At 43.1% G+C, this 72,089-nt stretch overlaps 1 pseudogene; it reads left to right on the forward strand.

The window, feature by feature from the left end:
- The first annotated feature begins 26,550 nt into the window (after positions 1–26,550).
- Positions 26,551–26,668, forward strand: LOC124597682 (annotated as a pseudogene).
- The last annotated feature ends 45,421 nt before the right edge of the window (positions 26,669–72,089 follow it).

The following is a 72,089-nucleotide window of genomic DNA, read 5'->3' on the forward strand; positions in this document are numbered from 1 at the left end:
TGGCTCAATTCCCGATCTGCAGAATGGTTGGGGATAGCAACATATAATTATTATTTGGCTACTTGCGCTAAAGAGTTTATAAACACAGGAGTCCTGGAAAATACTTAATAAATTCTTAATGATTTTCTATGCGCAGTCTATGATGAGAAGAGCATCCAAAAGGCCGTTCAGTGTAGGAGAAACCTTATGAACAATTTCGCCAGTGTTTTATTTTACGCGGAGAGTTTACCAGCTGTGAGATTACACCTGAGCAATCGACATACCCTTGTGGATTTCAGACTGATCTCTGTCGGTTGATTCTATGGATGAACAGATGCCCCCTGCAAGATGACGTAAATTTAATTACAGATATTGTGCAATGGGTAGCTTGATGAAGTTAAATAATTAAACAAGTGTAGTAGTAACACACATGAAATATGGGTGCTATAACTGACAAAGATGGGGTATTCATCAAACTACTGTACAAAGCAATGGTCGCTATACAGTCCTATTCATTACAAGTCTCTCTAGACTTCAAATTAAACATAAAGTGCAAAAATGACAGAGAACTGTTCGTGAAACATTAACACTGTTTATAGTTGCATCAAGCTGTTGCCGAGCGATTCTAGGCGCTTCAGTCCGGAGCCACGCTGCTGCTACGATCGCCGGTTTGAATCCTGCCTCGGGCATGGATGCGTGTGATGTCCTTAGGTTAGTTAGGCTTAAGTAGGTTCTAGGTCCAGGGGACTGATGACCTCAGATGTTAAGTCCCATAGTGCTTAAAGCCATTTGAACCATCAAGCTGTTAGCAAAATGGCAACGGTCGGAGAAAGTACCTGTAATGAACAAGTTACAATCAGCAGGCATTTGGGAAAAAAACGACTAAGTTCACACAAGCCACACATTGTTTCCCAACTGTTAATCAACAAGAAAGGAAAGAAGAACAGCAATAATCATGCATCCATCTACTGTCTTGATGAGCGCGTATTGAGCCTGTGACAGCAGATAAGCGTTCTCGAAGTCCTAACGTTAATCTGAATTCTTTGCATGCCTCCAACAGCTCGGTTTTCGAGCCCTGCTGTTGCTCATCATACTTGGGGTTCCAAGTGGCCATGAACGGATTCATTTATGGCTGCAAAATTCTTAAGTCATATGGCCTGCAACGAAGGCTGCTCTCTCTCAGAGCCTGGAGTCCACGTCTCCCGCTCAGTAGAAGTGTCCCCTGCCAAGTCTCGGATGGAAGCGTGTTCCACAGAGCGCTCCCACCAAGAAGTGAATTTTTACTCTTTCTTTTTGTGGATGAGCCTTGTGCATGATTTTGATTGCCAGTGACAGTGTGTCTGCCAAGTGCCAACCAGTCGTTCTACTTAGCGGGCAGCCTGCCTTCCACACTCAAATTTAATATCATAGGGGCTTTTAATGCTGGGCTCAGAAACAGGTGGCATCTGACGTCCTCTATCTGTCTGTTTTCACGTTCCAGCCACTAAGACCTCCTCTCCCTATGCACAGGCGAGCTCTGTTCTCCAACTTCAGAATCTATTTATGCTAACTGGTGTTAGTTGACCTTACAGTCGCTTAGCAAAAATGAACAACTTCAATTACCTTGGCGACAACCTGACGGCTGCTGGTGTCACATTCCCCAAGAACGAAAGGTGCCAGATGGCCTGTTCTCACCCCACATATTTGATCTTACCTCTAAACTGCCCCTTTCCCGGTCTTTCCCAGAATGTGCGACTCCTGAAGGGCTCAGTTCTTTACAATTGTGCACGCCCCATTGTTGTTAACTTGTGGGGAAGAGTTGCGACACGCCCCTGGAACTAGTGAATACGCACTACGTTACTCTGCAGTGACGCGTCACGCGAATGTTACTTTCGTCCTTGAGTTTTGCACCCCAGTTTATACGTACCGGATGTTCCTCCGAAGAGTCATCAGGCGTATTTTCTCTGATGTTTTAGCAGATATTTCCAGTTTAGCTTTTGCGGTGTGTAACTGGAGTCAGCCAAAATAAATAATGCTCCTCCCGTCTTTCGCTCGACGGGAGCCTTTTGCAATTATAAACGGTGATCGCCAAGGTGATGGAGAGTCGCAGTTCGTGTTCAGTCATAAGGGAATAGGAAAAAGAATTAAAAAATTCAAAATAACTGGAAGCCTACTTGACTTGGGTGATGAGACAAAGGCATTAAAAGCTCTTGCTTATCTTTCAGTTTCTTTAACGAAATTAGCGGACAGTGAAATCACAGCGATAAAGCAGACAGAAGGGCTCAAAGATGACCTACGAATCAAAAGGGTAGGACACTTCAGGTATTTCCGTGAGATCATGGAACCAACAGGGCTAGAAGCAAAAACACAGAGCTCGATTATAGAAATCCAAGACAGCGTCCGGGAGCACGCATAACATCTGCAACAAAATGTACATGTCCACAGATACAAAGGTTAGGCATTACGATACGGTGATTAAACCTGAAGCCCTATAGGCGAGCGGAACTTTTATTTTCAATATAAAAGAAGATTCGAAAAACATTCTGTAGGATGAACGAAGGATTATGAGAAAGATTCTTAGTCCAGAAAAAAACGAGGATGAATACAGACTGTAAAGCTGGAGAGAAATTATCAGACTTGGCACTAAACATAAGAAAACGGAGATAAGAATGAGGGTTACACGCAAGATTGTGATATACATAGGTTCGTTAGTTAATTCCTTGTTCCATTCATCAGGTTCATTATAAACGTTGTGATGTAGAACGTGTCAATGGTACATACAATAAACAATTAAAATAAAATAAACGTAGTATTTATACGGTTATAGTTACATTTACGGTTTGTTAACTACATCACAGTTTTTTCATGACTGCTAGTTTCTGCTTAAGAATTCCTGTGTGGTATAGAGAGAGTTATCAAGGAGAAACATCTTTAATCTACATTTGAAAACACTTGTGTTATTCGTAAGACATTTTATTTCCATAGGTAAATTGTCAAAGAGTTTTATAGCCGCACATTTAACCACTTTCTATGTCACAGATTCATTATAGGATGAAGCAGATGAGTTTCCCTTGTAGTGTAGTACTTGTGAATACCTCTGGCACTCTCAAATTTAGATGGATTGTTCATAACAAATTTTGTAACTGAATAAACGCGCTGTGAGGAATTGGTTGATATTCCCACCTACTTAAAGAGACACTTGCAAGATGTGGGTCTGTGAACCCCACACATAATTCTAATTATTTTCTTTTGTATAATGATTACTTTTTGCGTAAGTGTCGAATTACTCAGCATATTATTCCATAAGACATCAATGAATGAAAATATGCAAAATACGTTAACTTATTGACTTCCATATCCCCCCACCTAAGTTGGCAGTTAATCTTATGGCAAAAGCTGGTGAACCTAATTGATTATAAGATCTATTACAAGGCTTTTCCAGTTTCAGTTTTCATCAGTACGCGCACCTGAGAACTTACAATTTCTACCTTGTTTACTATTTCTTGTTGGTATTCTGGGTTAACAGGAGACGAGATAATTTGGACAGTACAAAAATGAATGAAAAGGCTTTTTTCAAAGTTTAATTTTAGGCCATAAAAATTAAAGAATATACCAGGGATCCAGCCAGATAAAAACATAATAGGTAAAACTCACATAAAAGCAGTGGAAGCAGTAGACAGGAATCTATTCAGTCAGAAGATGAACCGTTGAACAGTGCAGCCAGAAAATGAGGTTCCAAAAAATAAATAAAAAATAAAAAACAGGAACCAGGTAGAGTGAAAAACAGGCGACGGACAGAGAATGACAGTCACGTGGAAGAGCAGGAAAAAGAGTCTAAAAGTGCTGAGTGAGCCAACTTAGTCTACATTAATATGTACCTAAAATGGTGACGAATCAAAATATTCGTGTCAGTCCACAGCATGTCATCCACTGCACCACGTTACTCGCAGCATTAGGCAAAGGTCGAGGCAGCCCAATATGCTATAGGAAAGTAGCGCGATGATTTGTTTCTCTCTTTTTTTTTCTTTTCAGCCTCTGCGAGTGGAGAGAGAAAGAGAAAGAGAGACAGGGAGAGAGATACAACGATAGAGAGAACTTGGTTGAAGTCGTTTGCCGTACCATGATTTTGATTTACGAATGTGGAGTGTGCAAAATATTGACGCCCGTTATATGGACGGTGGGGCGTACCTCGTGTTGAATTATGAGAGGCAGACTACGGTGGAGGCTGGTCGACGCCTAACTGGACAGCTCCGCCCACCTCTGCGGCCGGTCCTGCCGCAACCGCGTCTCGGCCGCCACCCGCGGGCGGCTGGCCGCCCACACGCCTCTGGAACGGTCGCAGCCGGTCTGTGGTGACCTCCCCGAACGCAGTCGGTCCCCAGGCGATCGCCGACATGCACGACGTTCAGAACGGATTACGCAGAGTCTTGCTTAGACCCAAGTCCCGGTCGACTGCGTTCCTCTCACCAGTGGCATACCCATGTTTCAGCTGTGTCCGGCTCCTCCAGACGATGTCCCCATTTGTTCTTCGCCTGTTACGTTATATCTCCTTGTCAGCATAATATAGGACAAGTGGTCTTTATATTTGAAACGCCCCCTTTGAAAAATTAAGAAAGACTGTGCTGGTAAACTACGTTATTTGATTTTCAAACAGCTGAGCAAAACTGAACGTACTCAGACATTTTTCTCATTACTTATTCTGATCACCATGAAACTGACACACAATATTTTTAGCGCAACGCAATCTGTCTTTCAATAATCCCTACAAAAGAATGGCCCTGACTAACAATAACCTATACCTTTCATGAGTCACTTACCTCACAAAAATCTTCGTTACTCGAACTACTGCAATACAGCGAGCGCCAATACTGCCAGCTAAATAAAAGATTCTAACTTCTGAAGGCACTAACTACTGATAGGCATAGTTAGCAAATGAAAGATTTTGATGGAGAACAAACAATGTATTTACCTTAATAGCGTTCAAAAGTTATATTATATATGTATATGATTTTCTGACATCCAATTACACAAATTTCTTTTTTCTGACAGACACTCGTCTAGATCGTCGGCTCAAAACTCTGGCATCTCTCTCCCCACATCCACCACCGCTGGCGGCTCACCTCCAACTGCCCAATGCTACACGTTCTCCACATCGAACTGCCCAACACTACACAATCGAACATTACAACAATGAGTCCAGCCAGCCACAGACTGCACACAGCGCAGTCAGCGATTTTCATACAGAGCGCTACGTGGCATTACCAACATAAAAACCTAAACAGCCTACTTACATATTTAACTTAAATATCTCATCGGATAAGACAGAAGAAAGACGCGACATGAAGGAATTATCCGAATGGATGGAAATAGATATATGTCATGTGCGTCTACAGACAAACAAATGATTACAATTTTAGGGAACTGGGCAGTCAATAATAGATTGGTCCACCTCTAGCCCTTACACAAGCAGTTATTCGGCTTGCTATTGATTGATGCCCTTGAGTTGTTGGATGCCCTCCTGAGGGATAACGTGCCGAATTCTGTTCAATTGGCGCGTTAGATTGTTAAAGTCCCGAGCTGGCTGGAAAGTCCTGCCCATAATGCTCCAAACGTTCTCAATTTGGTAGAGAACCGGCGATCTTGCTGGCCAAGGTAGGGTCTGACAACCACGAACTCAAGTAGTGTGTGGCAGGGCATTGTATTGTTGAAATGTAAGCCCATGATGATGGTATCCCCAGGGAGGGTAACAAAACGGAGCGTAGAATATCGTAGAGGTACTGCCATGCTGTAAGGGTGCCGCGGAAGACAACCAAAGCTCGTCCTCAATGGTCATCGTGGTTCTGTTCAAAGCGGGACTCATCACTAAAGACAGTTTTACTCTAGTCAATGAGTTCTCGGCCGAATGTACGCAACTCCACTGCAAATAGGTTTGTTGATTTGCAGAGGTCAATGGTAGTGAGCGCAAGGGACGCCGTGAGCTTACCTCCTATTTCAGTGAGCCGCCTATTAATGGTCCTTGTGGTTACAGAAGCACCAGTTGCACGTCGGATTGATGATAATGATAAATCGAGGCTCTGAGTGCCCCTCGAAGACTGCTCGGTCCTCACATTCTCTCGTCTATCTAAGACGACCGCTTCCTTCTTGACGCTGTGTTCGGCCATGGTTCGCCCATTCCAGCCAACGTCGTCGAATAGTGGCATCGCTCCTATTAAAATGTCGAGCGATTCATCGACTACTCCAACGAGCTTTTTTGAGCTCAACTTCGGCCCTGTTTACTTGGTAGTTTTGAGTTTTCCGTATATACCTGTATCATTATCAATCTGTGACCAACTGGCATAAATTCTTCGTGTTGTTCTTCTGTATTAGCCACCAACTCAAAAGAATTGATTGGCCGCTTTGGAACGCCGATGACAGTGTGGTACTGGTACCAGCGCGTCATGTTACCTTCCGGCGCTGAACTAATTCATAGCAGTGAAGTAATGTGTGCGCACCAGTCGGTTGTATTGGATCAGAACAATGACGGGGATCGACGTGGAGACGTGACAGAATGGCAGCAAGTAGCTGTCGTGTCTGGAAGAGCAGGGACGAGGGACGAGCGTCACGCCTTTTCAGTGACGTCCGAATAACTGCTGTCAGGGAATGTGAGTCCATATCAGCAGAGCGAAGGCAGCTGCATAAAATGAACATTTGGAGGCGAGTACCTCGCGGAAGGCTATGCCCACAGCGGCACATGAAAATACTGTCAACGAGGTTAAATTTCTTGTCAACGGATTGGTGTCTTTCTCTGCTGCCCATCTGTCATTTCTCCATTAGCCAAGATAAATATTAATATTCTACCTCTCAGGTAATGTTAATTTTGTATTGATCAGGCTGATTTAGATATTCTGTTACCGTTAATCAATTAATGCACCACTAACTAGACAAACTTTTAAAATCTCCACTTAGCTAATTTAGTTATTTTTATGTTTTAATCCAGAATTTATGTTTTTAATCCAATATGTTAATATTTCTGGTTCACTAATATGAAAATCAAAAAGTCAGCCTACGTAATAATTAGCGCTAGTGATTATAATATATTCATAGTTTGTTGAATAATGACTATTTTCTCATTCCTACAGAGGCTTGTATAAGGTTTGAAGTACAGCAGTATTAAATCTATAAATACGGTACAGTTGACTTCACAAGTACTTTCAGAATACACACGAAAAGTGCAGGTTAAAAGTAGATGTATTTTCCGATGTAAACAAGCACAGGAATCGGTCGCATGGCAAATGCTGCTTTGTATAGATACCATTACCAATGAATCCAAAAGTCTATTCGCCATGTAACAGCTTTCAGATCTATTGAAAAAAGAAGGAGTTACAAGATACAGAATGAAGGTGAAAATACGTAAATACACGACTCCGGAAGCGTAATAGCCTATGGAATTGCAAATTTGCATAGGACAACTACAGTGTTCAAAATACAGTTGCCATACACTTAATACAGATGGAGATATAAGTATGTTACACCAGCAAATTTGAAACACACATCGACATAAATAAAGGTACATAACAAGTGATTCGCTGCTGTATTTCATCAAGCCATTTAATCCGCAGTAGCAGAGCCTCATACAACATACAGGGTGTAACGGGTGTAAGTGAAGATATTTTTATACGTGGTACCTTAATGCGTACACACATCGGTATGTTCTACATCTACATCTACATCTACATTTATACTCCGCAAGCCACCCAACGGTGTGTGGCGGAGGGCACTTTACGTGCCACTGTCATTACCTCCCTTTCCTGTTCCAGTCGCGTATGGTTCGCGGGAAGAACGACTGCCTGAAAGCCTCCGTGCGCGCTCGAATCTCTCTAATTTTACATTCGTGATCTCCTCGGGAGGTATAAGTAGGGGGAAGCAATATATTCGATACCTCATCCAGAAACGCACCCTCTCGAAACCTGGCGAGCAAGCTACACCGCGATGCAGAGCGCCTCTCTTGCAGAGTCTGCCACTTGAGTTTATTAAACATCTCCGTAACGCTATCACGGTTACCAAATAACCCCGTGACGAAACGCGCCGCTCTTCTTTGGATCTTCTCTATCTCCTCCGTCAGACCGATCTGGTACGGATCCCACACTGATGAGCAATACTCAAGTATAGGTCGAACGAGTGTTTTGTAAGCCACCTCCTTCGTTGATGGACTACATTTTCTAAGCACTCTCCCAATGAATCTCAACCTGGTACCCGCCTTACCAACAATTAATTTTATATGATCATTCCACTTCAAATCGTTCCGCACGCATACTCCCAGATATTTTACAGAAGTAACTGCTACCAGTGTTTGTTCCGCTATCATATAATCATACAATAAAGGATCCTTCTTTCTATGTATTCGCAATACATTACATTTGTCTATGTTAAGGGTCAGTTGCCACTCCCTGCACCAAGTGCCTATCCGCTGCAGATCTTCCTGCATTTCGCTACAATTTTCTAATGCTGCAACTTCTCTGTATACTACAGCATCATCCGCGAAAAGCCGCATGGAACTTCCGACACTATCTACTAGGTTGGTTGTTTCTTCTCTGCGTCGAACTAACTGATGTCTTCCGCACCGTCGTAAATGCACCACTAGGTAGACTACGCCAGTCAGTGACTAACCGTTTTGAGTCCACGCACACACTGTTCAACACGTGGCTTGCTGACTCGGGGCAAATAAACACTAATGGCTTGCTCCTGCCACATGTACTTAGAGCTACCTACCTAAAAACATACAACTTGTAATAGCTCTAATTATCAGTCTGCAAACGAAGGATAGGATGTGTGACTGCTGTGTACGGACGCAGGAGGAGCTGGCCACGCCGGCCGGTGTGGCCGTGCGGTTCTAAGCGCGTCAGTTTGGAACCGCGTGACCGCTACGGTCGCAGGTTCGAATCCTGCCTCGGGCATGGATATGTGTGATGTCCTTAGGTTAGATTGGTTTAAGTAGTTCTAAGTTCTAGGGAACTGATGACCTCAGTAGTTAAGTCCCATAGTGCTCAGAGCCATTTGAACCATTTTGGAGCTGGCCACTGTTCGCGAGCAGCTGAACGTGTTTATGGCCGCGGTCAGCCGTCTACAGGCTGCTGCCTCGGGGTGTAGCGGCAGTGGGGAGTCTGGTGCGTCGCATGGTACACCCCAGGTGTTAAATGCTTCACCCACTGTCCCTGCTGTCGAGACATCTTCGCGGGTACCGGACGCGGTTGGGCCACCCTCTCCCCAAGGGGAGTGGCGGGTTCAGCGAGCGGCGTTCGCGGCGCACGAGGCGGAGGGTCAATGTGGAAGCTGGCCGTGTGGCATCGCCCGCTCTGCCTGTGAGTGGACATGTGGCTGCTCCTTCAGCAAGGTCCGAGCAAGCACACGGGGGGGGGGGGGGGGGGTTTATTAATTATTGGGAGCTCCAACCTTAGGCGGGTGATGGAGCCCGTTAGGGAAATAGCGGAAAGGTCAAGGAAGAAGGCCAGTGTTCACTCTGTCTGCTTGCCGGGGGGTCTCATCCGAGATGTGGAGGAGGCCCTGCCGGCAGCGATAGAGAGCACTGGGTGCACCCGACTGAAAATTGTTGCTCATGTCGGCACCAATGACTCCAGCCGTCTGGGTTCAGAGGTCATCCTCAGTTCGTACAGGTGGTTGGCGGAGTTGGTGAACGCGGAAAGCCTCGCTCGCGGGGTGGAATCTGACCTAACTATTTGTAGTATCGTTCCCAGAACCGGTCGCGGTCCTCTGGTTTGGAGCCGAATAGAAGACTTAAACCAGAGGCTCAGACAATTCTGCGGAGATCTGGGGTGCAAATTTCTCTACCTCCGCTATCGGGTGGAGAAATGTAGGGTCCCCCTGAATAGGTCAGGCGTGCACTACACGCAGGAAGCAGCTACAAGGGTAGCGGAGTACGTGTGGAGTGCACATGTGGGTTTTTAGGTCAGAGAATTCCTTCCCTAGGCCCGACAAGACGCCTCCTGAGACGCGGCAAGGTAGGAGTAGGCAAAATGCAACGGGGAATAACAATATTAATGTGCTAATAGTAAAGTGCAGGAGCGTCTATAGAAAGGTCCCAGAACTGCTCTCATTAATAAACAGTCACAATGCCCACACAGTACTAGGGACAGAAAGTTGGCTGAAACCAGACGTAAACAATAATGAAATCCTAAACTCAGATTGGAATGTATACCGCATCTCAGGTCATCAGTCCCCTAGACTTAAGGGGACTGATGACCTAAGATGTTAAGTCCCATAGTGCTCAGAGCCATCCCCTAGACTTAGAACTACTTAAACCTAACTAACCTAAGGACATCACACACGTCCATGCCCGAGGCAGGATTCGAACCTGCGACCGTAGCAGACGCATCTGAAATGTAACGTCCACTGTTCAAAGCGCCGTCAGTGCGAACAAGAGGTGACCGAGACGTGTAACCAATGGCACCCCATACCACCACGCCGGCTGATACGCCAGTATGGCGACGACGAATACACGCTTCCAATGAGCGTTCACCGCGATGTCGCCAAACACGTATGTGATCATCATGATGCTGTAAACAGAACCTCGATTCATCCGAAAAAATGACGTTTTGCCATTCGTGCACCCAGGTTCGTCGTTGAGTACACCATCGCAGGAGCTCCTGTCTGTGATGCACCGTCAAGGGTAACCGCAGCCATGGTCTCCGAGCTGATAGTCCATGCTGCTGGAAACGTCGTCGAACTGTTCGTGCAGATGGTTGTTGTCTTGCAAACGACCCCATCTGTTGGCTCAGGGATCGAGACGTGGCTGCACGATCCGTTACAGCCATGCGGATAAGATGCCTGTCATCTCGACTGCTAGTGATACGAGGCCGTTGGGATCCAGCACGGCGTTCCGTATTACCCTCCTGAACCCACTGATTCCATATTCTGCTAACAGTCATTGGATCTCGACCAACGCGAGCAGCAATAACGCGAAACGATAAACCGCAATCGCGATATGCTACAATACGACCTTTATCAAAGTCGGAAACGTGATGGTACGCATTTCTCCTCCTTACACGAGGCATCACAACAACGTTTCACCAGACAACGCCGGTCAACGGCTGTTTGTGCATGAGAAATCGGTTGCAAACTTTCCTTATGTCAGCACGTTGTAGGTGTCGCAACCGGCGCCAATCTTGTGAGAATACTCTGAAAAGCTAATCATTTGCGTATCACAGCATCTTCTTCCTGTCGGTTAAATTTCGCGTCTGTACCACGTCATCAATGTGGTTTAGCAATTTTAATGGACAGTTGTGTACTTACAGATTTCGTGGATGTTGATCTACATATTGTTACTTTGTTACCGCAGTTCTTCTACCGATAATTGACATATGAAATTTCCTTTCATATATATGTAGGGTTTTACGCTCCCCCCCCCCCCCCCCCCCCCTCCCCATGAACCTTGGACCTCGCCGTTGCGTGCCTCAGCAATACAGATGGCCGTACCGTAGGTGCAACCACAACGGAGAGGTATCTGTTGAGAGGCCAGACAAACGTTTGGTTCCTGAAGAGGGGCAGCAGCCTCTTCAGCAGTTTCAGGGGCAACAGTCTGGATGGTTCACTGATCTGCACTTGTAACATCATCCAAAACGGCCTTGCTGTGCTGGTACTGCGAACGGCTGAAAGCAAGGGGAATCTACAGCCGTAATTTTTCCCGAGGACCTACAGCTTTACTGTATGGTTAAATGATGATAGTGTCCTTTTGGGTAAAATATTCCAGAGGTAAAATAGTCCCTCATTCGGATCTCCGGGCTGGGACAACTCAGGAGGACGTTGTTCTACGGATCGAAGAGTGGAATGTCAGATCCCTTAACCGGGTAGGTAAGGTAGAAAATTTAAAGAGGGAAGTGGATAGGTTAAAAACAGATATAGTGCGAATTAGTGAAGTTCGCTGGCAGAAGGAACAAGACTTCTGGCCAGTTCAATACAGGGCTGTAAATACAAAATCAGATAAGGGTAATGCAGGGGTAGGTTTAATAATGAATAAAAAGTAGGAATGCAGACAAACTACTACGAACACCATAGTGAACGCATTATTGTTTCCAAGATAGACACGAAACCCACAGTAGTACAAGTTTATTGCCAACTAGATCCGCAGATGATGAAGATATTGAAGAAATGTATGATGCTACAAAAAAATTATTCAGATGGTTAAGAAAGACGAAAATTTAATAGTCATGAGAGACTGGAATTCGATAGTAGGAAAAGGAAGACAAGGAAAAGTAGTAGGTGAATATGGACTAGGGGTAAGGAATGAAAGAGGAAACAGTCTGTAGAATTTTGCACAGAGCGTAACTTAACTTCGTTTATGAATCATGAAAGAATTTTGTACACGTGGAAGAGGCCTGGAGACACTGGAAGCTTTCAGGTAGATTATATAATGGGAAGACAGAGATTTAGGAACCACGTTTTAAATTGCTAGACATTTCTGGGGGCAGATGTGGACTCTGACCGCAATTTATTGGTTAAGAACTGTAGAACTAAAACTGAAGAAACTGCAAAAAGATTGACAAGAACAGGATAACGAGATACAGTAGAAGAAGAATGGGTAGCTTTGAGAGATGGAATAGTGAAATCAGCAGAGAATATCAAGTAGGTAAAAAGAGAGGGCTAGTAGAAATCCTTGGGTAACAGAAGAGATACTGAATTTAATTGATAAAAGGAGAAACTATAAAAATACAGTAAATGAAGCAGGAGAAACGGAATACAAACGTCTCAAAAATGAGATCGCCAGGAAGTGCAAAATGGCTAAGCAGGTATGGGTAGAGGACACATGAAAGAATATAGAAGCCTGTATGACTAGGTGTACGATGGATACTGCCTCAAGTAAAATTAAAGAGACCTTTGGGGAAAAGAGAACCAGCTGTATGAATATCAAAGCTCATATGGAACACCAGTCCTAAGCAAAGTAGGGAAAGCACAAAGGTGGAAGGAGTATATAGAGGGTCTATACAAGGGCGATATACTTTAGGGCAATACTATGGAAACGGAAGAGGATGTAGATGAAGATGAAATGGGAGATATGATTCTGCGTGAAGATTTGACAGAGCACTGAAAGACCTAAGTCGAAACAAGGCCCCGGGAGTAGACATCATTCCATTAGAACTACTGATAGCCTTGGGAGAGCCAGCCGTGACAAAACTCTTCTATCTGATGAGCAAGATGTATCAGACACGCGAATACTTCAAGAAGAATATAATAATTCCAATTCCAAAAAAGTAAAAATGGTTCAAATGGCTCTGAGCACTATGGGACTTAACTGCTGAGGCCATCAGTCCCCTAGAACTTAGAACTACTTAAACCTAACTAATCTAAGGACATCAGACACAGCCATGCCCGAGGCAGGATTCGAACCTGCGACCGTAGCGGTCACGCGGTTCCAGACTGTAGCGCCTAGAACCGCTCGGCCCAAAAAAAAGCAGGTGCTGCTGATGTGAACATTACCGAACTATCAGTTTAATTAGTCACAGCTGCAAAGTACTAACACGAATTCTTTACAGGCGAATGGAGAAACTCGTAGAAGCCGAGCTCGGGGAAGATCAGTTTGGATTCCGTAGAAAGGTTCGAACACGCGAGGCAATATTGACCCTACGACTTATCTTAGGATATGGATTAAGGAAAGGCAAACCTACGTTTTTAGCATTCGTAGACTAAGAGAAAGCTTTTGGCTACGTTGACTGGAATACTCTCTTTCAAATTCTGAATATATACTCTCTTTCAAATTCTGAATATAGGAAGGGTAAATTACAGGGAGCGAAAAGCTATTTACAATTTGTAAAGAAGCCAGATGGCAGTCATAAGAGTCGAGGGTCACGAAAGGGAAGCAGTGGTTGAGAAGGAAGTGAGACAGGGTTGTAACCTATCCCCGATGTTATTCAATTTGTATGTTTAGCAAGCAAAAGAAAAATTTGGAGTATGAATTGAAATACAGGGAGAAGAAATAACAACCTTAAGGTTTGCCGATGACATTGTTATTCTGTCAGAGACATCAGAGGACCTGGAAGAGCAATTGAACGGAATGGACAGTGTCTTGAAAGGAGGATATAAGATGAACATCAACAAAAGCAAAACGAAGAAATGGAATAAAGGTGGTAGATGAGTTTGCTTTTTTGGGCAGCAAAATAACTGATGGTGGTCGAAGTAGAGAGAATAGAAAATGTAGACTGGCTATTGCAAGGAAAGCGTTTCTGAAGAAAAGAAATTTGTGAACATCGAGTATAGATGTAAGTGTCTGGAAGTCTTTTCCGAAAGTATGGAGTGTAGCCATGTATGGAAGTAAAACATGGATGATAACTAGTTTAGACAAGAAGAGAATAGAAGCTTTCGAGATGTGGTGCTACAAAAGAACGCTGAAGATTAGATGGATAGATCACGTAACTAATGTGGAGGTACTGAATAGAACTGGGGAGATGAGGAATTTGTGGCACGACTTAACTAGATGAAGGGATCGATTGGTAGGACAGGTTTTGAGGTACCAAAGGATCACCAATTTAGTGATGGAGGGAAACGTAGAAGGTAATAATCGTAGAGTGAGACTAAAAGATGAATACACTAAACAGATTCAGAAGGATGTAGGTTGCAGTAGTTATTCGAAGATTAAGAGGCCTGCACGGGATAGAGTAGCATGAAGAGCTGCATCAAACCAGACTCTGGACTGAAGACCACAACAACAATATTAGGATTTTACGGTTATAAGTGCAGATATTTCTATTGCTGACTGAGAACGTTGTACTGAAAACATTACATCAGTATTTGCAGACTAATAATTGTAGCTATTATAAGTCGTATGTTTTAAATTGGGTAATATGTCTAAACATGTTTGTCAAGAGCAGGCCATTGATTCTTATTTTCCTCTGGGCAGCAGGTCAGGGGTTGAAGTGCAGACACATGGACGCAAAACGGTTAGTGTAGGTCTGAACTGACAGGCACAGACGATTTAAAGGAATTGCAGAGCAATATCCTGAAAGTCGGTTTGCTGCTACTTGAAAATATTTTGAGTTCGAATATAGCAAATTTACTTGAGAAGGAAAAGCTTCTGTCCACAAAACAGCACTATTTGAGAAAGCATTGCTAGTTGCCCTTTTCTCATATGATATCCTGCGAACTATGGTGAGGGGCAACAGATTTCCTAGTTTTCCGTAAAGCATTTGACATGGTGGCACACTACGAGCAGTTAACAAAGGTACAAGCACACTGAATAGGCTCTCAAATATGTGAGTGGCTCAAAGACTTCTTAAGTAACAGAACCCAGTACGTTGTCCTCGACGGCGAGTCTTTACCAGAGACAAGGGTATCGTCAACAGTGTCCCAGGGAAATGTGACCACTATTATTTTCTATATATACAAATGATCTGGCGGATAGGGTAAGCGGCAGTCAGCGGCCCGTTCTTCTGATCTTACACCTCTGGACTTCTTGCTGTGGGGTACGTTAAAGGAGAATGTGTACCGTGATGTGCCTACAACCCCAGAGGATATGAAACAACGTATTGTGGCAGCCTACGGCGACATTACACCAGATGTACTGCGGCGTGTACGACATTCATTACGCCAGAGATTGCAATTGTGTGCAGCAAATGATGGCCACCACATTGAACATCTATTGGCCTGACATGTCGGGTCACACTCTATTCCACTCCGTAATTGAAAACGGAAACCACGTGTGTACGTGTACCTCACCCCTCATGGTAATGTACATGTGCGTCAGTGAAAAAGACCAATAAAAAGGTGTTAGCATGTGGACGTAATGTGCTGCTCCAGTCTCTTCCGTACCCAAGGTCCATCACCGTTCCCTTTGGATCCCTACGTAATTGGGTGCTCTCCGATACACACGATCGAACAGCGGAGGAGTGGTACTCAAGTGTCAACTTTAGGTTACAATATTTCCGGATGCAATTAACATTTTAGAATGCAACAAACAGCACTGATTACGTATTTGTTTATATGTTCAGATGTGCTAACAAAACTAACGTGGTACCATTTAAAAAAAAAACGTAGATTTGTGTTAAAAAACACTTCCGTGCATTTTTGTATGGTTTGTATTAAACAATTACACTAGCCCCTCTCCTCACGTTCGGTCTGTGGAATCGGTTCGTCAGTATTTGATGTGGTTTACGAAATATATCCAGCGGTAACGTTAGGTGACTCACCCTGTATATGTAACTGTAAACCCATATAGCGTATCAGACGGCGAAAGGAAGGAAATTAGAGTTTAATATCCCATCGAAAACAAGGTCATTAGAGACGCAGCACAAGTTCGGAATAAGTAAAAATCGATAAGGGAATCGACCGTGCCCTTTCAAAGGAATCATCCCGGCATTTGTCTAAATTGATTTAGGGAACTCACGGAAAAAGTAAATTAGGACGAGGTTTGAACTATCGTCCTCACGCATGCGAGACGAATGTAATAACCACTGTGCTACCTCGCTCGTTCTGGTAGCGGCCACAGTGTAAGTAGACTGTTATGGTTTTTGTGTTGGTAACGTCACGTAGCGCTCTATACGAAAATCACTGACTGTGCCGTGTGCAGTCTGAGGCTGGTTTGCATTGTTGGAATATTTGCTATTGTAGTGTTGGGCAGATGGATGTGAACAGCGCGTAGCGTTGCGCAGTTGGAAGTGAGCCGCCAGCAGTGGTGGATGTGGGAAGAAAGATGGCAGAGTTTTGAGAGCGGACGATCTGGACTTTTGAACACTATTAAGGTAAATACATTGTTTGTTCTCTATCAAAATCTTTCATTTGCTAGCTATGCCTATCAGTAGTTAGTGCCTTCAGTAGTTAGAGTCTTTTATTTACCTGACAGTATTGGCGCTCGCTGTATTGCAGTAGTTTGAGTAACGAAGATTTTTGTGTGGTAAGTGATTCAGGAAAGATAGGTTACTATTAGTCAGGGCCATTATTTTCTAGAGATTATGGAAAGTCAGATTGCGTTGCGCTAAAAATATTGTGTGTCAGTTTAGTGATGATCAGAATAAGTAAAGAGAAAACTGTTTGAGTACGTTGAGTTTTGCTCAGCTGTTTGAAAATCAAATAACGTAAGGGGTTTACCAGCACAGTCATTTATAATTTTTCTAAGGGGACGTTTCAACAGCAAGTTTATAGCCATAATGTACTTATCAGTGGCTGCGATAAATATCGTATCCAAATACGATATTACTGTACTGGTTTTCCATTTCGAACTGCTTCAGAAGGTAAATTTATGAAAAGTGTGCATTATCGCTATGGCTCTGAGACAGTTACTACAAATGTGAAAACAGTTCAAAGGTCAAGGAGCAACCGAGAAATTTATATCAGGAATAACTAGTACAGATTGAAAAAGAGGTTTGTGTACTGACTGCAGTGGGATCCGTCAGAACAGATCTCGGAAGGCCCATACGGTTCCGACCGATCGCCATGTCATCCTCTGCCGAGAGGCGTCACTGGATGCGTATATGGAGGAACACGTGGTCAGGACACCGTTCTCACAGCCGTTATCAGTTTTCGTGACCGCAGCTGCCACTTTTCAACAAGTAGCTCCTCAATTGTCCTCACAAGGGCAGAGTGCACCCTGCTAGCCAACAGCGCTCGGTACAGTCGGACGGCCACCCATTCAACGTTAGCCAAGTCCGACAGAGATTAACTCCGGTTATCTGACGGGAACCAGTGTGACAATTGCGGCAAGGCCGTTGACTTACGTAATTATGGAGGTAGGCGGTACATGTTAGTAGGTGAATGGCTGGTAATGGCCTCTGGAAGTTCTTTGTTGAATTCCAGAGACAAGACGATATCGAGAGGACAACCTAATGAAAGATGAGTGAATGATATTAAAAAACATGTTGGAACAACATGGATGTGGATCTGGACGACAGTAATGCTTGGAAAAGTCTAGAGACGGCCACTGGCCAGTAGTGACTGTCATGTGGCGGATGTCGAAACACGACGTGTATTGAGCTATAGTGCAGAAGTGACTGCCTCTGCCGGCCGTTGTGGCCGCGTGATTCTAGGCGATTCAGTCTGGAACCGCGCTGCTGCTACGGTCGCAGGTTCGAATGCTGCCTCGGGCATGGATGTGTGTGGTGTCCTTAGGTTAGTTAGGTTTAAGTAGTTCTAAGTCTAGGGAACTGATGACCTCAGACGTTAAGTCCCATAGTGCTTAGAGACATTTGAACCATTTTTTTACTGCTTCTCACGATTGTTTTCAGTTGGCCTTGAACGTTTATAAGTACTGTCTGACGCCATCTGACTTTTATTAGTGGGTAGTAAAAACTGACATCAATTAAAGATATATTTTGCTTGCGTATGCTATTTATTTGTTTTGGATACGACGAATAAAACAAAACTTGGTATGGTTAGAAATTTAACAGAAAGAATAGCTCCTCCGCGAGGCCAGAGTCAAGAGTCCCACTATTAGTGGAGGGCAAGATGAATTTCATGAACACGCAAAAATCTATACATCACCTTAAACTACGTGACCTTGTGTCGTGTATGCAGCACACTCCCTTCTGATAATTATTGATAAAACACCATTCAGTCACTGATCGAAGAGATCTTTTCGGTCTCACGCAAGATGGAAACAAAGCGTCACAATCTACGGTATACACACGCACATTTATCGTACAGAGACAGCGCGGAGCTGATAACTTTATCGCAGACATTTCGTGATTATGAAGTGCGTAGGGAGGTCGTTATATGGGGACAATGAACTCGACTACTCTGTTACGCTTACAGATTCCTCACTCGTGCGTTAGCCCAAGATACAGTAATGTGAGTAGGTGCGGCCGGGTATTTTGGCACCGACAACCGTGTGGCACGCAGACACTTGGGTTTCGACCTTGAGCCTCGCCTTTCTGCATGCCGTCCACTTCACTTCACAACGCACAGTTCGCAGCTATGCTGGTAACTTTGGCCGAATGCACTGTACGTTGAAGCCAAGGTTTCTGAAGGTTGTGAAGATACTTCTGATTTATACATACTGACATGGGCGTCCGTAATGGGGGCCATAAGGGAGCACCTGCCCTCACCGCCTCCCCCTCTAAATCGGGAGTACAGATTTATTATCCATATATTAAAGGATAACCATCAATTCTCTGTGATACAAGCTTTTTGGGTCATCTATAAAATTTAGTTCTAATGGCATGACACGTCTCGAAATTGGCCAACTCATTTGTCGGAAACGTCAATTTTAGAGCCTCCGCCCACCTCCCTTATCTTGGATAAATTTCTGTGCACGATCATGCAAAAGGGATAAATTCTTTTGATATTTCTTTCGGTAACGGCAAGAGACTTGAAACTGCTCGTGGTGCAAAAAGGAAAAGTTTTTTGTGGTGTCCAGAAACGAGAACATCCGCTGCGCCATAACTCCATCTCTCACAACTCAATAACGGTAGAACTGTAACGTTGCCCATATAGTTGTTTGCCATCTTTTCGACAGGTTCTTATAGCCGCTTGACTTGATGAGTTTTCAAAGTTCCATATTTTTCAAAGTATGACAGGTAAAAATATGAATGACTCATGGATAGAACAGTAAAATGAGAGCATTTTCGCCGGCCGCGGTGGTCTAGCGGTTCTAGGCGCTCAGTCCGAAACCGCGGGACTGCTACGGTCGCAGGTTCGAATCCTGCCTCGGGCATGGATGTGTGTGATGTCCTTACGTTAGTTAGGTTTAATTAGTTATAAGTTCTAGGGGACTGATGACCACAGATGTTAAGTCCCATAGTGCTCAGAGCCATTTGAACCATTTTTTTGAGAGCATTTTCATTGTGTCCACAAGTTGGAGTTACATGGGCAGTGTCTTGACGAAATGATGACAAGGCAAGAAAAGGGTTTTTCGCCTCCAACATGATGTTCAGTGACGAAGCAATCTGTAAAAGGTTAATCGCCACAAGATGAGAGTTTGGGGCACCGATAATACTCATGTAACTGCAGTGCATGAACGAGATTCGCTGAAGGTTTATGTTTTTGTGCAATGTCATAGACGTCTGTATGGGCCGTTTCTCTTCTGTGACCTGACTGTGACGGGTGCCTCTTATCTGGACATCTTCTGCTGAGGCTGTTTCCACAAGTGACAGCGGAGTCCGAGAATTGCATCTTCGAACAATACGGGTCACCCTCTCATTGGAGAATCGATGTTCGTCGCTACGTACACGACGAACTTCCTCACCGTGGAATTGAACTTAGTGGTGGAGATGAGGGCTCTGTTCCCTTGACCCCTCAGGTCGCCTGGCCTAACGCCTTGCGGCTTTTTTCTTTGGAGGTACATTAAGGATCTTATTGACGTACCGCATGTTGCCAAGAACGTTGGAACACCTCAGGGAATGCGTCAGTGCTGCTGCGATGACCGCTGACAGCATGTTGTTACAAAAGGTATGGAACGAACTCGACTGACACTTGGAAGTGTGTCGTGTGATCGGAGGGACACTCATTTGCAGACAGCAAAATGCAAATTTGGTGAGTTTACAGTTTTATTCAGGCATCAGTAACATTTGTACATGTGATACTTTGGAAAATAAAGAGCTCTGAAAACAAATGAGTCATTTATAGTAACCCTGTATTATTTTCTCAGTTATTGCTATTACTGCAACATTTCGCAGGAATATGCATTACTTTTTCCTGCGCGTACAAAGTTTTTCTTATCTTGTGTTCCCACACTTCCAAGTTAAATACTGATGGATGCTCTGCATACGCTCCGCAAATACACTACTGACCGCTAAAATTCAACACCAGATACTTTAGGAAACAATGAAATTTTACATACTGGGTGTTCCGTATAGCACGAAGAATATATGACTGAATTTATAGGTAATTTGATAGAATAAAGGGTGAGAACTTTAGAACACAGAACTGCCGCTTCTAGCAGCAACAATATCTCTGAACCTCGCTGAGCATCGAATCGAATTGAACTCGGATGACAGTTACGGAAAAGTCATTCCATTCTGCTTCAACTCTGTCCCAGAGTTCATCAGCTCCACTGGATGGCGAGAGTTGCCGTGTCAGTCTGTCCGCAACCCACGGCCAGATGTTTTCAGTGGGTGAGAGGACTGGAGGCTATACTAGCCGTGCCAGCACTTGAACACCCTCTATATCGAGGCAGGTCACGATAGCACAGACAACATGCGATACCGAGCGAGGTGCACAATGGTTAGCACGCTGGACTCGCATTCGGGAGGATGACGGTTCAAACCCGCGTCCGGGCATCCTGATTTAGGTTTTCTTGATTTCCCTAAATTGCTTCAGGCAAATGCCGATATGGTTCCTTTGAAATGGCATGATCGACTTCCTTCCCCATCCTTCTCTCATCCGGTGGGGCCGATGACCCCGCTGTTGGGTCCCCTCGCCCCTAAATCAACCAACCAACCAACATGCGGTCTTGCGCTGTCGCCGGCCGAAGTGGCCGTGCGGTTAAAGGCGCTGCAGTCTGGAACCGCAAAACCACTACGGTCGCAGGTTCGAATCCCGCCTCGGGCATGGATGTTTGTGATGTCCTTAGGTTAGTTAGGTTTAACCAGTTCTAAGTTCTAGGGGACTAATGACCTCAGCAGTTGAGTCCCATAGTGCTCAGAGCCATTTGAACCATCTTGCGCTGTCTTGCTGAAAAATAACATAACCTAAATATCGAAGGTTTGATCACACAGACCTCAAATGTAGGGCCCAACCACTAGCATTAACAGATGTACAAAGGTAACTGCTACTGTCGAGATAATTGGCTATGCGCACAAGAGCAGTCTGTATTGCGTACCCAATTGTATCGCATAAGATCACTCAAGGTGATGGTCCTATATGACGTTGACGAACGCAATCTTGCAACTTCCCTTCTCATCAGAGCCTGCATCCGCGGTTATGTCGTTCGTAAAGCTTTTCGCAGATTAGGGACACATCTGCAAAGGCGACCTAAGCCACTGGAGTGTCCAGCGTTGGACGCACCGTCATTGGCCCGCCTCTCCCTGCTGCGGTGGTGATAGATATGCGGACGTGGACATTGCGAACAAAGTAGATGCACAGACACAACCAGTTCATGAAAGGATTCACCTGGTCCGAGGGGATAGCTACTTTGTTCCGAGTTTGTGACACTTGCACATTTGTACGGAGAGGGAGTGTGTTGACATTTGCACGGAGCTCAGGACACTGTAGGTAGTGTACAGGGTGTTCCAAAAGTCCAAAAGTAGGATACCCTGGCCGGTCCGCCGCTACCTGCGATGTATTCTGGGGGAGGCCAAAGCCCATTTCCTGCACGAAGTTCCCTGTCCCCGCGCCACTCTCGAATTTCCTGAATAAAAATCTACTCACAGTCTTCTTGAGGAGGTGCAGTGAAAGGGATATCTGTGTGCCTATAGCCCCTGCGCTTGTTGATTGAACAGGACTTCAGTGTATTCCCTAAATTTATATTTACATAGTCAATAGGCAAAGTAATTGATTTCCAACGACTTGATGCCAATTGTTTCGCTTCACTTTTCCTGGAAACCTTGCAACTTGTTTTTCGCTGCTTAAGTTCATACCAATGTCGAAGTAAAGATGGTTCCGTTTGATGGTGATAGAAATCAAAAATTATTTTTGGCATTTATTGGTGTGCCACAGCCCATTACGCAATCCGTATTTCAAACATTTGATGGTGATAGAAATCAAAAATTATTTTTGGCATTTTTTGGTGTGCCACAGCCCATTACGCAATCCGTATTTGAAACATTTCTTAAACGTGAAACTTCCTGGCAGATTAAAACTGTGTGCCGGATCGAGACTCGAATTCGGGACCTTTGCGTTTCGCGGGCAAGTGCTCTACCAACTTTTTTAATGTCATTTTGTTCTACATTGTTCGCTGAATTTGTTCGGGGCGGATGTCCGATTACACCCGTTGACGTTCTTCGTTGATCCGTTCACTCAGTTTTTTTATTACAGAGACCAAACACCCTGAGCTTCCGTGCCGGCACCCGACTGTGAGGACACTGTAGGTCGTGGGCAGGGCGCTCCAGAAGTAGGACGCAGCGGCCTGGCCGCCGCTACCTGCGACGCATTCTGGGGAAGGCCAAAGCCCATTTCCTGCGCCAGTTCGTAGTGTGCGTGGCTTTCTCACAGAGTTCAGTACTGCAGCTGACCTCTGGTAAGTAGTGTTCCGTGTCTTAGTGCTGAGATAATGGAATTCGCCGAGACCACCAAAGGATGCCTTTACTGATTTACAACGGGCATCCGTATACAGCGGGCTATACAAATAAACAAGAATATGACTTATTGGCGTTGTGTAAACTTTAAAAACAATAAATGCAAAGGAAGATTATCGACAAAAAGTATACAGTTTTAGGGGAGGGTAGCCGTGTTTCTATTCCAGACGAAGCAGCAAATGAAGTGGGAAAACATTTTGTTAGGGCCAAGAGGCAGGCAAAAGAAACAGACGCTATAGTTTCATCAGTTAACGTTGAAGAAGTAGGACAGCCCTTCAATCGAGACTACGACTCAGTAACATCATTGCAATCACACAGAAGTGCGGAACAATCGTTCCATAGCCTTAGGCGAAAATATGAGAGCTATTCGGAGAGTAAGGAACGATAGGTCGCGAAATGGAAACCACAGTGAAAATCAAAACTGTTTTATTTGCAACAGTTAGCTACAACTTCCAGCTACTTATCTCCATAGTCGCCTATCCGACTTAGACGTTTGTCGTAGCGCTGTACGAACTTTCCAATACCCTCGCTATAGAAGGCACCCAGTGCTTTCCGCCAATTCCCTACGCCGGCCTACAGCTCCTTGTCTGTGCCAAAATGTTGTTCATGTGAGCAGAGATGAAACTCAGAGGGATGCAATTACGGGCTGTATTGTGGGTAATCAAGCATTTCCAATTGGAAACGATGCAGGAGCATCTTCATTGCCCCTGCAGAATGCGGCTGTGAATTGTCTTGAAGAAGAAGACGCACGACAGTTACGTATTCTTGGCTGCATAGCTTCAGGCGATATTTCTCACCAGGCCCTCGTACTTGGCGGAAGACACTATTGTTCTAGGTATCTTTATTGCTCCCTGTGTGCTCAGAACTAAAAAGAACGACGTAACGCGATCGACGGGCATACTAGAGACACTGCCCAACACACCTGTGCAAAACTTCATCGGATTTTCACTGTGGTTTCCATTACGCGATCGATCGTTCCTTACATTCCGAATAGCCCTTGTGTATTGGAACCACATAAGATGTCACCTGTTCTGGAGGAATATTCTTCCACGAAAATAATTTCCTGATGAATGATGGCAACAATTTTTACTTGCAGATGATAACAGGGGACCTAATGACAGAATACTGGTGTTTTCCAGCAAAAAGGGAAAGCGTGTTTATCAAACTACGAATCATTCTTTGTGGATGGAACGTTCAAGAGTTTGAGAAAGCAGTTTGGACAGTTGATTATGCTCCTCGCCGAGCTTAGTAATTCTGGGGGGAGGGGGGACAAAAACCATTCCAGTTTTAATCCTCTACTGCCAAATAAAAAGTGAAAAACATATGAACCTTTTTTTTAAAGCTATTAAAACAAACGTTCCTGGGCGGAATTCCGCATCTCTGATGGTGGACATCGAAATCGCCATCGTCCAAGCAGCTAAAAGTTTGTTTTCTGAAACCGGGGTTCCTAGTTGCTGTTAACATTTTAATCAATGTTTGTCGAAACAAGTTCAATGTTGCGGTCTTGTTCTAGACTACAAAGAAAACGAGGAAATTCGCTTTCACATAACAATGTATCCTGCTCTAGCACATCTTCCCCTGGATATGTTGGTTAATGTTTGGCTGTATATTCAGGACAGCACGTGTGAAAACCAAAAGCTGCAGGACTTTTATGACTATTTAGTAGGCCAGTGGCTTGATGACGAACAAATGACGAGAGGGGTATTGAAACGCAGTGGAATGTGCCATCGCAATGATAACGTTTCAGAGGAATGGAACTGAGGAATGTGTAAATTAATATCAAAAGTTAATGCCAATGTTTACTCTTTAGTGAAAAATCTTCGAGAAGATGCGAAGTAACATGGACACCAGTTTGACCCACTAATTTTAAACTTTGATGGGAAAAGAAGAAAAAAGTCAGCAAAAAAGACTGTCGAAACGTTTGAAAAGGATTTAAAGAAACTTAGAACTGATGAAAAATTAAAATCATGTCTAACTTGAGTGGCCTACAATCAGAAGCTGCAAGACGACTAAAATGTCAGAATCTTTGAATAATTTTAAATATTAAAAAGTAGTTTAATACAATCAGTGGCATCTTGTGGATATTATAAATACTGTAAATAAACTTAATGGGGCACGTAAAGAGATTATCTTGTCGTTGTGTTCCCTGGGAACGACTCAAAGTGGGTTAAATGTCTTTTGAAATTCGTAAAATATTCTCTAGTGAAGACTGCCAAGACTACCTCAAAGGCCAAAGCTTTTCTAAGGAATAATCGAAGAATTCGCCTTCAGAGGTTTTTAGAACCAGAATCTTTATGGACGGACACCGAATACAGAATCGTTGCTGGGGTAATGCAGGCAAATGACAAGCAGGTAAATCCATATTTCTCCCTCCGTTAGAAGATGAGCAAACCAGCATGACACTGGTAAAGACAAAATAAATTATTTTAAAGAAGTGATTGGTCGCAGTTTTTCAACCTTAAAACATATGTTAAAACTAATTGCTAGTAACAAATAACTATAGCAGGCCTGTTGAGGGTGCAGCTAGACAAGCAAGAGCGCTCAGGCAAACTCGTCGCCTGGGTTGTGAGCGCTCGCTGTGAAATGCAACAGTCAGAAGTCGTTACGTAGCGCAGCACGGCCGACTGGTAGCGCAGGAGAAGCACAACGAATATGCTGCCTTCAGAGAAATGACCATAATTAGGTTCGACGCAGCCTTACATACGAACATACAGTTTATACGGCACAGTGCTTTAGGGGAGGCTCCACCCAAAAATTTAACTTCTCTTGTACTCAGTGTTTGGTACTCACACCACAATTTTCACATGCCCTAATTTTCTAGGTATTTTCACAAGACCTAGTCCAACGGTTCTGTGCATTGAGTTTATGAGAAATATTAATATTTTGTTTTTAGTGTTAGTTTCAAATTTCAGCCTTAATTTTCTTTAATTATCGATATATAAATGTGATGACAGAATAAACAAATTACATTTTCTATAATATTAACGCACAGATGTGAAAACATCAAAACTACTTCCTTCAAAAATTTCATTCAGGTTGGTAAATATTTACGATAAAGTTGGCACTCAGCTTAGAAAAACAAGCTTATAGTAAAATGGATTTTTAATATTTTATCAGAAAATTAATGTTGCTACAAGGCACATACCCATAGCCGGCCGGTGTGGCCGAGCCGTTCTAGGCACTACAGTCTGGAATCGCGCGACCGCAACGGTCGCAGGTTCGAATCCTGCCTCGGGCATGGATGTGTGTGATGTCCTTAGGTTAGTTAGGTTTAAGTAGTTCTAAGTTCTAGGGGACTGATGACCTTAGAAGTTAAGTCCCATAGCGCTCAGAGCCATTTGAACCATTTTGAACATACCCATAAAAATTCGGGGTATCGCTTTTCTGGAATTTCTGAATAAAACTCTACTCACAGTCTTCTTAAGGTGGTGCAGTGGTAGAGATAGCCAACGGCCCTGCCGTAGTGGTAACACCGGTTCCCGTCAGATCACCGAAGTTAAACGCTGTGGGGCTTGGCTAGCACTTGGTTGGGTCACCGTCCGGTCTGCCAAGCGCTGTTGGCTAGTGGGGTGCACTCAGCCCTTGTGAGGCCATTATAGGTGCTACTTGATTGAGAAGTAGCGGCTCCGGTTACGAAAACTGACAACGGTCGGGAGAGCGGTGTGCTGACCACATGCCCCTCTATATCCGCATCCAATGACGCCTATAGGCTGAGGCTGACTCAGCGGTTGGTCAGTACCTTAGGGTCTTCCGAGGCCAGTTCGGACAGAGGTTAGTTTAGTTTTAGTGGTAGAAATATCTGATTGTAAGTCAATGACTGTTTCCTTGTAGGTTGTTGATTGTACTGAACAGGACTTCAGTGTATTACCCAAAATTATATTTACACAGTCAACAAGCAAAGTAATTGATTTCCAGCGACTGGTTCCCAATTGTACCCCTCAGTTTTCTTGAAACTCTTGCAACTTGTTTTTCCCAGTTTGATATGCCAAGGTCAGGGTAAAGACGGTTCTGTTCCACGATGACAGAAATCAGAAATTATCTTTGGCATCTTTCGGTATGCCGTGGCCCCTTACGTAGTCAATATTTCAAATTTCTTGTAATTCGAATACAACCACACCGTTTTGAGATGTAAAAGGAAACACTTCAAGGTGTGAAATAACCATTAAATTTCTTTTTGAAGAAACTGAAGTTTTTGAGCGGAATGTCCCCTTAAAATGGTGAGTATCAGTTCTTAAAGAGATGGAAAGTAGAATGGTGGTCGGGTTAGGAACTTCAAAGTGGTCAGACACATCAACATTTATGTATCAGTACAGGATGCCTAGTCTGTATGTTTATTGTATGCGATGGTGTCTTGAAACACTTAAGAGTTCTATTTACGTGCTGCTGGTAAACCTTTCTGGTTATAAGGTCGTAGTCCACGAAACTCTTCCGTTCCTAACGTTTCGTATAGAACTGCGCTGAACATCTTCAGAGGCGTTGCTCCTACGCTCATTTTTGCCTCTGAAGACGTCCAACGCACTTCTGGGCAAAACGTTAGGAACAGAAGAGTTTCGTAGACTACTACCTTATACCTCGAAAGTTTTACCAGCTGCAATGTCATCCGGTGAGGGAAGCCTTCGTTGTATTAATGTGCTTCAAAGCTTTGAACTCAACGAAAAAAGTCAGTTTGCAACAGCATTTCAACAGATTTCATGTAAAAGATTATGGGCACTTGGAAGGTGGACAGCGAGAAGTCTAAGTGCAGAAATCAAAAAAGAAAAAAAAGAAACTTCGCTTTTAAGCAATATGACTGAAGAAAGTACTCATCATATGGGAGCACAGAAATAAAGGTCGCAGTCATTTTCTCAACACTTTCACAATGAAAATAAGAAATACCCCTTCCTGATGGCTGTGGCTCTGGGAACATGAAAATCTGTATCCATCTTACGACCTAAGTTTCCACGTGAAAAAATCTTTCATTCTCCTAATGGCTATCGCTATTTCCCACGTCAAATCCATACCTCCCCTTACGACAGGACATAGTCATTTTCTCTGAATTTGTCGGAACATTGACCACAGTACACGTACTTTATAAGCTCGCTGACCACAGCGAGTCTATCATGCATCCCTTACTAAGTATAATACTTGGCCGATGACTCAATGTTAGCGATACCAAACAATACTGAGCGAAAATCAGCGATGGATGGATATGCCTCATTTGTTTTTCTCATCAGTGGTATAACTGTGTCTTAGAAAAAGAGATGTAATCGTCTTACAAGCGACCAGATGTTAAAAACATGATCGCAACTGCTCTGTTACTGCCGCCCTGCAGTCTTGGTTCTACAGGGACACACAAGTATCGCTAACAATATCAAATTTAAAAGCTAACAAGCTTTATAAATCGAGGTATGGTATTGCTTTCAAATGAAGTGGTCTTCCACACAAATATCGCGGCAATGAATATAACGGTGATCACGAGGTGTGTATTAACAGACTGAAAGTGCGGGTGCACGTCGCCACTGGTATAAGCTCGTAATAAAATCTGCGAATTTAGAAACTGATTTGGCTAAAAAACATGGTATTAAGTCGGTATTTGCAACTCCCTCATGCCGCCGCTAGAGATTTCTGATGTTAGCAATCAGTGTTCGTAACGCATTCTATCCCACTGCCACGTCACAGGTTCTACGATATATGCACTGGGTTATTGGTGAGGGAGGATGCTGGTTTGGCCGGCCGAAGTGGCCGCGCGGTTCTGGCGCTGCAGTCTGGAACCGCGAGACCGCTACGGTCGCAGGTTCGAATCCTGCCTCGGGCATGGATGTGTGTGATGTCCGTAGGTTAGTTAGGTTTAACTAGTTCTAAGTTCTAGGGGACTAATGACATCAGCAGTTGAGTCCCATAGTGCTCAGAGCCATTTGAACCATTTTTGATGATGGTTGACTGAGAATGATCACATACAGTATATGGTGTGCTATGCAACGAAATACTTAAAAAAATGAGATGCTTGACTGAGGTCATAAGAAATGTACAAAATTCTATGATCAATACACTGGTTTTTCATATCTACAGTGTTACTGGTAGAAATGCCGTCTGCCATTTAGAATTAAGCCTTTCCATTCAATCACATACCTGTGTTTAATCCTATGGAGAGGTCTTTTAGCCGCGCGGGATTAGCCGAGCGGTCTGAGGCGCTGCAGTCATGGACTGTGCGGCTGGTCCCAGCGGAGGTTCGAGTCCTCCCTCTGGCGTGGTTGTGTGTGTTTGTCCTTAAGATAATTTAGGTTAAGTAGTGTGTAAGCTTAGGGTCTGATGACCTTAGCAGTTAAGTGCCATAAGATTTCACACACATTTGAACATTTGAGAGGTCTTTTAATGATTACAGCCAGTGGTTAGTTATATTCGTGGTACTCTCATATCTCTAAATGAGTCACCCTTTTCGAACCCATCTGCTACAGTAAAATTCCATAGTGGTTTTAGACAGCCCCTATGCATCTTGTAACTACTCGTCAGTCTCTGCCCCTCCCTCTCTGCAGCTTTGTCCACGTGATCGTCCCATTTTAAGTCGAAACTGAGCAGAAGTTGGACAACACTATGTTTAAGGTCTTCTGCAACCTATGGAGAAACAGGGTGAGCTGCATTAATGCAACAGGATCGTCTCTTTTGACCACCCAGTGGAAATGAGAGCATGTTGTCATAGCTCCACCAATTGTGTACGATGTGTAAGGCCAATGCCAACACATCGCCAGAAACATATTCAATTGGATGTAGCAACTCCTGAAGCAGCTCACGCTCAAATACCTGGGAAGGCTATGGTGTTTCCCACAGAAGCGTGTATTTACATTGCAAATTGTTAAATATTCTTGCTTCATCTGCAAAGCTCTCTCTCTCTCTCTCTCTCTCTCTCTCTTTGTGCTGTGGTACATTTAGTTCATCTGACATCTTCAAGTTATGTATGTGATAGTATTCTGCACATTGCTTAAACATCAGATATAATAACTCCTGAAGCGGTTCATGTTCAATGACATAGTGTATCTGAGTGCTGGGGATGGGAAGGAGGAAGCTTGCAGGTATTTCCAATGCAGCAGAAAGGACTTAGAGTGCGGCAGCTCATGTGGCTACCGCGTTGTGCTGCCATGAGTCCAGTGCGTGGCCTCTCTTCCAGTGGATGCAGAGATGTTGGGGTGATGGGGTGACTGTCTTGCCCCTCGTGTTTCGGCAGACTGGTGGACTTTTATCGAATCCTCTACATTCACAGCACACACATTCATCAGCATCAGTTCCAAAATGTAGCTTAGCCCCATCTTGCTGGATCTTCATTATCACTGACGAAGCATATTTGTCTTCTTCATATGTTCACCAAATATCATTCCTTTCCGAGCATCATGCAGGACACAGTCCTCAGCTACATAGCTGCACCTAATATATCCGTTAAACTCCTCCTTCTCCAACACAGACATCTCATACACTGAACACATAGTGCACACAGTAAACAATTACGCCCATCCTTCCAGTCCAGCAACCCATTGCAGACTGAATCCTTTTACCACCAATTTCCAGATGGGGGGAGGGGAGAAGGGAAGGGGTGTGGAGGGGGAAGGGAAGGGGGTGGCACTAGGTTGTGGAGGTAGCCCAACTGACCTATTTTCAGGCCAAAATTTGAAATTCCCGCCATGACGTCACTGCGATGTTGCCACATCTATGGCCGCCATCGTGGATCCACCATCTTGAATAAATCTGGCATCAATACAGAGTGGGAATATGCTGCTGTTACCCTACTACTCATGAACCATTTTCCTCCTTCTCATCTGACTCACGTTTGTGCTCCTTCTTCACTGACCTCGCCAGAGATGTGACATTCAACCCTAATCTTTCTTAATTTTGGTAAACCACCTCTATACCTGAGTGGTCAGCGTAGCAGACTGCCATACCAGGCGCCTGCGTTCGATTCCCGTCCAAGTCGGAGATTTGCTCTGCTCGGAGACTGGGTGTTGTGTTGTCTTCATCTTCATTTCAAATTCGTCAACACACAAGTTGCCAAAATAATGTCAACTAGAAAGATTTGCACCGTGCGACCAGTCTACCTGACAGGAGACCCTAGCCACTAGCACATTTCATTTTCTTTTCTTTTGATTAACACTCTTCTTGGGTAGTTGTCTTAGCGCGTTATATGACCTCAAGCAGAGACATTACTTTATAAAGCTGGTGGGCTCACTGTAATTTAAAGACAAACGACCTCCGTAAATAAAAAAGTACTCCTGTCGTTACCATATGAATTACGAGTGATTTCATTTCATTGAGCTATTGATACACGAAAGGCTGACTTACAAAGCTGAGAGTGCCTTTTCTGATGCAAAAACTTAATTATGAACTCGTTGCTACTTTCATTACAGAAATAGATCTTGTTCACCGCAATTCACTGTGCTTTGCTTTTACAACCGCATGCAAAATCAATGCTATAAATCTGTATTCAACAATTTGATCTTGCATGCCAGCCTTTTTGTACTGCTTTCTAGACACATATCATGTACCACACAGTACATTTCTCATGTTATATATAGTCTTATTCATCTAGCTCAGACAACTCGGAACATTTTTTTCTGCAAGCATGATTCCTAACGATCGTCATGTTTCACCTTGAGTTAATTTTCTGCAGAACGAGTAAGTGTGTACTGGGAGTTGAGACATTGAGTGCTGAGTCACGACAAGTTTGTTCATTGTATAATAAGTGTCGACGGAAGTTACAAAATGGCAGAAAGATGTGTGTCATTGTCATAGCCTTGCAAAGCGTCTTTTCCGGTTCAAAACTGGCATTACATTGTTTCCCCAGTATATGTGAAAACAATAATTTTTCGCTCGTAATTACATATATTCAGAACAAAATAACATTAGTGATCTGAAAAATGCACAAAAAATAGAGAGGGAATGTTCTGGATGTAGAGACCTTGCAGAGAACACTATTAGGTCTGTAACCAACATGAATAGGTAAGTCAGCACCTCCCGATATACAGCAAACCTACACGCGTCATATAAAGTGACAATAGCTTTTTCGAGAGTCAGCGCATTACAACAGACATTAACTCACAGCCTAAGGAATTAATTAGATCAGTTTTTTTTCGGATTCAGGAGCAGACAAAATTATATATAAAGTGCGTTCAAGCTACTACAAGAGACGGACTGTCAGATGTTCACACACGAGATATTTTGAAGAGTTTGCAAACCGCATAGTAAAAGCTCTCGTTCATACGGATAGACGAAGGTATTAAGATATTCTGACATTTTTATTACATGTATGTACTCTATCCATTTGAGTAACTAAAAATTTGTGTGCAGCACAAGAAACTCAGAGCATTATCGTAACACAATGAAAAACATGGGTGTAAGTCCACTGCTTGAAATGTTTTTCTTCTACCCAAAAATCAAAAGTATAACAAAAGAAATTTGTGTAAAAGCATTATATCTAAGCAAGAGCTTCATTTAAATACATAAATTTAGATTTTATACTGAAACGGTTTCAACGGTGTCCGTTGCTTAGAAATGGAACATCTTCATCTCGTGGTTGCGACGAACTTTCAATAGTGTGATATGTGAGTGTGAATTTCTGATCGCAAAACGAATAACATGATCCGTAAGTAGACCTAAAATGTGTGAGAATTCACTTTCAAATAAAGTAACGATTTTAAAATTTCCAGTTTTCCTTGTGTTACAATGCAGATTACATATAAATGCAGACCAAACAGTACTTCAGAATGGAGGAAATTACTTAAATCTGTTGTGATTTGATCAAAAAAGCTACAGGTGTAGGATTTCTTTCTTTCTGATCTATAATTGTAAACATGCTATTTGTGAAGAATGAATTATTTTATGATTGTAACTATGCAGTAAATCCAACATATTCATTTCATGTTGGAGTTGTTTCGTTCCATTTAATAGAAAATCTGTCATTATTTAACCTAGTTTCTCGTCTATTCTCTAAAAGCCACGGTATGATGGGTCGCGGAGGGACTTCCAATAGCACTATCAGTTCTATTCAGTTCCGCACGCAAATAGTGAGGGATTGAACACCGTCGGTAAGCCACTGCATGAGTTCAAATTTGGCTGATTTTGCTGTTACGGCCACTACGGGAGATATGTGTGGGAGAAATCCCATATTGCCTGACTCTTCTTGGAATACATGCTCTCGAAATTTCAACAACAAACTCTCAATTGATGCATAAAGCCTTTCTTGCACTGGGTTTGACGTAATACTATCGTTCTTACTAAATCAGTCCTTGACGAAATGCGCCACTTGTGTTTGGTCGTTCTCCACCGCCTCCATTACTTCTACCTGGCAGAGCACTGCACTCAGACTGACGAACCACACTCAAGGGTCGGTGTGTTTTCACTTCTTCCGTGAATGAATTACATTCTCTTAGGGTTCTTCCAGAGAATCTCAGATCAGCATTTACTTTAATATGGTCGATCAGTTTCAGGCTATTATGCAGGGCTACTGCTACATATATACTGCCGGTCACAGTCCGCCTGCTTAGCTGGGTGGTAACGTGCTCGCCTCCCATGCAAGCGGGCCGGGTTGGAGATTTTCTCCGCTCGGGGACTGGGTGTTGTGCTGTCCTCATCATCATTTCATCCACATCACCGACGCGCAAGTCGCCCAATTTGGCGTCGAATGAAATAAGACATGCAATTGGGGGCCGAACTTTCCTGAATAGGGGCCTCCCGGCCAACGTTGCCATACGCCCATTTCATTTTTTACTGCCGGTCACAAAAAAGTGGAGCACTCGAAAAGGGAGGAGAAAACGAAATGAAACCTCACGGACTGAGAGGTGTGTGATGTTATTTCGGTGATTACAAGATCGAGTCAGTTTTACAAAGAACATGGCAGTGTGAGCCCGCTTATAATATGACTTTTCACGCCCTCTGAGCTAGATGCATTCACTGATTTAATTGGGAAGGATCTCTACAGCCGTTGTATCCTCTCCTGAGGCAAGCTGGCGTGGTCTGTAATATCTTGGATACTGGTACTGGGGTGAACTGAAGTCCGAGCTGGTACCACAAACGTTCTGTCGGCGACAGATCTGGGAGTACCTCAGCATCATGCAGACTGCTCACGGAGGTACGTGTCGTATGTGGACGGGCATTGTCCTGTTGAATACTACCACCATTGGTCTGTCACATGAGATGTAACACATGAGGACGCAGGATATCCGTGTCGTACCGTTGTACTGTCAGAACTCCCTCAGTCACTGTCAGCCTTGACTTGAACTTATAATGGATGGCGCCACACACAATGACACCATGACTAACACCGCTACGCTTCTCCAAAATACTGAAAGAATGGGACATCTCCCGAGAGAGCTGCCATACTCGCCGACGATGGTCATCCATGTAATGGAGAACCGTGGCTCATTGCTGAACACTATGCGACATCATTCATCAGCAGTCCGTATTTCCCTGTCAGAAGACCACTCCAAACGCAACCATGTTTGTTGTGGTGCCTTCTCACACGTTCCCAAATGTAAACTAAACTCTGCCCGAACAGGCCATGAAGGCCCAAGGGTACCGACCGGCCGCCGCGTCACCCTCAACTCCGCTCTCCCGGCCGTATGTCAGTTTACGAGACCGGAGCCGCTACTTCTCAATCAAGTAGCTTCTCAGTTTTCCTCACAAGGGCTGAGTGCACCCCGCTTGCCAACAGTACTCGGCACACCGGATGGTCACCTTCCAAGTGCTAGTCCAGCCCCATAGCGCTTAACTTCGGTGATCTGACTGGAACCAGTGCCACCACTGCGGCACGGCCGTTGGCTCACTCTTTCCCAAGTAGTTCAAAATCGCATTAGAATGCCTTATAAACCTGGATATTGCACGATTCAATCAGCAGGTCGTTTGGGGACCCACAATAAGGCCCCTTTTCAACTACACAGTCGCCAGTAACGCTACCTCATACGAGCACACAGCACCTCCGTATCCTTCACAACCACTGCTCGATATCTAACACCGTCCACGCCCCTTATATGCACTAACAGATCTGGTAGCGACACTAGAACACTAGATACGAACAGTGCTGATGCACTCCGTTGCTGTTCTACTTGTCACACACTTTTGCAACTCCAATCGTTCACAAACACATCGAGGGTGTGCGCGTAATGTGTCCCAGTTCCGTTAGGATTGTGACTATAAAATATAAAAATCGTGTATTATGTTAACAAAATCACTTTATTTATTCTAAATAGTCTCTCCCTGAATCAATACACAGAGAAAATCTTAAAAAGTGTTTTGAAACAGACCCTATAGCTCTCTTTTGAAACTGCATTTAGTACGGCAGAACAGTTTTATTAGATGTCCTCAGCTGCTTCGTAACTGTGTCATTTATTGCCAATTTCAATCCGGGAAACAACTAGAAGTTGGCTGAGGCCAAACCTGGCGAATAAGGCGGGTGATCGAGGACTGTGATCCATTTACTGGCCAAAACCTTGTAGTCTTCACTTTGTGGGATGAGTCAGTGCCATGAAGGAGAGACTATGAACCTGCCTCTGGGTATTCACGTCGAATTCAATGAATTCTCGCTCACAAACGACGGGGGACTCAAAAAACTTGTTGTATAATTGCTCCATCACCGTTTTCCGACAATTGTCGGACTCATACTGTTACTTCCGCGGTCATGAGACCTACTGTAGTGAAGCTAGTACTGTACCCTCCTACACGGTTGTTACTACAATTACGAGGATCATAACTCCGCTGCTGGTCACGAGATAGAATTGCAGTTCGGAATTTCACACTACCATCCTAACGGAAATTGAACACACTGTGTATATGTAAGCACTTGCATTGACCTCTGACTATGTCTTCTGGATGCTTCACTTTTTTCGTTAGGTAGAATACATTTCAGCTGTACCGGTTTCCAGCGATTTACTACAGGTAATCGAGCAGTAACTGGTCCAACCACGTATGCGTGCGCAGTACGTTGCATTTGTTTACGTTGAGTCTCAATTGTCAGGCGACGCAGCATTCGTCGATCGTCTGCAGACCAACCTGCGTATCATTAATGATTTCTAACCTTGCGCGTTCTTTTAGGGAACAGCATCGTCCGAGAACTGCCTCACGAGCTTCCATGAGATTTGTACCAATTGACTCTACCATTCCTACCAAGAACTTGGCAAAAGATCTCCGCCTGAACGAATAATAGCCAGATTACTCTGGAAGTTGAATGCAAAATGATAACTTGCTGTTTTTTTTATATACCGGGTGGTTATAATTAAGCTTTCCCTGTTTAACACGTTAAACCACGGAAACTAATTACCGTACAAGTACCAAACTTGGTAGCATTAATGTCAAGGACTTGGGGAAGAGAAATAATGCAGAATCAATTCAATTAAGACACTTTTAATGTGCTGCTACGGTACATCATACCATTACATACCGGTACCATTACTGCTACAAAAGGGACTCAATGTGGCGTCCATCAGTGTCCAGAAGAGTATGAAAGCGCAGATTGCATTCAGCATTGCAGAACGAAGCGTGTCCGTAGATATGCTATTACCTCTCTTGATATGCTGCGCTTCAGATCAGCACATGTGTGAATGTTCCCCTGGTAAACCCTGTTCTTCAGGTAGTCTCACAACCAGAAATCACAGGGAGTGAGGTTAGGTGATCGTGCCGGTCAAGCATTTGGAAACGATCGGCTGTTGATTTGATCGTTTCCAAATGTGTTTCGGAGAAGCAGGTGCACTTCACGGGCGATGAGGTATGGGGCCCCATCTTGCATGAAAACTGTCGAGTTCAATGCGTCTCTCTCCTGTACGGCGGGTATGACATGCTGGCGAAGCATATAGCAGTAACGCTGGCCAGTCACACTGCACGTCTTTGGTCCTTGAGCGCCAACCTGTTCAAAAAAGAATGGGCCAATGATGAACGTAGCCGTGAACCCACACCATAAGGTGGCACGTTCACCATAGAGAGGAACTTCGCGCACAGTGACTGGAGGTGAAGATCCCCACACGTGACAATTCTGTGTGTTCATCTCAACCCTCAGAGAAAAATGAGCTTCTTCTGATCATAGGATGGTCCAGGGTCAGCCCTCGCCATCTTCAATCCTTGCGAGAAAGTGAAGAGAGAAATCAACACGTTGTTGTGCTCCCTGTGGTGGAAGCTGCTGTACGATATGGAACTTGTACGGATACCATTTGAGAATGGTTCGAAGCACCTTCCGCACAGTGGACCACGGGATGTTCAATTGCATCTTGTGTGTAATATTGAAACATTATCAAATAATGTAGTTCATGATATAAGTTCGTGGCTTGTGGAAAATAATTTGATGCTAAATCACAGTAAGACTCAGTTTTTACAGTTTCTAACCCACAATTCAACAAGAACTGACATTTTAATCAGACAGAATGGGCATGTTATAAGCGAGACGGAACAGTTCAAGTTCCTAGGCGTACGGATAGATAGTAAGCTGTTGTGGAAAGCCCATGTTCAGGATCTTGTTCAGAAACTAAATGCCGCTTTATTTACCATTAGAACAGTATCTGAAATAAGTGACATTTCAACGCGAAAAGTAGTATACTTCGCATATTTTCATACGCTTATGTCATATGGTATTATTTTTTGGGGTAATTCTTCTGATTCAAAAAGGGTATTTTTGGCTCAAAAACGGGCTGTTCGAGCTATGTATGGTGTAAGTTCGAAAACCTCTTGTCGACCCCTATTCAATAGTCTGGGAATTTTGACATTGCCCTCACAGTATGTATTTTCTTTAATGTCGTTTGTTGTTAGCAATATTAGCTTATTCCCAAGAGTTAGCAGCTTTCACTCAGTTAATACTAGGCAGAAATCAAATCTGCATGTGGAATGCACTTCCTTGACTCTTGTGCGGATAGGAGTGCAGTATTCTGCTGCATCCATTTTCAATAAGCTACCACAAGAACTCAAAAATCTTAGCAGTAGCCCAAACACTTTTAGGTCTAAACTGAAGAGTTTCCTCATGGCTCACTCCTTCTATTCTGTCGAGGAGCTCCTGGAAGAGTTAAAAAATTAAGCAAATTCCAGTGTTACATTCTTGATTTTCTTTATTTAAACTAACGACTTGTCGCCTGAATCTGTTTCTTACATTTCATTTTATCTGTTTCTACAATCGTGTTATAATTTCATGTATTGACTCGTTCCATGACCATGGAGACTTCTCCTAAATGTGGTCCCACGGAACAATAAATAAATAAATAAATAAATAAATAAAGCACGGGCACTGCCTGACGATCGGGAATTGTGACTAGCGTTGTCTGCCATAGCAACGGCGATTTCATCAACCACCTGTGGTACAACCGGTCGTTGGCCTCTTCCCGGAGCGACTTAGAACTTTTTCATATTGCTTTTCACAGCAGGTGGAGTAAAAGGGCCCTTCCGTTATCCTTTCAGCCAGCGATATTCTCGAAGTGCAGCTGCAGCATTACTGTTGTTTCATCAATAATGCTCTGCTCCTTTCGTCCAAGCTCAAGTTGACACGTCAATAAGTGCACTGCGACTGGTCAAGTGTGTGAGACCATGAATCGCGTTAACTGATTACGACATCTGGTGGCCATAGTTGGAACTGGATGGCGGCACTGTGACGCATGGAAATAATGTACCACATTCTTTGGACATTAATGCTACCAAGTTTGGTACTAGTACGGTAATTAGTTTCCGTGCCATAACGTGTTAAATAGGGAAAGTTTAACTCTAACCACCCGATATTATTGAAAGTGACAGAGCCAAATGATCAAAATTTTGTTCGAAGTATTCTGAAGAACAATTTTACTAGATTGTACAACATACCATTTCCTGGACGCACGTGCTGTATTCTTCCTGTGTCTGTTGTGTAGGTTAGAGCTAGTACTGTGGGGAATGAGGCTTTTTCCAGCCCAGAGATGGTTCTCTGGTCTCTTCCTAACTTTCGTAAATGGATAGTATTGGAAGCTACGAGGCTGGCTCAAGGGCGAGGGCAGGTGTTTCCGAGCACGTGTTGAAAATAAACTTTGGAAAGGTCTGGCACGAAGCAGTATTTTGCATGTGGCTAGTGAGTATGATTGACCGAAGCGCCTGAAGATGAAGAAAGTTTAGCTGGGCTGCCTGTAGCGCGCGTTAGGGTATTGGAGTCATAGATTTAGATTGGGTCTTAGAAGTCGAGGTGCTGATAGGGGAGTATTACTGATTTCTGTGTTTGGAGGGTTAGTGATGAACGAAGTATTTCTTCCAGTATGGAAAGCTGAGAGAACAGGAAAGGGCGTTTCCCATCGATGGCTGTGGAGTCGTCAATGGTTTTCGTAGGAGGGTGTTGCCATTTAGCAAGTGTGTACGCGCCATGCAGGCAGAGTCCTCAAACTAAGTTGTGGAGCCAAGTAGCTACACTCCTGGAAATTGAAATAAGAACACCGTGAATTCATTGTCCCAGGAAGGGGAAACTTTATTGACACATTCCTGGGGTCAGATACATCACATGATCACACTGACAGAACCACAGGCACATAGACACAGGCAACAGAGCATGCACAATGTCGGCACTAGTACAGTGTATATCCACCTTTCGCAGCAATGCAGGCTGCTATTCTCCCATGGAGACGATCGTAGAGTTGCTGGATGTAGTCCTGTGGAACGGCTTGCCATGCCATTTCCACCTGGCGCCTCAGTTGGACCGGCGTTCGTGCTGGACGTGCAGACCGCGTGAGACGACGCTTCATCCAGTCCAAAACATGCTCAATGGGGGACAGATCCGGGGATCTTGCTGGCCAGGGTAGTTGACTTACACCTTCTAGAGCACGTTGGGTGGCACGGGATACATGCGGACGTGCATTGTCCTGTTGGAACAGCAAGTTCCCTTGCCGGTCTAGGAATGGTAGAACGATGGGTTCGATGACGGTTTGGATGCACCGTGCACTATTCAGTGTTCCCTCAACGATCACCAGTGGTGTACCGCCAGTGTAGGAGATCGCTCCCCACACCATGATGCCGGGTGTTGGCCCTGTGTGCCTCGGTCGTATGCAGTCCTGATTGTGGCGCTCACCTGCACGGCGCCAAACACGCATACGACCATCATTGGCACCAAGGCAGAAGCGACTCTCATCGCTGAAGACGACACGTCTCCATTTGTCCCTCCATTCACGCCTGTCGCGACACCACTGGAGGCGGGCTGCACGATGTTGGGGCGTGAGCGGAAGACGGCCTAACGGTGTGCGGGACCGTAGCCCAGCTTCATGGAGACGGTTGCGAATGGTCCTCGCCGATACCCCAGGAGCAACAGTGTCCCTAATTTGCTGGGAAGTGGCGGTGCGGTCCCCTACAGCACTGCGTAGGATCCTACGGTCTTGGCGTGCATCCGTGCGTCGCTGCGGTCCGGTCCCAGGTCGACGGGCACGTGCACCTTCCGCCGACCACTGGCGATAACATCGATGTACTGTGGAGACCTCACGCCCCACGTGTTGAGCAATTCGGCGGTACGTCCACCCGGCCTCCCGCATGCCCACTATACGCCCTCGCTCAAAGTCCGTCAACTGCACATACGGTTCACGTCCACGCTGTCGCGGCATGCTACCAGTGTTAAAGACTGCGATGGAGCTCCGTATGGCACGGCAAACTGGCTGACACTGACGGCGGCGGTGCACAAATGCTGCGCAGCTAGCGCCATTCGACGGCCAACACCGCGGTTCCTGGTGTGTCCGCTGTGCCGTGCGTGTGATCATTGCTTGTACAGCCCTCTCCCAGTGTCCGGAGCAAGTATGGTGGGTCTGACACACCGGTGTCAATGTGTTCTTTTTTCCATTTCCAGGAGTGTACTTGGGCGGTAAATGTATTAGTGAACGAGAACGACTTCACGAGGTTTCTTTGAAGCCAGTGTATCATATTCGTTTCCGTGGAAATTGAGTTTGATGACGCATGTCACTCTTTCTATCACTCTTTTCCTGCTGACCTTGAACTGTGTTCCTGTTCTGCTGTTGTGGAGATAGCTAAGAGACAGTTGCAGGCGGTCTGTGAGCCATTAGCTGAGTGCGAATCCCAGTTCAGTGATCAGATCTCGGAATCATTTCTGAAAGTATTTAGATAGCTACGGAGCTTTTAATTATTGATTTTGGAATAGTGAGAAGTCTAACCTACCTCGCGCGTCAATGCGAGGTTAGTGATCTTTATTTAGTCTGACTGAATACTGTGGCTGTGCAAAGAATGCATCTGGGTCCGCCAGTAAAGACGTGCGATTCAATCTGTGGAGCAATGCGTCGCGATATTTGCCTGTCGCGCCGCACATTGCTGAGAGAGCGTTCATTTTGGCTGGGACTTGGTGCGACGTTACGGGAGATCCGAGGGATGGGCGAAAGGAACGTTTCAGTTGTTATGTTACATTTGATTTGCCTTCGCTATCCGATTCTTATTCCACGCGGGTAAGATGGGACGCTGCATTGGAATAGTATTACGTATGCAGTGGATAGCTGGAGGACTCTAGTAGCGTATCAGATGGTTGCAAAACTTAATACCAAATACTCGACACATAAATTTACTAACTTATCGCCCGCTGCTTTGCTCGCGTTTGAGTCTTAATTACAACAAAAATAATTTTATAAACATATATTGGGTCCGATTAATAACTGACGTATTAAAAAGCCTTTTTTTTCTATATAGTTCTGAGAAATTCGATTTGTCGTGGTGACTGTTAACTAGCTTTCTTAGCTTTAGCTCACAAACTGTGACTCCTTCTAAACTTTTCACGCTAATTAATACCATACAAGTACGGTATTTTCCGAATGTAGTTTAAACCAAAAAGTGATTCTGCTAGCTGTATTCTGAAGTTTTAGTTAATTCCGGCTTTTGAGTTCTTTCATAGAAACTTTCATCCTCTATCACACATTTCTCTATTTTCAACCGAGAAGTCAAATATCAATTCTCACACATTTAGCTTTAAAATGTTTTAATATAGTGAAACATTTTCATAAAAATTTCCATCCTCTATTTCATCCCTTTAGGACCTAAATTTCCAAATTTCACGAAAATCTTTTATTTCCAATCGAAAAGACAAATGCAAATTTTCTCGGATTTAGCTTCAAAAATGCTTTCATAATTAAATATGTCCATCAAATTTTTCATTCACTATTTCATTTGGCGTTGAATTTCCGAAACACGTATTTACGTTGTTTTTTTTTTTTATTTGTAACCGAGAAACCAGATATCAGTTTTCGTACTTCTAGCTTAAAAGTTGTCTTAACAGCAGACTTTTTTTTTTAATTTCATTCCATATTTCACTCTCTTAGGCGTGGAATTTCGGAAAATCCCTTCTTAAACGATGCCTACAAACTTCAAGTTTCTGTCCTAATCTTTTTGGGGTGGGCGATGATGAGTCAGTAAGGATTTTCCTTTTGGATATAGAGATCACACAATTTGAACAGTAGGCCTCTGTGGCGACGTCAGGAACCACAAAATGTGAAGAAACATTATACATAAGAAAGATGCCTGTCGGAACACTTCAACGCACAAGTACAAAATCGTTAACAAATGCAAATGCTGACCAAAAGTCTAAAGAAACAAGTTCCAAAACGCTGAATACGGCACTTACAACAAGTGCTACATGGGTTCAAAATAACTGGTGACACTTGGATATGAGGGTCTTTAAGCCCTGAATACGACTACGCACATGCATGTCTCCTTCTCTTATACTAATTAACATACATGTAGTACCTGACTGTTAGCTTTTAAATACTCCAGAAAACTCTGCTGAAAAAGAGATACAGTCAGTTATAAGCCACTGAGAACAACAAAACATACTGAATCAGCTCGCTGAGCTTTGCTTGCTGGTCGACAGCATTTTGTGGTTCTGCGTGCTCTCTTATACCGCTTCTAGAGATTGTGCTTTCGACAGGACGATGAACCCAAGTAACCAACCAAACAACGACAAAAAATGATCCCGCATGGCGGCAGCCAATCCCACGGCGATCAGCTGAGGCCACCAGGCCGTCGCGCGGCAGCGTTGCGTAACGACGACCTGAGCTCCAGACCGCGCGTCTCAGGTGTGCGCCTCAGATGGCGACTGTGTGTCTTGACGGGGACAGGAGTGAGCCGTATGTACGCAGCAAAACCGCGTTCACAGCCAGTAGTGGCATCAAGACGCGGTACAGCTCACTGAAAAAGTCATCAAAGAGTCATTTTTCTCCATTCTACCACTGTTAATTTGCTTTAACACTTCCGAGGGTCGTCCAGAAAATAACAGACCATAATTTTTTTAGTCAAAATATCCACGGGTGTGCTGCCGGTCTATAGTGTCCAACGGGCACAATATTTCGGCGATCATACATGTCGCCATCATCAGGTGAACTGACGGACTGAGCTCCTGTGAACGTGCCGGCACGGAGATCCGTACGCTATGGCTGCTCAGAGGGAACTGGGTTCGGTCGCGGCGGCGGCCGATTTAAATACCCTCCGCCCGCGGCGCGCTCCCTCCGCCGTCCGCGCCCCGCGCCACGGTCGCGCGGTGGAACAGATTGCGACGGCGTCTGAGATGACGTCGGAGTGATGGCTCTGTCCGCCGTTGGACACTATAGACCGGCAGCACACCCGTGGATATTTTGACTATCAAATACGCCGGGAGAAACTCACGAATCACATCATAATTTTTTTCTTCAACAGTAAAGGAATTGAGCAAATGAAACATACATACAAGAAAGAATGAAGTTTCTTCTACATTTCCCACTTTTTCCACGTAATCTCCTTCCCGTTCTATGGCCTTCCTCCAGTGATACACGAGGGCGTGTATGCCCTGTCGGTACCACATCTTGTGCAGGTCACTAAGCCATTTTCCCAGTGTGCGTATCACCTCTTCGTCATACTTTTAAATATCTTCCACATATGGCACCCTTTTACGGCCCAGACAATGAAAGTCTCAGGGAGCTAGGTCAGGACTGTAGGATGGATGGGGTAACACTGTCCAAACCTGCTTACTGATGTGTAAGATGTTCTGTAAGATAGCGCGTTATCATGTTGAATCAAACATATCCTGGGTTGCCGTGGCGCCGAAGTCACTGGAAACGCTTCTCGAATTTGATTCACCACCAACTGCCGAGTCGTTATGCGCTGATCCTCGCGAATGAGCACATCATCATGTTGCATCTTAGTCAGGTGTAACAGCCGTTGGCGGCCTTCACAAATGCTGCAAATCTCGAAACTCTGCTAACCGACTCCTCGTAACGGCCTCGCCCTCTTTGCCCAGTGACTAACCGTACTTCTGACGACACAGATGCTCCATAAATTGCACACAAACGTTTGTGAATGTTCCCAACAGTTTCTTTCTTCGCAGTGGGAAATTCAATGGCGATACGCTGCTTGTAACCTACATCACTTACATACACCATTTTGAAACATTGCTGCAGCCGCGCTGTATGTCGGAGGAAACGGAAAATTTGCGCGCTCACTCTGGAAACTTCTGGTAATGGTTACCTAAAGTTTCATACTCTTACTATTGTTGTTGACTGAGGAAAAAAAAATGGTTCAAATGGCTCTGAGCACTATGGGACTCAACTGCTGAGGTCATTAGTCCCCTAGAACTTAGAACTAGTTAAACCTAACTAACCTAAGGACATCACAAACATCCATGCCCGAGGCAGGATTCGAACCTGCGACCGTAGCGGTCCTGCGGTTCCAGACTGCAGCGCCTTTAACCGCACGGCCACTTCGCCTGACTGAGGAAAAAATGTTGCGATAATTTCTGGCCGACCCTCGTAATACTAAACTCACCGGACAAAATATTGTTCACCCCCTTACAAGAGCACACTCGTTGCTTTAGAGAACTGTAGATGGTGTAACATTGGTGCCACGTGGCCGTGTGACTCTCCATTGCTAACGTAAATCATGGCACTGATGCGGTTTGCATGTTGCATTGGAATCATCACTGTAAAACGGGTTGGCATGGATGCGTGACAGAATGTCATGTTTTGTTGTGCCAACTGGTTTCAGACGCGACAGTAATTGCTGCTGCCAGTGAAAACACGTCCATCTCGACCAGTTTTTGAGCAAAAAATTGCGAAGGGAGATGTATGTATTAGAGATTTCTACTTGATTAATTAGCAAATGGCCATTGCACACAGCGACACACATAACTTCACGTCTTCCGTGGGCCAAACAACAGAAACTGGACAATTGCTGACTGGGAGCGTGCAGTGTTGTCCGTGAATGACGATTTTGCCTCTTTTTAAACAAGCCAAGTCGTGTAGTGCACCTACTGCCAAATGTTGCCTTTAACCCATAGCGTGTGGAGGGTATAATTCAGGCCAGAGGTCTTTCTTTGATTTTTGGAGGGGGTCTTTACATACCTTGGCCTGGACCCACTTATTCAGATTACCTTTAACGTGAACCAGGTTGTTCATTTCAGCATTACAGGTGAATAAGTGTTGCCCTTCAAGATGAGTATGCTGTGGATACTCCAATCTTCCAAGATGGCATCAGCCGTGTCCACAGAACCCGTACATACGTTAGTGGTCCGACAAAAACTCACGAACCCTATTGCACTTCAAGTGGCACACTAATTTACCCGATCTTAATCCCACTGAAAATGCTTGGGGCTATTTGGAACAGCGGGTGAAACGTAGCAATCAACATCTCTAATGCTTTGTCAACTGCATCTACTTAAACTGGTTATCCCGGTATCAGCTGCCTACTGTACACCCTTCAGTTGAATTCCTTTGGGCGGTTTTAAATTGTGATAACACAGTAATTGCATGAGCTCACCTTGAGACTGGCTTATAGCTGAAAGCGGCCGGGGAAATTAACTAATTTATGAAAATAAAATTTAATGCCTAGACCTAAATCTTTTTCCTTATACAATTAACGCACGATAAATAGTTCCGATTGCTTTCAACAACCATCTTCAGGTCGCCCTAAAAAAGAGGTGAATATGCAGTTAAAACTGTCGTCATTATCTGTAGTCATACAGCTGCATGCATTCGTTTTGTAGGCCAACAAGACTACGACATTATGTAGTTACAAACTTCATAGTGAGCGAGCCAGGTTGTAAACCATAATCTGGCACGATGACGATAATAAAGAAGGCGAGTGGCCAGCTACATTAGTAATAGTTGCAATAAAACCCATTATTTCCAGCTGTATAGCAAATATTATAGTGAGAACAGTATATGCAACGGTTACAAAAATTCTCAGCTGTTTCATAGCCAGCCTTATAAAGGAGTGACCTAGCTTGGCGTATAAAACACTAATCTTCATAAAATTTCCACACGTTAAAAAATGAAAGTGAAATACTAGAAGCCCAACCAGCCCTGCACGACACGTCAAAACTAGTTGAATCATGCCAATGGAGAAGTTAACATAGTTCAGTTAGTTTTGACGTGTCGTGCCACTCTTGTTGGGATTATGGAATTTCACTTTTATTCTTCACCTTGTGCAAATTTTATAAAGCTGACTATTTTATACAGAAATCTAGGTCACTCCTTTGTAACTCAGGCTATGCAACATATATTGTTTTTACTGTAATATCTGCTGTACAGTTACATATAATTGCCTTTTGATGCAATTTTTATTAATGCAACTGACCATTCGCCTTCTTTATTAACGTCATCCTGCGAGATTGTTGTTTACAACCTAGCTCACTCACGACGACATTTTTAACTACATAATGTCATAGTCTTGATGACCCACAATACGTGTGTATGTAACTGCATGACTATAGTTAATGATGATAGTTTTTACTGCATATTCTCCGTTATTTTACGGTTTGGAAGCTCTGAAGATGGTTGTAAAAAGCAAAAACTAGTTGCCGTGGTTTAATTCTATAAGAAAAAAAGTCGGTCCAGGCACTAAAAAGTTTTTAAATTAAAAAATTTTATTTAATAAATTACATTAAGCTCGCCGTCTCCTACCTGACAATGTCAGGCTTCACTAGAAATTAAAACTCTGGTGGTAATAATTACGTCATTCTCCTATAAAACATAAATTTGGTTACACATCAGATGAATTCGCAACTGCAAGTAAGGACTACCACCTGCTGTAGAACTGAATGACGACAATGAAAATTTGCCATCAGAATAACACAGGCACTGCAATATCGTATAAATTTGGTTACGTCGTTAGTTTATACATCATTATAAAAAGACGTGTCACCAAATGATATTAAAACAAACAAGTAAAATGTACATAAAAACAAAGCTGAGATTAAATGAATTGTCCGTCAGTGCTTGACAGATCATGATAATAATGTTAAAAAGGAAAGCAGCTCCTAAATTTCTACAAATTTACATTTATTTGGTCATTAACCAGCTTTCGGCTTCTCAGGCCGTCTTCAGGCGTCAACTGAATGTCCAAACATAGATAAAAATGACAGGTGATTTAGACAGATATTATCTATGCAGAAATTACAGAGTGTTCACATGAGAAAACTATCGTTTTTTGTCACATGGAATTAATTACATTAATTAAAAAGGGGGCAAACAATTTTTTTATGTATCTGAACCAGTACTTAATTTTGCAATTCAGTGGCTGTTTCTAGAAAAAAATTTTGTTCGAAATTGTCCATGTAAACTTCACATCATATTTATCCATGTTTGCAACATTCAGTTGTTACCTGAAGATGGCTTTAGAAGCCGAAAGAAGGTTCGTCACCAAATAAATACAATTTTGCAGAACATTAGGAAGTGTTCTCCTTTTTAATGTTAAGGCTCAGATAGAACTGAGACGTCATCACATCTGTAACCTCTATTACTTTCTGCCAGATTGAGTAAGTTGCGCCCATTGCTGATCTGTACTAAGACAATGAACTAAAGCTAACACAAGAGTGAGAAGAACGCCGAATAAAAAGGAAGATGATCGCAACAGGATGAGTCAGCGTCGGCGGGAACACAGGCACTGCCTCGTCATGGTTCCGCCTCTTTGCTTACACTTTGTTAGGTTCGGCCTGCTGCACTCACGCTTCCTTACAATCTTTCTACCTTACCTACCACCACAGTTCCCGACTTTTAAAATTGCTTACTACTTCCCATTTTGTCACTACTTGCTTAAATGAGTGGGTCTATCTAACGACGACATATTCTTTGCATTTCTTTCCACTGCATCCGGCACCCGTCTGAAAACAATGCCCCTGTAGGCTATTGTATGGAACGTTCCATATGGCGCTGTGCTAGGTCCTTTCTTGTTCTTAATCGTGACCAGTGACCCGCCCTCATTTTTTAGAGCCAGTAAAATAACGTATGAAGACAACACAAATTTTCGTAATGATAGTATGGTCTTAGTAGCCTTAAACCTGTACTGAACAAACACTCGCCTAGCATATTATTCGTTTAGAGCGAATTGATTCTAGGTGAAACTTCCCTCAGGTGATACAATTCAAGTTACGTTTTTGGGGATATATTAAATGGTAAAATATATTGGCGTCAACATGTTAAAGGTACGAAGGCGTGCTGAAAAGTAATGTACCCGAGTTTTTTATGTGGAAACTCTTCCAATTTTAAAATAGATCAAACGTTATTAACATTCTACATATCTATTCTTCATGTCTACATACTTATTTATCAGTAGTCATTTCAGCGACGGATACATTTCTTACAACGAGAGACCCGATTGTTGATACCGTCAGTGTAGAGTATTTGACTTTGTTGACGAAGCGCCAACCTCACCTCTGCTTGCACTGCTTCATCACTGTTAAAGTGAAGTCCTGGAAGGTGTTCTTTAAATTTCGGAAACAGATGAAAATCGGATGGGGTGAATTCGGGACCATATAGAGAATCATCTACTACAGTGAACCCAATGCGGTAGCTTGTTGCCGCGTAGCGCTCGTATGTTGCCTGGAATTTTCATGTTGGAGGAGAGGGTGCTCCATTCGAGAACAAACTCTTCGAATTCGAAACTCGATTACAGAACGCTAGTTCTCACGCACCGACATAGTTACGTTACAGACAACCATGTTACATCCCAACAATTAGGATCCCTCTAGTCACAGAGGACTGCAAATACGTAGACATAAAAACTAAAGATGTAGAATGTTAATAATATCTGTTCTATTTAAAGAACCTTACGAGTTTTCACATAAAAAATTCGAAGGCATTACTTTCCAGCACGCCTTGATGTTAGCAATAAGTTGTTTAGAGTACATTTTGAGGCTGCTTATGAGCTGTATGCCTGAAATGTATATTTGAACATAGCATTTTTCATTTTTCCAAAGCATTATATCGTGTAATATTATTTAGAGGGGAAACTCTTGTTCTAGGCATGGCTTCTGACGAAAACTATTACGTTTCTTCATATAAAGCACACTTAAAACGCTTATGAACAAAAAACCATGATGATAATAAACTTATGCATGTACTATATTTTAATTTATAAGCTACTAGAAGCAAAACGTAGAGAAAATGTACATTTGCTTTAACACCAGAAGCAATAGATGTATTTCTACTCTACACCGTAGGCTGACAAAATCAGTTAACTTTTATAACTTCGTGAGGCACAAATTATTAAATAAGATTTCACAAACTGTACCAGATCTACCTGAACCAGCTTTCAAACAAAAGCTGCATGACTGGTTAGTTCCTCACGCATTCTACGATGTAAATTAATTCATTAAGTTTAATATGAAATTATAATGGTAACAGATAACGTATTGCACTTTTGAATTGTCATTTGCACTGTAATATGTATGTTAGGTCGTCTATTGTTGTAACGGCCTAACGTCAATAACATTATTGCTATTTTTATTGTGAGTCAGTTAGCACTTATCTACATTTTTGACGACGATTATGAATTCCCTTGTGCTTTCCCTATGTCATAAAAAAGGTCTTTTAGCTTCTATTGCCTACTTGTCACACACTTGTCATTAATAATTGCATTAGATAGCTGCCTACTTGCGTGCAGCTCCCCATTTCCTGGCCGCCACCTTGGTTCAAATGGCTCTGAGCACTATGGGACTTGACATCTTAGGTCATCAGTCCCCTAGAACTTAGAACTAATTAAACCTAACTAACCTAAGGACATCACACTCATCCATGCCCAGGGCAGGATTCGGACCTGCGACCGTAGCAGTCACGTGGTTCCGGACTGAAGCGCCACCTTGGTCCCTGACCCTTCAACCGCCGTCCACAACGACCCAGACATTTTCAGTAGAACTGAGGTCAGAATAACTGAAGAAGCAAGATAGCTCCATCGCACTTCTCAACCATTCTGACAGAATTTGGTGGTAGTGGTGGTGTATCGCACTTTCTGCAGGGCCTTGAAGGCGAACAAATGAATGTACTTGATCCGATACTTGGCTCCTGTTCGGCTTATCCGTGAGAGACGACAGCACGCCCAGTTTCATTCCTCACGCGGTTATACCTCTTCCGCCGGCTTAAATTTTTTTTCCTGTTGACAAATGGGCTGCATAGAATCAGTCGCGTCTGGGACGGCGGCTTCTGCACCGCGTAGCGACGAAGTGGCTCTGGATGGCACGCTTACGCGCCGGCTGTCACCCTCCAGCGTTTGGCTGAGGAGTGGGATGCTGCAGTGCGGCGCGGCTACATACTCTGGCATGAAGACACTTGCTCTGTGATTTCTATGAAGTACAAGTCAGTTAACGTTACATTTTGACTGGCCATATATCGTATTTCGACGACGGTGCAAAAGCAAATTTAAGTGAGGACAGTTTATTTATTTTCAACTAAATACTCGTAATAGAGCATATAGAAAATATATTTAACTTTTTTGTAGCAAATTCCATTAGGAATTTACAATGTGTTATCAGAATGAAGACCGAACGAGCGTGCAGTGATGTCATATAAATGAAATAAGGAAAATTTACAAGATGGCAAAATGGCTATTATGCAGCTATGTTCATGCAGAACTTTAATTGAATCCAGTATTTATTGCGTGATTGAGCAGCCGGATTGATAGTACACACAAACCACATTATCTTTTATACACGGTGTATCAAAAAGAATCATCCGATTTTAAAAAAATAATAACTATTATGTTATTTGAGATATGTGCGTGTACAACGTACTGTTGGAAAGAGCAAATTCTCGAGTTTTATGTGGTTCCTGCCAGGTAGCAGCAGTTTGCGCCCACTTCAGTTCTAGTAAATATGGTGTTGGGAGAACAGAAAGCGTTTTGTGTTCTGCTTTTTGCGCAGTGCGGGGCTGTCTCCGAGTGCCTGACAAAGGCATCGAACGCATCCACCATAGTTACACAAGGAGTCCGCAGAAAACCGTTCGACATGCAGCTTGACAGCTCAATATGCCCCCGATGTCCATTTCACGTGTGTTGCGTCGATGCTTACACGTGACATCATACAAAATTCAACTTCTGCAAGCGGGAATTTTTAAATCAAAGGATTACTGAACGATGGATTGGTCGCACTGCACCAAATGATTCAGCCTTACATTACTGGCACCCATGGTCACCAGACCTGACTGTATGTGATTATTTCTTGTGGGGGCTTATAAAAGACTCTGTTTACGTGCCTCCGCTGCCATCAGCAACGAATGAACTGAGACATCGCATAACAGCGGCTGTGGAAGCTGTAACTCAATACATGCTCGCTGCAGTGTGGGAACAATTTGAATATTACATTGACATATGCTGTGCATCTCAAGGAGGCATATTGAACACCTGTGAAAAGGCATGAAAAAAACTTTTTGAGTTTCCCACAATCAAAAAACAAAGATCATTATGTATCTTTATTGGTTTCAGAATTATAGATGTGTCAAACTGGATGATTCTTTTTTATACATTATCATTTTCTTGGGCCTTTGTCCCATTTCAATGCGGGGTCGGCCCTGTTACTGTGGATTTGGCGACGTTAATGTCAGAGGGTGGCTGGATGCCGTCCCTGTCGCCACCCCATACCCCCCAGGGTGGAATTACTGTACCTCAGATGTCTGCGTCTAGTGTAAGCCATGAAATAGTGCGATCGTTGTCAAATATCTGCGAGTCGTGTAACTGAGGCGGGACATGGGGACCAGCCCGGCATTCACCTAGTGGGATGTAGAAAACAGCCTAAAAACCACATCCAGGCTGGCCGGCATACTGGCCCTCGTCGTTAATCCGCCAGTCGGATTTGATCCGGCACGCCTACCCAAGTCCAGGATGCAGCGCATTAGCGCTCACATCTAACCTGGCGGGTCTGATTCTTTTTGATACACCCTGTATATTAGAGTGTGTCGCATTGGCACGAGGAAGCACACAAGCATTTAAGATATCTCTATAACCCTGCACAATCGAAGTTCAACTACGGGACACGCGATAATGATGCTGATGAATTTAGGTGCTCAACAAAAATGGTTCAAATGGCTCTGAGCACTATGGGACTTAACATCTGAGGTCATCAGTCCCCTACAACTTAGAACTACTTAAACCTAACTAACCTAGGGACATCACACACATCCATGCCCGAGGCAGGATTCGAACCTGCGACCGTAGCGGTCGCGCGGTTCCAGACCGAAGCGCCTAGAAACGCTCGGCCACACTGGCCGGCTAGGTGCCCAACAGCATGGGCGCTAGTGCCCTTAGTGGATATTAGCATATACATTTCGTCGTTTGGGCGACGTCTGTTCTCATAAGCGAAATTGCTGCAACATATTAGCAGATATTTCTTCAGAACTTCTGATTATGTCGAAACAAACATATGGGTTTGTATGTATTGGGCTCACACAGGGGTTTCATTATATGTATTACAATACAACAATAGTTTTAAAAACTTCTTTGTGACATACTGCCTCTTACATGAATGACTGGCTACTTTAAATAAAATAAACAGTGGCTGAATCATCGACTCTGTCCAAAACTTCAGATAGGAGGACTGATAAGTCACAAAATTTTAAAATATATGTTACCCTGTTGCCGTTGTCAGATAGGTTGTTTGTTGGACAGCGTCCAGGCAACTAGAGAGTTGGGCTTAGGTCGGTCTGTGTGATTAAACTATATATTGTATCGAAATTGGTAGGCCATGTCTCTGCATAATGTACTATTCATAACGTATGGAGAACGATACAGTTTACCTTCTCCAATATAATAATGTTTCATACGTAGTTTTAATTTTCTACATCTTCATCCACATCTATTCTCTGCAAGCCATCTTATGGTAGCTTATGAGTTGATGAGAGCTTTACTATTTAGTCATTGTCTTAGAAACTCACGCATTCTTGCCATTCACTCGTACCAATTATCATGAACTACCTGTTGCGTTACGATTTAAATGCAAGATAATCTAGCCCGTAGAGACATTCCAGAAAGTGCAGAAGTCCACAGTTGTCTCTGTGTGTGTGAAGAGGCCTGTGTTTGGTCGCGGCCATACCATATTTCATCTTTATTATTGTAGCTCTTCTTATACAAGTGAAGAACTACTTTTTTTTTATTAAAGGAAGTCGCAAGGTACTATGTTACGTCACACGGTATAGCTCTGAGTGCTACGCATAGAGTAAGAACGGCAAATGTCCTTGGATGATTTTCATGTTGAATATTTCAGTTTCATGGGCCTATTTACCAAAATAATGAAACATTCAGATATTTGAAATGGTGTTCTTCCTTAGAGTACTTCTGTACTAGTCTTTTATTAACGAGCAGTAGACTGACATACTTGGGAAGCCAGATTGAAAGTGATCGACCCCCATACGCAGGTCAGGAGAAGCAGAGAAAAGGTTAGACAGAGTTTTGTGAAGCAGCTGAGCTTCCAGGTAGTAACGGGAGGGGGACCGACAATATCTTCGGCATCCACCCACCCACACACCGCGTCGCTGGGACAGAAAACGGGAGGCCGCATTCCATCCCGATTACGCCTCCCGCGACGCGAAAGGTTACGCACAAACATCCTTGACTAAGGAACGCAGCTGGTGAGGCACCTCTTTCCCGCGCTACTCCTTGCGCCGCAGCATCGCAAGTGGTCGTACTGCGGGCAGGTAGAGGCGGCAGCGGCCATCTGATTGGCAGAGAAAACAGCCGCCGGCTGCCGCAGCCCGGTGGTGGGGGTAGGGACCGGCACCTCCGCGGAGGCTCGGTTCGCCGTCTCGCGGTGCGTCGAAGTCTCCAAGCCAGTTGCGAGCGACACGTCACGGTGGGTGGTAGTTGTGCGTTTTCTTTGTGACCTGCGGTGTAGCGCTGTGTGTTTGTGCGGCCGACGAACGATTGACATTGATGTCTGTAGCCTACAGGATCTATTTGTGACAGAAAGGTGAGTTACAAAAACAAATTACTTCCCAGTCGTGACCAAAACGTGTTCGATGAATTTATGGTACTAAGAATTGACATTCATTTAACGTCATGTATGACTGTCTTGTTAATCTGTATGAGACTTTTACATAAGGTGTGTAGTCTAATTTTCACCGAGAGGCCTTTTACGTTACGTCAAAATTCAATACGGAATTAACCTTCGAACCATTCATCAACTCACAGACTGCTTTGATCACAGTGGTATTTCTGATACTAACCCCGACATCTGAGTCAGCTTAAGAACCTCTTATTGGAAGGTATACAATATAATGTGGAATCCGGATTGGACCTGGCAGATTTGAAACACACATTTTGGGGCAAAAAGATACATCAGCTATTAGAACAAACCTGAGATCTCTGATAAGCTTGAACGGAGAAGGTAGGGATTACTCGCATGGCATTTAATCAGCTGAGTCAGCAAGGCACACCCATGATTTTCCAAAACATATTCTACATAAATATTCCTATTAATAATAGAACAGCAATTAGTCTGTTTTTCTGTTTGATGTCAGCCTTCATCTCTTAATCTCATGTACTAATCCTTTTCTCCTTACATATTTGCCGCATCCAGCTTCTTCAATAGACTGTTTTACACGTTTGCGTATTTATCTGGCATTATAAGTTTTTCGCTGTATCACTCCTTGCAGGTGAACTATCCCAGGACGCATTATTGGGCACCACACTATTATTGGGGAAGACAGCCTCAAATCCTCTTTCGGTTTTTGGATCTACCTTTTCCACGGTTTCCCTGTAACTTCCGCATGGGAATATCACCATTGTTCCTTAAAATAAACGACATCAAATAATTCGCAATTTTGTCACAATGTAGCCTCAGCTTTGGCCAAGACGTCTGTTGACGAGATCGCAAGTGGCTTTAAGAAAGCTATCTCACGACAGAATATGTATTTCAAGAAAAAAACGGAAACGGTTTATTTTTCTACTCAGATCATACTCAATTTGTACTGCAGTCTCAATATTCAACAACGTTCAGAGTGGACGAGAAAAATTTCCAACTTTCCTTCAGTTTCTTGTTCAGTGAGACTAGCACGTTCTTTCTAACTTGTCCTATCAAGGATCTGTCCTTAACCTTATCAAACTGTACAGCTTTACAGATAGTCTATAGTCTTTATACAAGGTGGGGTATTGTCGTATTCGCCTGGGTTAGCGAACTATCATTTGCATTTATGTATACCATGTGGACGGACCCTCCCTGCATTGTTACGAACATGTTTCTGGAATTCCTCAGTCGTGCACTATTTCGGAGCATGGCATTTGCTATGACAATTCTTGTTCTGTTAGTGGGCTTCTGTGGGTTTACAATTTACTCAGAAATGAAAACAAGTTCCAACTAAACCATTCCTATGTCGTGTAGAATAACATAATGAAAAATTTTGTGCCCATATATACATATGTATTCATTCTGCATTCAAACAAAGTTCTATTTCTTCTTCCTTGTTCAGAATATAAAACCACAAATACCAAACTGATAGCTGTACCTGAAGATGAAATTACATTATACTAAATGCAAAATTTCTCTTTACAGTCATTCAAAATACAATTTTTGCAGCAGTATAGTTTAAATGTATCAAATAAACATTAGCGTATTTCGTTTAATTAGCTATCGATGGACTTCTGGTTAGGATACGTGCAGCAATTTGGCCACAAGGGTAGGTTAACAGTCGCTCAGTATCGTTACTATCGTAGTTAGTTCCGCGTGATGGGTGGTGAACTATGTACATCCGATAACTGTGATTTACGCCTGGTTCTTCGTTCATTTAACGGAAGCAGTTGTGCGATTTTAAGACTTTAACTGAACGCTGATGGGTGACTTAATCTAATCATGCTGATGGTGTTTGAATTAACCATTGTAAGATCTGGGCAATTCTACCAAGATCGTCTAGGTACATTACGTTGACTCTCAGAACAGAGTCTTCGTCTCCACTATTCATGTACGTCCTACTGTCTGGTTATTTAATGGTTACGTCCATCCCTTACTCCATACAAGAAATCTACGTGTGGAAGCTATATCCGTTGTCCTCTATCCCTACCTTGTTGCGGCCACTTTTGACTCAGCAAATTGAAACAATTACCTGTGTCATAAACGATAAGAAAAAGTGTCTGACATTGATAATTCTTTGAGTGTCTTCGTTAATTGATCCATTGTTCCCATGTGAATTGTGCCAGGATGTCTCACATTAAATGAACATTTTTATTTTTATTTTCACTGACATAATTACCTACTTCTAAGTACGATACTCGGGTATTATTCATCAGTATGGGGCCGTTACAAGGTATGGTTGATATAGAAAATACGAACGATACAAAGAAGAGTTGAATATTTAGTATCGTCCAGTATGCGTGGAGGCGTCACGTAAATGCTCACCCAACTCCAGTGGCAGGCGCTACAACAGAAGCGTTCTGCAGCACGGTGCGGTTTACTGACAAAATTTCGAGAGCGTACGTTCGCACAACAGTCAACCAATGTGTTGCTTTCTGCTAACTGTATTTCGCGACGACATCGTAAAGGTAAAATTGGGGAGGGATTCGAGTTTACACGGGGCATCCCAACAATCGTTCTTCCCGTGGACCATTCGCGACTGGAACAGGAAAGGGGAAGTGAGACTGGTAAACTAAGTAACCTCCGCTGCACACCGTAAGGTGGCTTGCGGAATTTATATGTTGGGACACCTATTTTGTCAGAAAGCATAAATAAACTTTTAATATCGTGTTTAGTAGTACTGTATACCAAAAATGTGTAATGTTGCAATTTGGAATGAAAATAGGCCGAAAACACCAGTGTCACAGACATGAGTACCTGTCAAATGCGCATGCAGACGATTCTTTTAATGTAAGTACAAAACACGAAAATCCAACCACTGACAATATTTTAAACCAATGGATTTAAACGTGTATAAATCGGCATTTTAATCTCATTTCAAGTTGTCACTAGGCAGATTTAAAATATTGTAAGTAATTAAAGGTTACCCAGCCACACCATTGCTATACATGTGGAATAGACACAGCTGTTGACGTGTGCATTCCACTTGCGAGCCGGCCGAAGTGGCCGTGCGGTTAAAGGCGCTGCAGTCTGGAACCGCAAGACCGATACGGTCGCAGGTTCGAATCCTGCCTCGGGCATGGATGTTTGTGATGTCCTTAGGTTAGTTAGGTTTAACTAGTTCTAAGTGCTAGGGGACTAATGACCTCAGCAGTTGAGTCCCATAGTGCTCAGAGCCATTTGAATTCCACTTGCGACGTGAGGCCCAACCACTGGGAGGTAGGCTTCCGTGCGCTACACCCCTGAGCCGCCTGGGCTGCCTCAGCCGGTGCAACGGCCTACATACGCGCCTGCCGTTCCGCGAAAAACCAGCCGTTGAGGGCGACGACGTTCCAGCCGGAAACACACTAACCTTCTTGCGTCGCCCGCTGGCCAGCTGCCTCTCTTCGACGGTGATAACAGGCCCATAGGCATCCGCAAGCGGGAGGGAGGGTGGGAGCCTCATGGACTATGTTACAGACTTTTTATTTATTTCAGAATTCTCAGATATTTCTAGAAATGATTGTCTGTAATTCTACTGAACCGCAGAGTTACCATTGCCGAATACAATAGGAAACAGAAAGGCTCTAGTGAACAATAAATTGTTGTTATGTTGCTCACGGAAAATTAAACTGGTTTCTTGTTATGGCGGCGATTTCGGCATTGTTGGGGGAGGGTGACGTGTGAGAACCTTTACAGAACATATCCGAAACAGAGTGCCCGATCTTTTCTCTTTTGTTTCCTTGTATGGCCATTATGAGTTACAGAAAGGAACAGTTCCAACACCTAGCCCTGTACAGACACAGTTGCATTATACCTACCAGACACGCATCCCCAGTTCCCACAAGAATAACCCTTTCGCCTACTGCACGTCTTAATCTCAACAGTAGATTTGCATTTGACCCGTCAAGTCTTGCTGGGACTTCATTCAGTTCTACACAGTGTAGCGACTGTAGTAGAGTGCGAAAAACGCATCATGCTATGCCGTAGGTGTATTCACCTATACTTCATCTCTGGATCCAAACACAGAAGACTTGCCAATTTCTGTGCTGTGAGAGAGGTAAAAATGCTGAAATACCAAGATCGAAAAGATGTGTGTCCAGTTGCTATGGTTGCACAGTACCGTGCCAAACCAGAGAGACAAGGGACCTACGGTGTTAAAGAGCTCATTCTACTTAACAATGTGATGGTTTTTTCGAAGGTTTCCTACACCCATAGCCATATTAATAATTTAAAAAGATCTAATTTGAAAATACTAATGAAATTTGCGTACATTTAGGGTGTAATAGAAACATACCTCCATAAAACTATTGACTGTGTAACTATCAAACGTTTCGTCCATTGCCATTCATTTTTATTTCTTGGGGCCCCACATGTTCTCAAATTCAAGTAATTTTTGCTACCGCCCATGTAGAAGCCTGCTGTGACTAAGATTTAACAATATCCCAGATGTAAGGACAACTTGTAACATGACTGTATTTGACTTCCAAAAATTACAGAAACGTCTAAGAAAATTTCACAAAATCCGTTACAGTAATGGCGACAGGGCGTAGTAACTTACATATCCTATAAAAAATGCGACAGGCTATGTTATGTTAAAAACTGGCCAGGATCACCCTCTAAATTTTATGTAATGCAAACTACGGAGTCATGCTTCAGCAGTTAAATAATCGGAACAGACCGTAAAAGCTTCGGCGTATTGAGTCGGTTGAAGACGTTTAGGAATTTTAAAATATGCAGATGAGGACAAAATTTTGCTGATAAAGGGCTGGAGTTGCCCATGAGGATGCATTTTCTTTTCTCTGTGCAGAACTCTACTTAAATGCCATCGGTTTAGACATAAGAGGCCGCAGAATATAGGTAGTTTCCGCCCTGAAAGCTTACAGTCAGAAGAAATTCCCTTAAGTTTGCCTGAAATTTTCCTGGTTCAATACTTATCAAAAACTGACATCGAGCGTGATACCGGGATATGTGATACGGAAACATTGTTCGTTATACAGGGTGTAACAGATATAAGTGCAGATATTTTTTTATATTTGGTGCTTTAATATGTACGTACATCAGTGTGTTGGTCGTCTTTTCTCTGCGTCGAACAGTCTTCCCGCAAACACATCGCACAACTTACTACCTGATGTTTTCTGCGAGGTCATAACTGCACTACCAAGCGGACTATGCCTGTCATTAAAGACTAACCGTTTTGCGTCCATGCATCAACATTTGAACATCTGACCTGCTACCTATGGGAAAATAAGCAGTAATCCACATGTACTTGAAGGTACTAACCATTTTAAAAACATACGAATTGTAATAGTTATAATTATTGGCCTGCAAATGACATAAATACTGATGTAAAGTTGTTCACTACACTGCCCTCAGTCGCTAATAGAAATATCTGCACTTATCCCCTTTATATCATAATATAAAATTGTGGATAAAGTATCCGCCTGATGGCAATATTGGCAACTAGCCGTTAACGTCAAAAGAAATGTAAAGCTGTGCACTTCACCCAACGTAATATTTTACAGTCGCCTCTGATAGTCGATTAACGACTCACAACTGGAGTTAACCACGTTACAAAGATACCTAAGAGTAACAATCGGTAGATATGTTATGTGGAATGATCACATAGATTCTGTTGAAGCGAGAGCAAACAGCAGGCTACAGTTGTTTGGTTGAATACTGGGAAACTGCAGTTTGTGTACAAAAGATTACGTAGATGACATTTGTCCTGTTTATAGTGAAATACTGCTCAATTGCGACAGATCAGCATCAAGTCGAATCAATGAAGGACGTAGATGACCTGCGAAGGAGGGTAGTGCAGATGTTTATAAGTATGGTTTCTCACGGGATAGTTACACAAATATTGGAAAATCTCAACGGGCAGATTCTTGAATAAAGACGATTGCTACTGAAAAAATTCGATTCTAAAAGTTGCGCAGTTCCATTTTCACAATGGGAGCTATGAATATTTTGTACTCTCTTATGAGTAAATGGCTGACATAGAAGTCCAGGAACTTGTAATCACATTGAAAACGGCCTTCCATACCGTACAGCTGAGCTCTTACTCCTCGAAAGTCACAATGCACACGAGAATGTGTGACAGTGTTTGTTGTATTATCGTTCTTATTCCATCTAATCTCCAGTACAGCCTGAATACAATCGTTTACGCATAAAATGGCACATTATTCGAGATTTTAACAGACGCAGTATGCGAGGCAATAGGATGTTAACTACGAACAGGTGAAGTCTTAAGTGTTGGGATGAACTTCACATAGACGTTTTTTCAGCAGAGTGAGCGTTTCTCGAAGTCTGTATTTGATATTTACTACATGCAATCGGAATCGATAGTTCCTTACTTTTCTGAACGTAGCTGTTGCTTGACCGTGACATTTCTCACCAGTTCCGCAGCAGAAATGCTACCGCGGAAGTGCGCAATTATTTTCTACCGTCGCAGTTCGTTACCGTTTCTGCTTGCGGTACGCATTGTAGGAATAACCTGTTTGTCAGAGATTTTAATGTATACTGGCGACTCACACTGGTCCATTAGTGAACATGAGGCGGCATGTTCCAACACGTCAAGGCGTTGTAGTGCAAAATGTGAGGAGAAACACAATTTTTACCGCTTTAAATTTCTTGCTGGCTGCATACTGCATCTAGTACGCGAAAGTACGAGTGCAGGAGGCCGCTTTGGGTATCTTATACGAGGGAAGCGTCTCTTCGCCATACCGATAGGTGAAAATTCACTATAGGCGTATGAGATTACTGAAGTTCAGTTTCCAAGTGCAAAAGCAGTCTTACCCAAAAGGAAGAAAAATTGGGATTTAGCAGAGCGTTGCTGAGAAGTGTTCAAAGGCAGTGTATCTGTATCTCCAGCTATTTTCCGCAAACCGTCTCAACTATATGTGGCAGGGTACTTCGAATACCATCATGATATCCATCGTTTGCTGTTCCATTCTCGAACTGTCCACAGGAAGAATGACTGTAGGCAAGCTGCCGCATCACCTACAATTTCTGTCATTTTACCTTCACGTCGCTATATGTGAGAGGAAGTAACGGACTTGGTTTATATCATATTGAGGAAGTAAATCAAACGTGTCGTTTACAAAGGAACACTAACGGCTTTCGCCTTAAAGTCAATAACTTCACTACACGGTAGCACTGGCAATGTTACCGATTACAGTGACACTAAAGCGTAGTTACTAAATACGGTTTCCCGAATTTCCTTTACCAAGGAAGACGAATTAAATATTCTAGAATGCGAATCAAGAACAGCCGCCAAAATGACTAATTTAGAAGTAAATATCCTCGGTGTAGCGCAATAGCTTCAATCACTTAATAAAGGCAAGTCTTCCGGTCCAGGTTTCGTACCAGTTAGGTTCCTTTCAATGGATGTTGGTGTAACAGCTCCATACTTAGCAGTCATATGCATTCCTCGTTCGACGAAAGATCCGTACCTAAAGACTAGAAAGTTGAAAAGGTCCCACCAATACACGAGAAAGGAAATAGAAGTAATCCGCAGTATTACAGACCCATAGAACTGACGTCGATTTGCAGTAGGATTTTGGAACATATATGTGTTCGAACTTTATGAATTACCTCGGAGAAATGATGTATTGACACACAGTCAACACGGATTCAGAAAATATTGTCCTTGTGAAGACAACTGGCTGTTTATTCATATGAAGTAATGAGTGCTGTCGACAGGAGCTCTCAAGTTAATTCCATATTTCTAGATTTTCAGAACAGTTTTGACATCATTCCTCACAAGTGGCTTCCAATCAAACTACATCCCTATGGAGTAACGTCTCAGTTGTGCGAATGGATTCGTGATTTCCAGTCAGAAAGGTCACAGTTCTTAGTAACTGACGAGAAGTCATTGAGTAAAACAGAAGTGTTATAGGCCCTACACTACTCCTAATCTATATAAACGATTTTGGAGACAACCTGAGCAGCCCTCTTAGATTGTTTGCACATTATACTGTCGTTTACCGTCTAGTAAGTCATCATAAGATCAAAACTAACTGAAAATCATTTAGAGAAGATATCTGTATGATGCAAGAAGTGGCAATTCACTATAAACAATAAAAGTTTGGAGTCATCCACATTAATACTAAAAGAAATATGTTAAATTTTGGTTAGTTAGTTGTTTAGTTATATGTTTCACAGATTTTTTAACAGATTATCAGTTTTAAAGTAGAAATTCGTCCATGGAGTAGGAGTTGTCCAGGAGAAATGAGTTTAGGTCGGATTTAGAACTTGCTTTGCTACCTGTCAGATGCTTTATGGTAGTGGGCAAATATTGCAGATTTTTGTTACTGCATATTGAACTCCATTCTGATCCACGGACAGCTTTAATAATGAGTAACAATGGTCATTTTTTCCTCTAGTGTTGTAGGTGTGGATATCACTATTCTTCTCAAATTGTGAATCATTTATGAGGAAGTTCATTAGCGAATATGTGTATTGTGAGGTGCAGTTAAATGTCCAACTCCTTGAAGAGGTACCTACATGACGACCGAGAATGAACACCACATATTATCCTTACTGCTCGCTTTTGTGCAATCATTATTTTCATTCTAAGCGATGAACAACCCAAGAAAATTATTCCATAATACTGTTACACGATAAATTAAACAAATATAAAGGCTGTTAACGCAGCTGAATACCTAGGGATTACAATTACTAACATGTTTAATTAGACTGCGTTTTGGTGGCAGAAGACTTAGAAGACGCAATAAATCTAATAAAGAAACTGTACATGACTCTTGTGCGTCTCCTTTTGGAGAACTGCTGCGCAGTACCGGATCGTTACAAGATAGCACTGACGGAGGACATCGAAAAAATTCAGAGAAGGGCAGCTGGTTTCGCACTCTGGCGAAACAGAGGAGAGCGTGTCACATATATGACACGCGAGTTGAGCGGCAGTCATTAAAACAAAAGCGTTTTTCGTTCCGGCGAGCTTTAGCCTCCGAATGCGGAATTATTCTGTCGATACCCACCTACATAGCGAAAAATGATCATCGTAATAAAACAGGAGAAATCAGAACTCGCATGGAAAACATTTAAGTGTTTGTTTTTCCCGCACGCTAAACAAGAGTGGAAAGTGTGAATTACTAAGTAGTCTTGGAGATATTTTATGGAATATCTACATACGGTGTGCCTAACGGTAATCTAAACATCATTTATCCCGATTGTTGCAGCAGCTTCATCGCTTCATTCGTTTCAGGCATACTTTTAAAATAGCTATAGGCTTTCACGTCTTCAGGAACTTTCTTTGGCAGTTACATGGTGAACAGAATCGCAGATACAGAGTGGAGCAGCAAGAGGAAACCCTAAAGAAATACACCTCGCACATTGTATCACATGTAAACAGAATGTGAATGCGTGAACTAGCATTCGTGCAGACACACGACTAAAAACTGAAGGACAGCTGCACGCAAAAGGAGTGGTTCGTGCGCTTCTAGCGCGCGGTTAACCTCGGCGAACGATTAATGGCTACAGACTTGGCGACGCGAATGGTCACACAAGAATCTATCATTCGGCTTCTGCCGCAAAAGGAATAAAACAGCGATGAACTTCGCCGGCAGAGAAAGCGATCAGCGGTTAGCATCGTAAGTTGACTGAGGGAAAAGAAAAAGTCCCAGCTGTTCTTCACTATCTGATGTTAGTTGCAGTTACGCATTTAATAATGAAGCACATGCTTGGTAATCACTGTTTGCGATAAAACACAAATAAATAATACCAAACATATTCAAAGTTAGAGACTGGTTTCTTATGCAACAATGTTGAAACGTCCTTGGCAGCTGATTTATTACACATTGCAAATAACACTATAATGAATAAAGGTCTTAAAGGTTCCCATGATGAACAGTTTCACATTTCGGTAGTTTATTATCGACAGTTTTATGCATTATGAAGCGGATGTCATCATTCAGATCAATCATCATCTGAACATGGAGTGGGTCAGCAAAGAAACTGGTAACGAAAATTACACTTTTACCGCTACTGTGATCCATTTTCATGCGCTCTCATGTGATATACTTAATTACTGAAGCAAATTTTCTCTCTTTTCTAAACGTGACGTTTCATGCGTGTTTTTCAATCTCTTGGTCGAGTGTGGTGAATGCTTCTGCAGTCTAGCGTTTGACTATTCCGTAGGATAATCATGAGCATGAAAGCGGAGACAAACCTGTTGCCGTCATACACATGGCCCCTCCCGTGTTGCACTAGGGGGGGTACAGATGGACGGATCACAATGACAGTATGATGTGTGCATTGGGATGAGATGTTTCCGGTCTAGCCCAGGACATGATCTCACGGGCTGTTGATCCCCTCTCCTTGACAGTCACTGATAGCCAGATACTATCCTATCATAAGGACTCAATCAAAACATTAGCTATCGAAGCAAGTAAATTTTCTTACGTGAAAAATGTTACAGCGATTATTTACTTGGATCACTTGCATTTCCGCTTGATAAACCTGTATACATTATAAGAAGGAAACAATCCATGTTAGACACGAAAGACAAGACAACACTGCCCTTTCTTTCAGACTGAAGATAAAAATATAATTTTTTCTAATGTTCAGAAGGGAAAGAGAACGTCTGCAAACTTAGCATCCTGCCGGCCGCGGTGGTCTAGCGGTTCTAGGCGCGCAGTCCGGAACCGCGCGACTGCTACGGTCGCAGGTTCGAATCCTGCCTTGGGCATGGATGTGTGTGATGTCCTTAGGTTAGTTAGGTTTAAGTAGTTCTAAGTTCTAGGGGACTGATGACCACAGATGTTAAGTCCCATAGTGCTCAGAACCATTTGAACCATTTTTTTTTTTTTTTTTTTTGAACTTAGCATCCTGTTCAAAATGCTATTCGTCCAGTACAGCCACTGTATTATCCAGTTCGATGTGCCTATTAATTGAATTGCTATTATGAGATTATTGTCAGTGCGAAATTAGATTTGTGTAATTATCATCGCGAATAGTTTTTTTAAAAAATGGTTCAAATGGCTCTGAGCACTATGAGCCTTAACTTCTGAGGTCATCAGTCCCCTAGAACTTAGAACTAGTTAAACCAAACTAACCTAAGGACATCATACACATCCATGCCTGAGGCAGGATTCGAACCTGCGACCATCGCGAATAGTGTCGACAAAGATAACGCAAGTGCCATGCCATGTTCCGGCGCTTGTGTTTCATTCATTATTCAGTTTTCAGTCGTATGGATAATATAGTGAGCGTGGTACGAAATTCCGGCTGCTAGTCCTGAAACTGATACTATATTACACCGAAGAACATAAGATATCGGGTCTTTGCCCAAGTATTTTAGCTTTCAAACATATTTAAACGCCAACGTCAGGTTACGATAAAAAAAAAGAGGCAAAAGGATTAATCCTGTATTCATTTCATGGTTTGACCAAGACCCATTGTTCAGTTAATCCTGTTGTATGTGTAAAAGTTTGTGATGTGTACTTATTTAGCGGCCATAGCTGCTGCAACTGAGGTACTGGGTATTTTATTGAGTTAGTTATTGTTCTGCCCCGCAATGAGCGGACATAGATTACGGACCTGCATATATAGTAAAGTAGATGAAGTCGAAAGAGAAATTTAGCCCTAATCCATACCGTTCAAATATTTATTCATATTTATTGGTTGTTCAGATTAATTTAAATTATAAGCATATTTTTTTTAAATTAGAGACCACAACACTGAGCCTTAGGGCTCGTATTATGGTTATCACAGCCCGTATTATAATACTAGTACCTTGAGAAGTGCCACTTTCTCGATTTGTCTTTAATTTTGCGAATTATTCCACATGTAATTTATTTAAACATGCTTCGTGTTCATGTACAGAATCTCTGCACATGTCGAAGAAGTTAATAAATACTGCGCTTGCATCTTATGAATACTAAAGAAGGCCCATGACAATGTCCGATTAGCGGGAATCTTTTAAATGACACAGCAAGAGAGAAAGCAGCGTGCTTTCATTAAGTCTGACATTTCAACTATCGTATTCAGAGACATCAAGATCTGATGCATCTCCTCGCGCAATTTCAGGCGGTTGCAGTTCAAATTAAGGTTTCCACGGTTGTAGCAGCGCGCAATGTGGAACGTGTCATTATTGCGTCCTAACCGTGTCCGTGGCGACTCTTACAACACGGCTGCTTCCCAACGCAAGTACAGACGCTGACGACGGTACACTTTATGTGGCGGCGGTATACAGGCGGTGCAACGCAGCTCAGCCCGTCTTGCACTTTCCACGGAGACAGATGGCTCAGCAGCTGTGGTGCTCGCCGACCGCAAACCGTAGTGCTTCGTGACGTCCCACTTCCTCCCTCCCCCCTTCCCCCCCCCCCCCCCCCCCCCCAAAGCTGGAGCCTCGACTAATGCTGTTCGGTTGGTGTTAGACGTTCGCAGGTTGACCAATCACGAAATCTGCGGCTGTCTTCAGCAACGCTGGTAGTTGAAGCAGCAAATCTGCCAAAATGAAATGTTCCCTACGGTTCTTTATGCTATAATACGGATATTTTCGTCTGCTTTATTAGACTGCAGAATTAAAACTTAACTATACAAAATGTCTGATAAATAATGGTGCTGATGGAGGGTGTTTTTTCCCTGAGAACAAGAGAAGAAGGAAAGTCTAAATAAACATATCTCCTAAAAAGCTATTTCGCGATTATAGTCGCTTTACGTGTAAAACGATAATCTGATAAAGAGATGTGTGAGGAGTTGTCATAAAAATAAGTAAAATGTGACTAGGAATCACATGCTGCAGGCCGTACCTTGATCTATCCATCGTTCGTGGTCAATACCATCTTAACAGATTCGCTCAGTACGAAGGATATAAAGCTGCATATACCGACACGCATGACACTGGACTACAAAAGACTGCTATGGAACATTATTTAGAAACACTAACGGTTAAATCGATATACACAATTAGGTCATTATCGTTGTACCAAAGTGAGACAGAATAAGCCTAGTAATTCATTCGTCAGTGGGTAAATGGTTCTTATGACCGCCAGGCGTGATTTGGATGGTGTGATCGTTACAATCGATCTCAACCCCCACTGGATTTTGACTTGTGATACATCTCAGGTGTCTAGCTTATGGTCTTGTAAAGAATTAAATCAACGATCTAACAACTCGAGATATTCAATTTCAGACCTTCTACTGTTCTGGTGACGTCGTTTCCGCGTTTTTTAATTTCTGTGACGTCTGTGTTCATTGTTACGTAGTTACACAAAAGAAGAAGAACTAAAATTAAGCACGTTATAGGCTTTAGTGCTAACCAATGCAATCCGCACCAGCTCTTCAGCAGCACAAGCTCCTTAACACAAGAAGGCAAGACTCTATGATGACGTAACTACTCGTCCGTTGCACGGTGACGTAAAACAGTTCGGTTTGCTGATCATTTTTGATTTTGGCTTTATTTGTGAAGTAACTTTTCTGCTGCCAGTCTCGATTTTCTTTTAACTTATATTGTGCAAGACGCTTTTCGAGAAATGATACCCATTTTCAAGTGCGTTTTTTGTGGTTTATGCCATTTATTCGTGATGTTTTCAATCTGTTATATGTTACGTTATTCTGTTGTCTTTACTGTAGTAATATACAAAAATACGAGAAATTTTCAATTACTGATCGATCTTTACATAGAGTTAGTAGCGAAATTTGGAAAGAACTTCTACTTGCAGTTTTCTTCTGGTCCACTTGCGCAGTAATGTACCCATACTAAACGTCACACAAAATTACTTGCGCACAGTAAATAGTTTAAATAGCAGACTTACATTAATAAACAATTACAAACATGTTTTTACATGTTGTCAACAGATACAGCGCTATAGATCGTTCACGAAGTATGTGTAATTTCGTACAAAAGGTATTTATCTTAATATTCTCATCATTATTTGCCTATACATTTTTAGAAAAATACTTATTTGTATGTGTCATTTTTATTTAATTATGCTGTCAAAGTATCTGTGGAAATTCAGTAATTTACTTTCCAGTTTTCATTTAATATTTTATTTTCTTTTTTTATAGTGTGAATATATCTCCAGTTATTCCAGTGTATCTATTTTATAACCTTTATTTAGTTGATGGAGTACTTACACATTATGTTCTGCTTTCCCAGTTAGGTGTCCTATAACATTATCTGCATTGACTAAATGTAAAAACATATTTGTGACTGTTTGTTCATGTACGTTTGCAATTTTCATTGCGTATTGTGTGAATACGTTTTGAGTTTCTGGACAAACGGACCGCAAGAAAACCATCACTAGAAGTTCTTTCGCAATTTCGCCACTAACTATGTAAAGTAAGAGCAGTGATTAAAAACTGCGCTTGTTTTCATGTATTACAGTAAAGGCAACAGATCTATGCAGCGTCTCCCATATCTAAAACATCACGAATAAATGGTTTAGCACACAGAAAATGCACTTTAAATTTGGGATCATTTCCCGAAACGCGTCGTGCAAAACATAAATAAAAAGAAAACCGTGACTGTCGCGGAAAAGTTATTTCGTAAAAAAACACATTGCTTTTACAGTCGCGGCTTTCACCAACCATTTCTGATGGGTCACATGAAACTGATTTTGGTAAAGTACTTGGCGGAGTATTTACAACCTCTGAGGATGTCTCCAGCGTTAACAAGCGAAACGTTGGGCACAGAAACAGGGTTAGCACTACATCATAAAGCCATCTTCTCACGGGACGTAGAAAAGTACGTGGACCAAGAGCTGTTGATGTCACAGCGTGGAATTCCACATTCCACTACACTGCGAAGCGTGAAATGAACAGTCTGGCATGTCATATTTTTACCTCGTGGAGAGGGGACGTGACCAATGAGATGTGGCACCGGGTTTACGTCACAAGCAGTACTTAGGAGACGCTGTATTATGCGAAGCTAAACTCTGTATTAGGTGGTTATTTTTTTATTTTACTGTATGCAGCATGAATATAAGCTGTCCCAAAGCATCAGCACATTGAGGATCTCTCTAAAACGCTACGTTTTAGGTGAGTTTTGTTATAATAAAATGACAGGAAACTACATATCAGTAGTCAAAAGCTTCCCTTATTTGATGCTTTTAGTATTATAACTTGTATACTATGGAAGTATATCTTTACAATGCTACTGCACGACGATGATTTATCAAAAGCCCGTCGTCTTGGCTACCACTCGTTATAGTTAAATGTCAAATAATGGCATTTATACAATATGTCGTTACGCATTGTACATCATACAACTGAGAGGCAGCAGCTGTGTCGAAGTCGGAGCATAGTTGTTAACGTCATGGTTTAATGTTAACGCTAGCAGGTTCACGTCTAGCTACTTCCAAATTTTATTTTATTTTTTCATTTTTCATTTTCTAAAAGATCCTGGGTCTTCCTTACTAATATAATAAAAGTATTATGTGCAATAGTCGATGTTCTGTATCATAAATAATGCATTTGTTGCAATTATTGTTGGGCGACTGGAATGTTTCCACATTGGCCAGAAATCTAAACGTTATTGCCAGTCTGTATCAGAAAGTAAACACAAGTTACGCACTAGGAGTTTTTTTAAATTGTGGAACTGTGTAAAATAAATATACCTGTCTCTTGGTTTTGTGGACTGCCTCATGTCTGTATTTTGTAGGTAAATCTATTTTTCCATGATGGCGAGCAGATTCAGAAAAATCTCCTCTTACGGTCAAATCAAGAATAAGGATATTATGTTTGCGCAAAATGATATTAGACACAATACTTTTACTATTTTCAATGTAAAACCGAAAATAAGACACAGGAAATTCAATTGAGTTAATGAGTGACTTCTGCTAGTAGGTGTCGCAAATAGGTGCACAGCATTATGTAGCGATCCTCTACCAGCAATTCGCAGTTCAAGCCATCGACGAGTCCAGAACCTTCGTCGCTATTTTCTCCGCTCTTCTTCGTCCTTCGCTAAAAGAGTTAATGGCTCTGAGCACTATGGGACTCAACTTCTGAGGTCATTAGTCCCCTAGAACTTAGAACTAGTTAAACCTAACTAACCTAAGGACATCACAAACATCCATGCCCGAGGCAGGATTCGAACCTGCGACCGTAGTGGTCTCGCGGTTCCAGACTGCAGCGCCTAGAACCGCACGGCCACTTCAGCCGGCTTAAAAGAGTTAACGAAGCTAGTTTATGCGCATACATTGTCGCCAAGAAAGTGCGTGATTTGCGAGCCAAGTGCACCCAAGAACTGCCGCTGCAGAGCGTTGCGGCCGCAAGTCACGTCGAGGAGTACGTTCCGTGAGATGTAACAAGTCTTTTCACAGCGTGGAGCAACATCGACGGACACCACGTCTGGCATGATTCGCGATGAGAAACACGCCCCGTGTGAGGACGACTTAATGCCAGTACAACTAAAATCAACAAGAATGTACACTACTGGCCATTAAAATTGCTACACCACGAAGATGACGTGCTACAGACGCCAAATTTAACCGACAGGAAGAAGATGCTGTGGTATGCAAATGATTAGCTTTTCAGAGCATTCACACAAGCTCGGCGCCGGTGGCCACACCTACAACGTGCTGACATGACGGTAGTTTCCAACCGATTTCTCATACACAAACAGCAGTTGACCGGCGTTGCCTGGTGAAACGTTGTTGTGATGCCTCGTGCAACGAGGAGAAATGCGTACCATCACGTTTCCTACTTAGATAAAGATCGGATTGTAGCCTATCGCGATTGCGGTTTATCGTACCGCGACATTGCTGCTCGCGTTGGTCGAGATCCAATTACTGTTAGCAGAATATGGAATCAGTAGGTTCAGGTGGGTAATACGGAACGCCGTGCCGGATCCCAACGGCCTCGTATCACTAGCAGTCGAGATGACAGGCATCTTATCCGCATGGCTGTAACGGATCGTGCAGCGACGTCTCGATCCCTGAGTCAGCAGATGGGGATGTTTGCAAGACAACAACCATCTGCACGAACAGTTCGACGGCGTTTGCAGCAACATGGACTATCAGCTCGGAGACCATGGCTGCGGCTACCCTTGACGCTGCATTACAGACAGGAGCGCCTGCGATGGTGTACTCAACGACGAACCTGGGTGCACGAACGGCAGAACGTCATTTTTTCGGACGAATCCAGGTTCTGTTTGTAGCATCATGATGGTCGCATCCGTGTTTGGCGACATCGCGGTGAACGCACATTGGAAGCGTGTATCCGTCATCGCCATACTGGCGTATCACCCGGCGTGATGGTACGGGGTGCCATTGGTTACACGTCTCGGTCACCTCTTGTTAGCATTGACGGCACTTTGAACAGTGGACGTTACATTTCAGATGTGTTACGACCCGTGGCTCTACCCTTCATTCGATCACTGCGAAACACTACATTTCAGCAGGATAATGTACGACCGCATGTTGCAGGTCCTGTACGGGCCTTTCTTTATACAGAAAATGACTCAATGCCCAGGCGTATCAAGGTCGTTATTACGGTCAGAGGTGGTTGTTCTGGGTAACGATTTCTCAGGATCTGTGCACCCAAATTGCGTGAAAATGTAATCACATGTCAGTTCTAGTATAATATATTTGTCCAATGAATACGCGTTTATCATCTGCATTTCTTCTTGGTGTAGCAATTTTAATGGCCAGTAGTGTAAATACCGCTAATATGTACATTGTACGATTAAAGAATGATTATTATTTTTCGTATTTTGTAATGGTACTTCCCACACTTTGTACACAGCGCAGATCCCTGTTCAGTACAGAGTTGTTAATGCGGCATGGCCCTTATCTGCCGGCTCGCTGGCTGGGCAGGTATCATGGAGG

The sequence above is a fragment of the Schistocerca americana genome, chromosome 2, assembly GCF_021461395.2.
Source record: "Schistocerca americana isolate TAMUIC-IGC-003095 chromosome 2, iqSchAmer2.1, whole genome shotgun sequence".
NCBI classification, from domain to species: Eukaryota; Metazoa; Arthropoda; class Insecta; order Orthoptera; family Acrididae; genus Schistocerca; species Schistocerca americana.